General features: G+C 38.9%; 1 pseudogene across 1 annotated transcript; it reads right to left on the bottom strand.

The window, feature by feature from the left end:
• Positions 1-20166: 20166 nt before the first annotated feature.
• On the bottom strand, positions 20167-27363 carry LOC308520873 (ATP synthase F(0) complex subunit C2, mitochondrial-like; annotated as a pseudogene). The gene is made up of 2 exons: positions 27277-27363; positions 20167-20553 (listed from the first exon to the last, which is right to left on the bottom strand). The product of its transcript is annotated as an ATP synthase F(0) complex subunit C2, mitochondrial-like (transcript).
• Between the last annotated feature and the right edge of the window lie 44726 nt (positions 27364-72089).

Below are 72089 nucleotides of genomic sequence, written 5' to 3'. Positions count from 1 at the left end.
TGGTTCTTCTTCATTTCCTCTTGGTTCCTACACATATTGTTGAATTGGTCTTCCATTCTTTTCATCCACCTTATGGCCATTACTCTGAATTCTTTCTCTGACAGGTTGCTTGCCTCCATTGCCTCCATTTCGTTTACTTCCTTTTCTGATGATGCCTGTTTTTCTTTCATATTTGGGTTGGTTCTTTGTTTCACCATGATTTCTCTTCTCAAGGTGTTTGGTTATGTAGTTCTCTCTCTGCTGCGCTGATTCAAAGGCACAAAATACAACACAACAAGGCACAACGTACAAGGCAACAAACTAAATGCGTTCACGATATTAATAACCCCAAATAAAGGTGACCCCCTGAGTGAAGAGAATTAGGGGATCAAGAAGAAAAAAGAGAAAAAGATTAAAGAGAAAAATAAAAAACAAAAAGGAGTGCTGAAATGAGATTGGGAAAAGGGAGAGAAGAAAAAAACAAAAAGGCAAAAAAAAAAAAAAGTAAAAGAATGAAATAGAGGTGGGGAAGAGGCTATTTGTATGGGGAGAGCGAGGGATTGGAAATTAGATATATAAGTAGGGTGAAATTTAGACAGTGGGTAGAAAGAAGGAATAGGTAAAATCCAAAGCAAGAATAGGGTAAGAGAAACAGGACAACAAAAGGGGAAAAGTGAGGAAGAGAGTTTTGGCTTAAGGGTAAATGTGAGATAGAGAGAAATGATGCTAAAGGAACGATGAAAATAGAGTGTAGAACACTAATCCCAAAATAAAATAAAGAAAAATAAAAAAAAATAGTAAAAAATAAAATGACACTTGAAAAAATGGTAAAAGGATAGCAATAATACTGGTTAAAAAAATGTAGTAGTTAAAAAGGTAAAATCAGGTGATGAAAAAAATAAAAAATAAAATAAAATATGTTCTTAATGAAATGGTGAAAAAAGAATTAAAAAAAATATATAAAAATATTCGGAAGTGAAGGTGCTTCAAATCTTCCACTCTTCTTTTTGGCACGCCTCAGTCCTGCCAGGCATTCAGGGGAGTGTTGACCTTCCCTGCGATACACTGTCCCTCCGTGCAGTAAACCACAGACCTGACTTTAAGGCAGGTTGTATTTTTTTTACCAGACTGCCTTTATTTGTGATCGCAAAAGAGACAGTTCATGGCTCTGCCTCTGGGTGGCAGTGTGTCTGGATTTACCTCCAAGGCTCTAAGTCCTCTCTATCAGTAGGGTTTTGTTTTTGTTTTTTTTTCCTCTATGGTATTTGGAACTGATTCGGGAAAGACCACTGCCCAGAGCTGGTTCCTTGCCACTGTCCGCTGTTTCCCAGGCTCCCCAAAAAGAGCTTTCCCCTACAGGCTCTGCGAATGACCCCAACTGGGGAATCCCATGCACTGGGTTTAATAATGAAATGCACGGATCTAAGGGGGACTGTAACAAGAGCCTGATAGTTGTGCGAATTCGCAAGCCTCCACCTTCCTGGTCTGCGCACAGTCTCCGCGCGCAGTCTCCGCGCGCCCACTGGCCCCTGGCACCAAGCAGCCAGCAGATTGGCAAAGTCCAAGGCTGCTCCTTTACATCCAGTCCAGCTATGGGCTCATTTTTCGCGTTCCCTTCTGCCAGCAGCCCTGTGGGGCCCCTTCCCCACTCACGGGTCACGCTGGTCCCAAAGGCTGCGGACTCTGTGGGGCGCAGATTCCGCCCTGCGAGCGCGAGCTCGGTCCTCCCTCCAACCCGAACTGCAAACCGCACCTTTAGGGGATGTCCAACCTTTCCGTGAGAAGAAGCAGTGCTCGTCTCGAGAGGATTTTCATTTGCTTCTGTCAGACAATTGATAATATCTAATTACTGGAGGCCCAGTGCACGAATTCTTGCACCAGTGTGGTCCCTTGGCCTGGCCTGCAGGATTGGGCTGAAGGCAGCTCTCCAACATCCCCCAAGGGGTCCTAGATTGCGAGAAGGCGCAGGCCAGGCCAAGGGACCCCACGGGTGCATGATTCGGCCGGGGAGGGACTTGGGAGGTTGGCCAGCTGGGGAGGAATGGTGGGAAGGCTCCAGGGCATGTCCGGCCCATCTCACTCAGTCCCGATCTGCAGAACACCAGCAGCAAGCTAACCTACTGGTTGGAGCGTCTGCCCCCTGGTGGTCAGTGCATGTCATAGCGACTGGTCGACTGTCCGCCCCCTGGTGGTCAGTGCACATCATAGCGAGTAGTTGAGCAGCCTTAGCATATCATTAGCATATTACTCTTTGATTGGTTGATCGGACAACTGGATAACTGGACACTTAGCATATAAGGCTTTTATTATGTAGGATCATACTTAACTTGAAGCTTTTTCAAGCACTAAGGGAGGGAAATTTCTCCTGTGGATATTGGTGAGGCATGGCTTATGCTTCCAAATTTCCAGTGATCTTTCCTCTCTGTTCACCACTAACTTTTGAGACACACACATTTCTTTGCAGAGCTCTGGAGTGACGGGGGAGGGGTAGGGTTGGGGCAGAGAGTGAGTTTTGGTTTACTGTTACACTAAAGGTTCATCTCTTTGGAGTTACAACTTTTAATATACAAGAGTCTATGAAAATTGAAGCCTAAATTTACCTGGTTAGGCAAATGAAAGATGGACTGAGAGTTCTGCTTATTTCTTTGGTTTCTAGTTTTCAATTATATTTTTTCCTTGATAATTTCTTTTGTGCCATCTTATTGTTTCTTTTAAGAACATTTACAAATATTTATTATATCTAGATTATTAATTATTTTCAGCTAGAAGTTGTTCCCGGTACTTAGTCTTCCGTATTACCAGAAACAGAGGTAAAGCCATATTTGAATCTGAACTATAGTAATTAAACTGGCCCTATTTAAAACATATTGGCATTTGTTATTTTTATAGGTCAATATTTTCCTTATTGTCTTGTGTTTTAGCTTACGCTGACACTTTCTATTATTTTTCTTTTTATTCCTATTTGTCTTCAAAGCCTAGAAATTCTAACATATAAATTTTCTACATGTGCATTTCTGACCTCCAGTACTATGTTGTAATACCTAAAGAATCAGGGCGGTGTCTTTTTACTTCATTTTTTCACTTGGTTAGTAAAAACAAGGTGCCAAATAAATCTTTGATTTAATATATATTTGGCCAAGCATTGCCTTCCATGGGATCATAATAGTATTACGTTAGCATTATTCTTAAGCAATGATAGCATTTACTCAAACAAGTTAGAAATACAGTATTTTTAAAGACCAAAGTAAAGTTCATTAGTTTCCTCAGCCAAGATACTATGAAATAGTTGATTAAAATCTCAATTTGACAATCTCTAAAATCTTTTCATATGTAAACACTGGAATGTGTAAGTTTTACTTCGCTATAAGATTTTATAGAGGCATTAGATTTGTTAGAAAACCTGAAGGTCTGAGCCACTTAAACAGAATTTAGATGCTTATTTTGCTAGCATACAACTTCTGAAAGGATGGTAATTAAAAACCTCATTCATCACTTAATGCTCAAAGTTCATTCATCATGAGTACTTTATGTCATTTTAAAAAAAACTTTATAAGAGATTCAAATTTCTGTAAGGCTCATTGTGATATGTCCATATGGTACATTTTGCAACTAACAAAAGAGGAAGGGAAATAACATCCTAATCTGCTTTATTCATTCATCTGCTCTCATTATTTCATTCAGGAGGCTTTTTAACAGAAAGAGTTTCAGCATGATAGAAGCTGCAGAAATAACGTTGGGAATGCATTATCAGATGCAAATGTTGGAGAAGAGTGAGGAGACTAAGGGCTTCTTCCTGTTTTGCTTTGCACATCTGAGCCTATGCTTCTACTAGAAGGAGAGATTTTCCTATAGTGTTTTCTGGAAGGGAAAAAAGCACACAGGACTTTTCCTTTCTGTAGTAGGAGACTCAGATTAAAAAACTAATTTAGGAGTGTTTGGGGGTAAACTCTCATAAAAAATGATATAACTCTTAAAATATTCTAAGCCAATTTTTTTTGAAATCCTCACCAGAGGATATTTTTCCATTGACTTTAAGAGAGAGAGTAGAAGATAGAGGGAAAGACAGAAACATCGATGTGAGAGAAACACATCGATTAATTGCCTCCTGCATGAGCCCTGACCAGGTCCACAGACCAATGCTCTATCCGCTTAGCCAAACCAGCTAGGGCTATACTAAGCCAATTTAATGAGCAATTGGTCTAAACCAGCACTGTCCAGTGCAAATACATTTCAAGCCAGATGTGCAATTTTAAATTGTCTAATAGTTACAGTAAAAACGAAACAGGTGAAACTAACTTTTACACTACATTTTATTTTACCCAAAATATTCATTTCAGGATAGAAACTATATAAAATAATTGGGATATTTACTTTCTTCTTTTTTTGTATTAAGTCTTCAAACTATATCATGTTCTTTAATAATATATATAATTATATATTTAATATATAGAAAGTTGATATTGATATAATTTATATAAAGTTGCATAAACAAAGCAATTTTTGCAGTGCTCTTGTCCTCAAGACCTAAAGTTCTATGCTAATTTTGGCAGGAGTCCCCTCTAAATACTCACTCACCCAACAATCCCACATCTTAGCACATTTATGTCCTGGTAAAATCTACTCTATGTGAAAAAAGAACATTATTTGGAGCAGGAGGAAGACGAAGTAATGGAAAAATATTGATAGGACTCACCTTCCCTACAACTCCTTGTACACATCTCTGGTTTCCCATAGAGATAAAGCGTTTTCTGGGCCTAGCATGTCTTGTAATACCCTCAGGTCTGGTTTAGCATGGGCTCTTGGCAGATTCATCTTTTGATCTCTTGCCTGCCTTCTTCATGAGTCAATGGTACAATAGTCAGTGGATTAGCAGAGGGCCTTTTATCATTATGCTTTGGAATTGTCTCCTTCTACACTTTCCAGAAAATTTTGCTTCTCTTGAACTGTTTCTTGTCATGAAGCTCTTGATGAATTTTTCTGCTTCTGAAATGAACTTGGTTTAGTTAGGACACATAGTACTTCTCATTCTTTTTCCCTTGTATTAACTTCCTGCTTAGGAATGCTTGCATTCTTTATATGAACAGCCCCCATTAAGAGATTATTACCCAATCTGTTGATTTAGCATCTGAATGGAACATTCTTTTAAATAAAATGGGCTCTTTAGGAAATAAATGAGAACGAGAAGGCAAGCCGTTTTCTGGTTTATCAAGGAGAGGAGCACTTTATAGGAATAAAAGAGCTCTGGAGCCCAGTGACTCAAGTGGATGCATCAGATACCTTAAAGGCAATCACATGGATTCCGAGACTCAAGAGAAGATGGCTTCCGGAGAAAAGAATGCCCTTCACTGGCTGACGGATAAGGCGAAACTAGTAAATATCAAAGGCATTGCCTACCTTGCAGTTCACTGGGTGTCCCTTGTGCTTCATATTGATCCTTCTTGACATTGGAAAAGAGTAAATTTAAGAACTAACATCTCAGAGCAGGAAAGAGCCATTTCTCTTTTTCTTATGCACAGATTTAGGGATAAATATATTCAGACACAGATAAGTAGCTTTGAAAAGAATGTAAAGAATGTTTCATATCCTTCCTAGTGTCATTTATTTGCTTATTGTACAGATGCATGGCTTTCAATACATAGAACAGTGTTAACATCCTTTTGAGCTCCGGAAGGAAAGGGATTATGTCTTCTTCATGTGATTTGTACAGTACCTAAGCTCAATACTCTGCTTATACTTGGATTACAATATTATTTAATGATGATATTATGCTTGGATAAATGAATGATATTTAATACTGCATAGAGTATAATAGGTATTTATCAGGAGCAGAAAACTTTTCCTTTTTCTATCAACAGTTCTATACAAGTAAACGATTAGCATGATTTTTATATTTTTTTCTTTGAAGGAATTGTCTTTAGGTCTTGGATAAATCTTTAGCTGTATCTTGTACACTGTGACATAGTCTATGGCACTGGAGTCTGACCATTACAGTATTTGCCAAGTAGGCACAAAGGTTAATTGAAAATCTGTAATAGCTACAATTCCACACAGCAAAATTCTCATAGCTATTTTCTTCATTTATAAAGGCTTGAACCTGTCTTGCCGTTAATGTCAAAAGCACAAATGATTCCTTTGAATGGGATTTTAGCGCTCAGAATCTGCAAGCCAAGAAAGTGTTGATGCATGTGGATTGCTTTCCGGGAGGTATGCAATTTCTTTCACAGGCTTACCTCAAAACGCCTTCCTTACATCAGCCTAACACATGTATGTGCTAACCGTGGAGTAAGGAATCAGTTGTAAAGCGGATATGAGTTTAATGGAGTCATACACATTTGAAATATTTTTCCCCTTGCAGATAACCAGTATTTAATTAGAACTTTCAGATGATGTTATAAGACAAATATTCTAATATTCCCTTGGAGAACAAAAGGTCTCAAGACGAATAAAAAATAGAACTAAACTCAGAGCCTATAAACCTTGAGCCTTAATGCTCTTGGTGATTCTCTCACTTAATACTCAGAGAATTGACCTTTTGGGCTGGGACTGTCAATTGAGACTAGAAAGGCTCTGATTTTGAGATTGTTTGTTTACTGACATTTGATCTTGGCTCACTCACAGAACCGGGTCTGCCCCATTTTCTCATCGGTAAAAGAAAGATATCCTTGACACCTATTCAGCTTGTAAACTATTATTAAAGTACCTTTGGTTAATGTGGCATCAAAGAGCATTTTTGGTATCTTAAACACAGATACTATCTAGCAAAAAGTAACTATTGCTTTTATGTCATTGCTATTGCCTTTTTGTGCATATAGGAAGAAGCATTTAGGTGGCCTACACTTTCTGTTTGTAGTTATTTGAAAAGCATATAAACAACAATATTCTCCTTGTTTTATATGGAACCACTGATGTAAAATATAAAGTCAAGCAGAATTGCCAATTGTTCCATTTTCTAAATTAATTGCTTTTCTTATTGTATTACCAAAATTTGAAATATATTTGCTTCATATAAAAATATCTACTTAATTCTGCCTGGTCAGTGTGGGCTCAGCGGTTGAGCGTTGACTTATGAACCAGGAGGTCACGGTTCAGTTCCAGTCAGAGCACATGCCGGAGTTGTGGGCTCAATCCCCAGTAGGGGAGCATGCAGGAAGCAGCCCATCAGTGATTCTCTCTCATCATTGATGTTTCTCTCTCTCTCTCGCACTCCCTTTCTCTCTCTGAAATCAATAAAAATATATTTTAAAAGTTCATTCCTGTAATTTGCATTTTAAAGCCTAACTTTACAGCAGAGAGACTGCCATGTAAATATTTTAAGTCATAAGTTCCCATCGTATGCTAACACATGATTATCCTTCATAGTAGAAATACAAAAGGAATCTTTATGAATGAATATCTTGTCTTTCCCTGTTGCTGTGATATAAAGGTAGAAGGTCTACAAAGATGAGATAATCACTCAGAGGGGAAAAAAGGAAAAGCAAATAAAACATATCTGAGAACTAATCTCAAGAGTTCTCAAGACAGAGCCTGTATCACTCAAGTCACCTTGCAATTTAAAATACTGTAATGCTTTCGTGCTATTGCTGCCTGTTTTGAGTGTTTCCTAAGATTTTTGGTTCTTTGTTACTGCTTTGCTGCTGAGAATTGCTTTCTCCTGTAACACTAAGATTATTTTTCATTGTGCTTTTCCTTACAACTTCATAACTGCAGAATTCGTTCCCCTCAGCAGAAACTAGTTCCTTGTTATTTTCCCATCTTCGCTTATTTCCAATATACTAGTCAGCCAGGCAACCAGTAAAATGAAAGGCCCGTTGGCGGCATTATGAGTGAGGTTTTCTAAGGGAAAATATATATTCTTTTCTCTTTTAAAAAACAATGCTGTCTGAGATGAGGACATGAGGCAAAACGCTCAAATTGGATTTTTAAAAATAAAAATATAGGAAAAGACACTACCTCAAAAACATGGGAGTCTAAAACGACATCTTGGTTCTAAGACCCGAGTGTATCTCTTAGATTGAATTCACAGAGTTCTTCATTTTGAGATCAATTCAGCTTAGAGAACTGAAGGCACCATATGGGATAAGTTCTAAAACAGTCATACCAATTAACAGTTTGTAATGAAATGGTTTAAAATGAATAAAACCTGGATTAAGTAGGACCCAGTTAATTGAAACTTTCCGTTATTTATATTTAGTCTGTTTTCCTCTTTCAGAAGAATAGCTAGGTGATGATAAAATAAACTCTGAAGGTAAAAATCCCTTCTTTTATTACTGGAGGAAAATGAGGTTCATGGCCTTTGTAGAAACACCTTCACAGACACACCCAGAAATAATGTGTAACCAGCTACCTGGGCATCCCTTGGCCCAGTCAAGTTGACCCACAGAGTTAACCATCACAATGGGTTTATATGGCAGAGGAAGAAGAGTCATTTAGGGTACCATGTTTTGCTTGTGGTTTTGATTGTGTCCAGGAATACTCTTAAGGCACTGTTAGAAACCACTAAAACTGAAGTATGTTGTGACTGATGTCTGGTACTTCTATTGCAATCCATAGAGGCTGGTCTCATAGGCAGGAGCAAGGGCTTGCCTCATAAGAAATTGTTTTTGCGTTGAGTGGAAACATTCAAATACCACAGGTCGCCATTTGCAGTGTTTTTGGTCATAGGCGCAGTGGGGCCCTTCCTATTGTTCCTGCGGGGGCTCCGAGGAAGGCTGCAATGTAAGGTTAACATTTAAGATGGCCTGTTGAGGCCAGTAGAACCCAAAGATAACTGGCCTTGTGAAAGTTACACCTCGAGTTCTAAGCCTGATATCAGACCGGCAGTGACTCTGTGTATCTGTGTTGGGAAGTATTTCCCAGCAACAACTCATGTGAGGTGTAGAACCCCCAGGCCATGTAAACCTAAGCATGTAAGAAAAAACACTTTCCTTGATTTTCCTTAAGCAAAGTACCCCTTCCCTTTATTGTCTCCTTTGCAAAATAAACCCAACCATTTGTTTTTCATGCTGGTGTGTTGAACATTTCAAATTATTTGTCGTATAGGCCTAAAGGATCCCAACCAACAGAGGACATACACAGTCCTCATGCTCCTAGATGGACAAGAAGAGCTTTCTGGACGAGGGTACACCGTGTTCTTTACCACCAAACAAGAATTACTCAATTATGCTATCTTGCAAACTGAAAAGTTACATCTGTGTTTCCTCTCGAAGAGGCCAAGCGTGGTGCAAAGGCTCCCACTAAGGCTGATCTTTCAGAAATGAAATTGGGAGGGCCAGAATCGCTGGTGCAGATGGGCATATTCCAGGTCTTACTGCTTCCGCCTGTGAATCAGCACATCCTATTATGTTCTAAGGAATCCCATTTTGCGGCTCCTGCAGGCCTGCAGCATTCCTAATTAAAAGCGCCTGCTCTTCGGAACAGGTTTTGTAAGCTATCAAAAGACACTTTTGTGTTTATTTCCCTTTATTTGTGTTTTCAGTGCCATTTTTTGATATCGCCTTTAGCAAAGTAGGAATATGGAATACTTAGATAGAGTGCTGTTAAAGTGCTGATAGCTGTAGTGTCTGGGTACTTACATAAATACATACGAAACATCTGTTGGAATATAGAAAGTTTCAAATGAACCAATGGTTTCCTGAGAGCAGCCGCCTTTGGAATGAAGGTAGATTGACTGGCTTGAAAGTTCATGTAATTTAGGTTTTAAAAGGAACTGGAAATATGTAGGCTTAATTCAGGAGAGAAAAAACAGTTGGAGTTGCAGAGAGTAAAATAATAGGAAATAAGAATATATAAAGGAAAGTCTGAGATGGCCAGAGTGGAACTGAAAAGGCCAAATAATGAACAACATAAACTGATGAACAAAAACAGATCCAGAGACAGAGAAGCATCGATCAGACCGTCAAACCTCAGAGGGAAGGTAGGGGAGGATGGGGGTAGGGGGGAGAGATCAACCAAAGGACTTATATGCATGCATATAGGCCTAACTGATGGACACAGACAACAGGGGGGTGAGGTCATGAGTAGGGAGGTTGGGGGGGGGGTAATGTGGGGATAAGGACACATATGTAATAACTTAATCAATAAAGAAATTAAAAAATGAAAAGTTCAAATAGCATGGGGACTCAGGTATCTGCCAGTGAATTGGGACATCTGGAGACTGAGTCCTGGTCCTGTCACCCCTGTTCCCAGATGTCATAGCACAGATAGATTAAAGGACTTTCCCCAAATCATATGACTAGAAGATGATGGTTCTAGGATTTAAAGGCAGGAGGTCTGAAACGATGTTATCTCCAGCATTGAAAATGCCTTTGTTTTATATGTCCGGCACTATATTTTCTCTATTTTAGGTACCAGATTCACCCACAATAACACTCTTATTCATGCCCCTTGCTGCCACCAAAAAATATTCATTAGCTATTTGTGTTTAAAACCATCTATTGATCTTTAACGAGTGTGGATATTGTGTCACCACGTTTCTGCCTTCTGTTCTACTTGCACCATGGGATGATGGCTCGGTGATGATGGTAACAGCTCTGACTCAAATTCCTGCAACACCTTTCCAAGGGTGATTAACCTGGAACCTTGTTCCTAAGTTCAAACTGATGGCCTTCTTTTTCTCTTCTGTTTCATTGCTGCCTCAGACCCAGCTGGGAGAAGGAAAAAAGTATTACCAAAGGAACCAGTGGGAGCAAGAATTTGAATATCTTAAAGAGAAGGAAATAACCTTATTTTTAGGCAGAAGGGACTAAATTGATGCTGGGGACGAGCCCTATTTGCCTGAGAGATGATTTTCATTTATTTAACAGTCTTTATGCATAAGGGTGTTATTTAGTTCGCCTTAGAATCCCCTGAGTGCTCTTTCACCTTGTTAATCTATTTGATGATGTTGTTGACTTGGCAGGAAAAGGTATTTGAACATGTTAATGTTCAAATTTTCTTGTTTGAAAAATAAACCAGCAGAACAAACTATACCCCTCTGGGTTACTACATTTGTAAATCTCCTTATTTTGAAAGTCACATTATGTTCTTAACTAGTGACCCTTGATCTCACCCACTCCAAACTTTTATGACAATATAAAGGTTACTGTATGCTAGATACTAGATATACTGTCTGTTTCACCAAGTCACTGTCATAAAATAAAATAAAAAAATGAAAGGAAATTGCTGGTCAATAATGGGAGAGTAGATTATCACAAACTGTCCTGCAGCCCTAGCTGGTTTGGCTCAGTGGATAGAGCGTCAGCCTGTGGAATGAAGGGTTCTGGGTTCGATTCCAGTCAAGGGCATATTGCCTGGGTTTCAGGCTTGATCCCCAGTAGGGTTGTGCAGGAGGCAGCTGATCAATGATTCTCTCTCATCATTGATGTTTCTATCTATCCCTCCCTCTCCCTTCCTTTCTGAAATCAATAAAAATATATTTCAAAAAAAGAACTCTCCTGTAGATATCAGTGATAAATTCTAAAGAAAATTAAAACACACAAGTATTTAATGGTTTTAAGAGCCACCATAAGCAGGTAGAAACTGGCCATAAAAGTTAAGTACTTTGCCCTGGCCAGTGTGCTCAGTGGTTAGAGTGTTGGCCCGCACACCAAAGGGTCACAGGTTCAATTGCTGGTCAAGGGCACATACCTGGGTTGCAGTTCATTCCCAGGCACATGCAAGAGGCAAACCCTCAATGTGTCTCTCTCACACCAATGTTTCTCTGACTCTCTCTCTCTCTCTCTCTCTCTCTCTCTTTCTCTCTCTCTGTCTCTTCTCCCCTCCCTCCTTCCATTCTACGCTTATCTAAAAAAACAAAAACAAAAAATACAATGGAAAAACATCCTTGGGTGAGGATTAAAAAGAAAGTTAGGTACTTCTAGTGAAGTCCATATTTATGATTTAGCTTGTGGTCTTTTACATCAAATAGCACCAAATTCATATAATCTAAATATTTAGTTAAAAGGGAAGACTGTCTTGAGTGCTTTATTGGTTGAAAAATCCAAAATGACTACATGCTTACAAAATGGGCTGCAGCTGGATGGGATGCTGTCTCTGTACCAAATCCTAGGAAGTCGTTAAGGAAAAGGGGGATACTCTGGAAAAGATTGCAGCCAAGTAGCAGGATGGAAGAAGGACAGCCAGCTCCGCACTAGTGGCTCCTGACACATGGATAAAACCAGCAATTTTCCATCTCATTGAGGGGAGAAACAGGTAAGGGGCATTATATTCGCCTTTGTCTAATCAGAAAGCCCAAATAGTGAGATTTATATACTCTCATCAGGGAAAGCTGCTAGAGGGTGTGTTTGGTGAAGGACAGACTGTGACTTTCAAAAGAGGGAAATTTACAAATGTAGTAACACAAAGGTAGTGACAGATGCAGAACTGCAGAGCCGTGGGGTAGAGGAAAAAGCTTTTGAGCTGTTGCTTATTAAAAAAGAAAAAAAAAAAAACAACACCATGTGGGAAGTGAGAAACTTTTCATTCTGCACCAACACATTCATCCAAGGATATTTGTCTGTATGATGCGAAGGAAACAACATCTTTATGGTTCTTAAACTTTTCTACCAAAGTGCCCTAGTAGTGCATAAAATCACACGTTTACTGAGGAATCTGAGAGGAGAAATTAGAGGGAGAAAAGAGGTTTGGCAGAGAAAGAGAGTCTAGTCCAGCCGTGGGCAAACTACAGCCCGCGGGCCGAAAAAAAAAAAAAAGACCGTACCCTTTTATGTAATGATGTTTACTTTGAATTTATATTAGTTCACACAAACACTCCATCCATGCTTTTGTTCCGGCCCTCCGGTCCAGTTTAAGAACCCATTGTGGCCCTCGAGTCAAAAAGTTTGCCCACCCCTGGTCTAGTCTATAATGGTCCTATGCAAATAGGAAGTTTCTTGAAATCTTGTTTTATCTTTAAAACTTTATGTGAATAGCACCCACTCTTCTTTGAAGGGTTTAACGATTATTCTCAATTAAAATTAATTTGCCACATGTGTCATGCGGATTTTTGTTTTTGGTGACCTCCTTTGGGAAACTAGATGAATACATTATCAGTGGCCTTGATTTTCTTGTCAATCTTTCCTACCCTTTCAGAGGACCATACATAGTTAGAGTATGTTGTTCCTTTCTCTGTTATTCCTGGCTGCACCCAACCCTGGACAGGTGATGGTGGTGGGTTATGGTGAGGGGGTTTGGAAAAGCAGGCCAGCAACAGAGAGTGAACATCTACTTTTCTTCAATTGTGTTTCTTTGACATCTGTGTTGATGTCTAAGCATCAACATTGGCTAGACGGCCAGTTAAGAAAGCATGGATATATAACTTGGGATTTATTACTTCATGCTGATGCTAACCAAAGTATTTGGAAGGAGCTATAGGTCAGTAGCCTCAGGATACTCTCCAATAACAGGCTCAACGTAACCTTCTATAATATGTCGTATTCTTCTTTTTCATGACATCATTCTTTGAGACACAAATTCTTCTAGGTGCTCTTCCTAGATGATTCTCAAAGAACTATGCTGATGTCAGCCATGATTACTCATGTGCATCTATATTTTATTATTCTAATGTGGGCATCATAGGTGTGATGCTATAGCAGGAAAACCAGCAATGGCGTATGCACAGAGCAGCTTGGCCTGAGCTTATTTAAAAAGTGCGAACGATTCCCCTGCTCTCTCCTCGTTTGTTCTCTATCCCTCCTCAAGGCCTGCCTGGGGCTCTATTTTTCTTCTTTCTCTCTCCACTTCACTTCAAGGTTTATATAATTTGCAAAAATTTTCCTGAATTTACTAATTCAACTTCTGTTTCTGTAATCTAACCTTGGTTCTCTCTCCTTCTTATTCTAACATATATTTCCTTCTCTAATTAGCATTTCCACACAACAGTCTTGCATGAGCTATGATGGTAGCAATAATGATAATACCTTCTATTTGTAAGGCTTTGCAGGCAGAGTACATGCATGGATAATGATAATAGGCAACATATATTGAGTGTTTGCTACATGCCAGACACTCATTACATGTGTTAAATTAATGCTCATAACTTTTTGATTTTGCAATAATTACTATCACATTTTGCAGCTGAAGAAACTGTAGCTCAAAGAGCTTAGCAATTTGTGCAAGATCCCAGTTCCCATAGCAATAATTGTAGATCTGAAATTTGATCCCAAATAAATTGATTTAACATATTGTGCTATGCTACCATCAACATGGATTCTTAAATTATTATGATTGTGGTCATTTTGGTCAGCCTCTTTGCTTAGCTAGAATATTTAAGACTAGCTCCTGATGTTTAAGTTTATTTTAATTTTCCTATAAGCTTCTCATTGTAGCGAACCAACAGATTAAAAATTATAAGTAACCATCAGAACATCTATTTATGTTAATGGTTAGACAAATGATCAGTTCAGTATTGACTTGATCATTAAGAAAAGCATTTGTTCAGAGATTGATGATGCCATTGAAAGTGCCATTATAGAATCACTGATTTCTAAACATGAAAGGGATCTTGATAATAATAATAATAACAACAACAATAGTAGTAATAGGCACACCAAGCTTTCTAATTCTAGGTCTTTTCTAAGATCATTATAGACATTATTTTATTAAATCTTCAGAATAACACTATGAGGTAGGCTATCATTTTGTACTATAATTATTTTACAAGTGAGAAAATAAACTTGTTATAGTTTGATTACTTTCCCAAGTGGTAATTGGCAACATTGAGATTCAAACACTGCAGAGTTTGTGTTATAAAGCAGGTTATTTATTAACATTTATTCCACCCACAAATTTTTACAAATGATAAAATTCATGTTTAAAGCAGTTACTTCACTTTCCCAGATCCCACAGCTAGTCAGTGGTAGAGCTGAGGCCTACTTAAGGCTTCTTCCCATTATTGGTCACATTTTCTTTCATGTTACCTTTTCTGTACAAAGTTTCAATTATTACCATTTTTTTCTTCATCCATTCCTTCATGCAATGCAAAACCAAGGGCCAGGCTTATGCAGTGCACAAATACAACAAAGGCTGCAAAGACGAATATGCCTTCTACGATCTTATAGTCTAACGAGAGTAGAGAAGAAAAATACATAAGCAGCTGATTATGTTTCACAGAAGAAAGAATTATATATTAAAAGTACAAGCAAAGTGTTATGGCAGTGCAGAGTAAGATACAAACAACCTCAATTTGAACTCAAAGAATACTTAGGGAATGTGGAATTTGAAATGAGCCTGGAAGAAAGGGCATGGGGTTTGAAGGAAAGGTATTCCACCTAGGTTAAGTATATATGAGAGCTAGCTAGATGCTGTGAGAGGTACAGAAGCAGTTCAAAGAACAGTCTCTCATCATAAGGAAATGAATTTTTCCTGGAGAAGCAAGACATGTACAGGCAAAGCAAAAATGAGTGGTGGTGTGTGAAAGAGCTCTAGGAGGTCAGGGATAGAAAAATTTGAGAGCTAGAGTAGTCAGGGAAGGAGCATTGAGCAAGCAGAGCTTGAATAGAAACTTGGAAGATGGGCTGGGCTTCTAAGGGAGGGGAGAGGTAGTGTAGGCCAGGGGAGGGTCCCAGGTACAGTCAGGTGGTAAGGCATTAGAGTGGTTATGACATAGTGAAGAGATATACAATAGAATGTGTGTGTGTGTGTGTGTGTGTATGTATGTATGTGCGCGCGGCCGTATGTGTATGTGTGTGTGTCTGCCTGGCAGCGGTCGCCAACCTTTCGGAACTCAGGGACCACCGGTTGGTGACCGCTGGTTGTGGCAGTGTGATGACATGTTTCAATCAGAAGTGAGGAATCCAATGCAGTCACCTGTAGACTCCTGAATAATGACAGGCCCTGGAGAAGGTTGTTATATAGCCCTGAGTGATGCCGGGTCATGTATCAGTCATCTGAGGGCCCCAGGCTGAGAGTGATCTTGGAAGCAGCTTTATCTTTAAATATAAAGAGCAAAAATAGTCCATGATTTCTGAATTTAAAGGCTTTTTGCTTTTTATAGGGAAACAACAACATGCTTTAAGTGCAAAATCCATAGCACGAATGTTGAAGGGGTCTGCCTTAGCTTACATTGCTTCTTCATAATTATTTGTTATGGTGGTCTCTAATATATGAAAAATTTAAATTGGTTGCCAGTGATAAAAAAAAAATTGAATTCTAGAGCATGAAAGTAGTGGAGTAGAAGAGGCAGCAGAGAGATGGACCTGACTTTGGTGGTGGAACTGGTATGAGGTACTCTTGTGATCTGCTGCATTCACGTTGAGGCCATGCTCCCCGTGAGCTGCTTCCAGTGGGTGACAGAGCATGAGGGGGTAACAGGGCCTGGCCATTTCTGCCCAATGCAGGGCTCCTCTGTGATTGAATTTGTTGGTCTGGCTAGGACTTCCTCAAAGCTACAGTTACCTGAGACTTTTCCTACTGAGTGCTCCCTCCTTCCCCTTCTCTGTTCACAGATGTCAGCCTTGCATCTTCATTTGAAGGTTTTCCCTGCCTACTCTTGCTCCCTATCCCCCCAATAAATCTCTTGACTTCAAATTTTTTCTGGGAATCTATTTCCTGCAGGACCCAAACTTACAAATATCTGTATGATGACCTCAATCTAATACATAGACCTATGATCTAGAATAGGGTCAGCAAACTTCTTCCATAAAGGGTCAAATAGTAAACATTATAAAGGTTTTTTTCTTCAAAATTTTCAGATTTTCCACAATAATTGAGCACAGATTTTAAACAGAAAATTGTATATGAAATATACAAATTTAGAAAAGACTAATAACTGAATCAAAACTGGAAAAGTAAGATGATAAATTACCTATATAGACACAATAAAAGGTCATGGTTTGAACTTGGGACTTTTCAAAGGTCTTTAAGAAGCTGTAGCATTTAGAAGCACATTCAATGTGGGTATAGTGAGAGAAGTTTAGTAAAGGGATCACCTACTAAAATGTTCAAAGTGCTTAGTGGAGCTAACAAGAGGTAGTTCAGAACCCCACTATTAGCAAAAGGAGGAGCTATTTCTACCTCTAGGTCTGAAGTGGCAATGGGGGAAGTGGTAGCCAGACCTGGGGAAGGGTAGTCATATGGAGAAGGTTCCCTGGAGGGATCCACCAATACATGGAGATCAGAAGATGGAGCCAGAGGAATAATGACCTCAACTTTATTTTATTTTTGTTAGTCCTGACCTGAGGATATTTGTGTGTGTGTGTGTGTGTGTGTGTGTATGTATGAGAGAGAGAGAGAGAGAGAGAGAGAGAGAGAGAGAGAGAGAGAGAGAGAGAGAGAAGGAGAGGGAGAGACACACAGAGAGAAATGGCATAAGAGAGACACATCTATTAGTTGCCTCCCCCCACAAAACACATGCACTCCAATCAGGGCCAGGGATAAACTTGCAACCGAGGTACATTCCCTTGACTGGAATCGAACCCAGGTCCCTTCAGTCTGCGGGGCCAATGCTCTATCCACTGAGCCAAACAGGTTAGGGCATGACTTCAACTTTACTTCTCTCCTACCCTCCAATCTCTTGCTAATGCTTCTCCTTGAATGACCCCCCCCCCCCCCCCAACTAGAAAGCAGAGGGCAAGGGAGCCTGTTGATGGAGATCAGCTCTCAGTTGCACAGAGCAGAGTGAAGGGAGGAGAGGTCTGTCGAATGAATGGAAAATAGAAGCTGTAGGGAAAAAGAAGTGTTTGCCACAGTGGATCTCATAAGAAACTTTTCACATAACAAACTCTTTGTTTAAGTTGGCTTAAGTTGATATGAATTGAGGGATTGATTGATACAAAATCTTTTGAATGAAGGGGAAACCTGGTCAGTCAAGGTTTGGACATGTCACAGAGAGCAAAATGATTTTTGGACGCATCTAATATTGTGGGGGAAATAAAGTAGACTATAGTAACAAATAAGCAGTTTATGGATTCTCATTAAAATACAAGCCGAACAACAAAGAATCATCAATTTATGGATAAAAATCCCCTGAAATAGCAAAAATGCTGTACTTTACGAATAAGTGTGGTTGGAGGTCAAGGGAAAGAACTAAAAAGGCTCAGACAAATTACAGTGAAGAGGACACAAGAATGAGTAAGGAGAAATGATAATTTAAAAGTCGGAATGTAGGAGAGGCTTATAAACATTAGATACCTTTTGGCATATATCTTTATAAAAAAGTATAAAACTGAAAATTTAGGAGGGGGAATTTGAAATTAAACATTAAACATTAATAATTATAATTTTGTTATTTGTGATTATTTAAAGCAAATAATAATTTTTCAATTTTCCTGTCTGCTTGGAGCATTACATTTTTAATTCATTTGATGTTTAGTTCATTTGAAACACGTTTTTGTGAATTAGTTAGGAATGAGGTCATGTTGTAATCAGGGGAATACAGTAGCTTGCCAAAGGTTTTGGATAATTGTTTTAAATGATAGTATGACCGTAGAAAAGAAAATGTCGCTGTTTTGGAAAGTTCTATTTCCTTCAAACGTAAAAATATATTTACAGGCCCTGAGATTCAGCAGGAACTCATCTTTAAGATAAAACACACATACAAATTCTTAGATACTGCCTGATGGCGGAGAGATAAATGGTTGTCAGAAAATGGAAAAGACTCATTTTCAAAGTCTGAGTGGCAATTTCCCTATAACTCTGTGTCGCATGGATAAAGTACTTGCCTTTCTGAGTCAGGCTGGCCGAAGGGAAGGAAGAAATGGCCAAGATTAATGAGATAAAGCAAAATAATATTTATTTTCGGAGGTACTCTAGTCACATCTGAGAGCGGGCCTGCCAGAACCTTTCTCCCAGTATCATTGTATGAGTGACATAGTTAAGACATTTATTAGGTTCACAGAGGAGGAGAATGGAGACGCCCTGCAGAAACACCTTTGACAAAAGGAAGGAATCTCTTGCAACTCTGCATCATGTCTTCTTCTGCCTGATCTTATCTCCTGTGTGTTTGAAATTTGTTCACTCTTCTCTTCTTTTTAGAGCTGGGAGAAGGAAACTTGGAATCTATATTGTGTCATTTTTACTTTTAAGAATAAAGATAAGCTATAGTTCAGAGCTGGAAAGCCAATTTCAACTATAACATTATCGCTTATATCACAGAGAAAGAAAGAGATAGTGAGACAGAGAGACACAGAGAAGAGCTGTTAGTAGAAATTGCGACCTAAAATTTCAAAAGCACTTGTAATCATTTGGGCACGGTGTGTGTTTGCCTACTTTATTCTTTTATTTGCCTGTGTATTAAAGAAAAGGTCCGCCCAGCTGGCTTGGCTCAGTGGTTGAGCATCGACCTATGAATCAAGAAGTCACAGTTCAATTCCTGGTCAGGGCACATCTCTGCGTTGCGGGCTTGATCCCCAGTGTGGGGCATGCAGGAGGCAGCCGATTGATGATTCTCTCTCATCACTGATGTTTCTATCTTTCTCACCTTCTCCCTTCCTCTCTGAAATCAATGAAAATATATTTTAAAAAAAAGATAGTTCCACGTCTGGCTGAGTGTCATTCCTACATTCAGGAAAGGAAAGCTTATGAGAGATAGTGCTGCCAGATTCAAGGGTGATATATTTGTTAATATATAGTATGATACAAACTTGGGTAATTTCTCTAGCATTTGCCCCAAATGGTAACCCACTGACGGTAGTATAAAATAAGATGTTAGGTGATCTTGAACTTGTACGTTATTTCCCTGCCAAAGAACTCATTATATTATGAATGTACCCAAAACGTCTAGAAATATCTGATGCAAAATAAAATAATAAAATGGCCAGCAGCATGTGTGTGCCTGCATGGCATCTTACCTTGCCCCATGTGGCCTTTGGTTGCTTTGGTCTAATCTTCAGGTCTGCAAAAGTGTGGGAGATTGTTAGGGGCCCAATAATCCCACTTTTTAGAGATGAACAATTATTAGGAAAGTGTTTTTCTTTCTAGCGTCCTGCATTGCACATTCAAATATGTATATTTTTTATATTAATGCATACTGACCTATAATCTCCATTTAGAAAATGATAAACTAATACCTACCAATTACCCGATCCTTTCTAACAGCTGCATAGTACTCTGCTGTGTGGATATCTCTCTTTTTCTTATTAATACAGTATTTATTTGTCTTCCCTCTGTCAAACCCTGAGCCAACCACTTTCCCCAGGCTGCCTGGAGAGGTGCAAGAAAAGGAACATAACAGGTCAACAAGAAAAAGGACTGTGGGAGGTGGAGACAGCTCCTTCACATGGCGAAGAGGATGAGAAAGGCCACTACAGGGCAAAAGAGCCCCAGGGCCTCTGAGAGGGCAAAGCCCAGAATGGTGTAGGAGAAGAGCTGTTGCTTCAGAGAAGAGTTTCTGGAATAAGCAATGATGAGGCTCCCAACACAGTTGCAATTCCAGCCCCAGAGCCTGCCCCCTCTACTGTGGCAGCCTCAGCTCCAATGAACTTGGCTGCTGTGTCTATGTCCCTTGAAATGGTGCTGGTTTGGAAGCTGCGGCTAGAAATAAGTGAGGTCAGGGGACATGGTGCTGCCAAGCTGCTGAAGCTCCCATCTGTCAGTGTCATGGGTTGTTTCAGCACCGCTCAGCTGAGAGGTGCTCCTGTCCAAGGAGCGGGTGGAGATAAACTTGGTTCAGGAGGACATTTTCAGGGGATGAGGAGAGCTGCTCCCAGTGCAGAGCAGACAGAGAGCTGGGCAGATAGACTCTTAATTTATTTTGAACACTCTTTGTTGGCCCTGGCCCATGTGGCTCAGTTGGTTGATTGTCTGATCATGCACCAAAAGGTCCCTGGTTGCATTCCTGATCAGGGCACATGCCTGGGTTGCAGGCTCAGTCTCCAGTAAGAGGCATGCAGGAGGCAGCCAATCGATGTTTCTCTCTCCCCCTTTCCATTCCTCTCTCTCTATCACAAATCAGTAAAAACATATTTAAAAAAAACTCTTTATTAGACAACTTTTAGGTTGTTTCGAATTTTGCTAATGAAACAGTGCCCTACCTGAAGTTCACATTGACATGTATCTCTGCATTTTTTGTTTGTTTCCATATGAGAAATCCCAAAGTGAAATTGTTATGACCATGCACATTTAGATTGATGGCATACATTGCAACACTGCCATGTGGAAAGCTTGTCCGATTTATATTCCAGCTATCAGAACTCTTGTTATTTTACACATTCACCATCATGGGGATCCATAGCTCTTTTTAATTTTTGCAAGAATCATAAGTAAAAAATGATATTTTATTGTTACATTTCAACTAGTTAAAAGGTTGAGTAAGATTTTACTTTTTAAAAGTTGAAATTCAAGTAGTTACCAAAAAAGGAGAGAACATTTTCCCCCAGATAAACCCATTTTACTTCATTATTTGGTGCATATGTTGCATGTTGTCCTTCCTCTCTCTCGCATGTCACTTGAGGAGCCCTCTGCCTGCCAGTGTTCTTCCCGTGATGTTGTGAGTAGAGTTACTGATCCTTATTATGATTTGCATGGACTCCTCTCTTTCTGGAAGAGTGCATTTTCTGTAGCAGGATTAACTGAGTGGGAAGGCTCTCTGTCATCTCATGAGATTGATGCTGACCCTGACGCGGCTCTCTAAGTAGATCCTATTTCTAACTTAATGGTGGTGATTTTTGCAGCTTTGAAATGGCTTCTATTTAAGGTTTGCCTGCTACTTAGGGGTTTATTTTCCTGGGCGATTTGCTTTGTATGGAAGTGTGTATGACTTCTGGCTCTATGAGTTTCAGCTGAACCAGAGCGTAAATGTCCACACTCAGTAGTCATGAGACATTGGTAGTTGTTAAAATGTTCACCTTGGAATTTGGATTTCACAGTAATAGTGGAATTCTCTTTTGCATATTATATTTAAGAAATCACATTGAACTTTATGAATCCAGTAAAAGGAATGTGCTGGGGTCCAACCCCAGCAGGTCCAGGGGTCCCCAAAGGTGTGGACGGAGTCGGCGAAGAAGGAATGACACGGAGACAGCGTTCAGTTGATCAGCAGCCTAGCCAGGATCTCTAGCCAAGTTCTGGTCAGGATCTCCAGCAAAGTTCTGGTTAGGATCTCCAGCCAGGTTCTGTTGATCAGCATAGAGAGGTTCTCCTGCCAGGTTCTCCAGGTTCTCCAGCCAGGTTCAGTCACCAGGGGTTCTAGTCAGGTTCTCTTGCCAATTTCTGTAGTCAGGTTCAGACCAGGATCTTTTGCATCCATATTCTCTCGCTAGGTTCTGTCTCTAGGTTCTGTCTCCAGTTTCTGTCCAGGGTCTTTTGCCATGTTCTCTCCAGCGAAGTTCTTCTGTCTCTAGGTTCTGTGTGGGTTCTGTCTTCTAAGTTCTGTCTTGTTACATCTGTATTTATACCAGTTGATTCTAATCCTGTCAATCTCTATTACAAAGGTTAGGGCGTTTCTTATCTCCATTCCAGGGAGTAAAGATTATGTAGCTTAAGCATGATTGTTCATAGTTAAAGTGATTAATTTGATTAATTACCCGCCTGGCACTTAGTTAAGAGGTTTTATTCCCTCCCTAACTTCAGGGGAAAATCCCTACCTGGGGAAACAACCTTTCTCAGAGACCTTGGTTAAAACACATAGTGCCAAGAAGGTGAGCAAACATATTAAGAACAGTATGCCATATATGCCAGGACCCTTGAAACAGCAAGGATGGACCGGCTCCCGGCAGGAATGTGCTTGAGATTTAAAGCCTTGTGTACTGATATTTCAATGATAGAACAGTATGTGTTGGGATAGTAAAAAGAGGCACTTGCTCTGGCTTTATGTGAGATTGACGTTATGATATAAATGTACTTGAAAAGAATTGATGAGAAATGGAACTGCAAGTAATTTTTTCATATCAGTTGTGCCAAAGACCATGAAATATGATTATATAGAAAAAGAATTTTTGAGTTTTTAGCACACAATGGTTTCTAAGCCCAAGACCTTAACATGTAAGCAATTTAATTGGAACAAAAGTTATTTTATCTGGAAAGTGAAAACAATAATATCATTCCCATTTCATATAGAAAACAATGTATTTATAATAAAACCGATGTATATTTGACATAGAATCAAATATGCATCTAGTGTTACCTTATTCTAATATTTGTTATATCCTAAATTTTATGTTTTTGCTGCCTGTGTAAAAGGTTAGGAATTTTAAATGGCTGCTCTTTATGCTTCATGTTAATTGCATAAGTTATGCAAGTGCATAGTTTATGTGTTCACTTTATAAAAAGGATCACTCTCTATAGAAAGAAATAGGGACATAACTGAGATGAAAATGCCCAGGACAATATGCCTATTTTGTACTTCTATCTTGCTTTTCATTCTTCTTTTTCATATTCTGGATCTGATATTTAATGCAGTATCAAATAATAGTATATGTACTAAACTAATATCTGAGTCTGCATTAAATAAAAACAATTTCCGGTTTACAGATGAAGAAACTGAATTACAGGGAGTTTAAGAGATTTGCTGAGCCCTAGCCGGTTTGGCTCAGTGGGAAGAGCATCGGCCTGCAAACTGAAGGGTCCCAGGTTCAATTCTGGTCAAGGGCATGTACCTCAGTTGCAGGCTCGATTCCTGGCCCTGGTCAGGGCATGTGGGAAGGCAATCAATAGATGTATCTCTTTCACATCGATGTTTCTCTCTCTCTCCCTTCCACTCTCTCTAAAAATCAATGGAAAAATATCCTCAGGTGAGAATTAAAAAAAAAAATAGTAAGAGATTTGCTGAGGCTCACAAAGCTAGTATGTAAGAGAGCTGGAACACAGAGCTCTTTGGTGCTCAAACATTATTACTGTTGTGTGTTCCCTGTCTCCTGGGGCATTTGTGTCCATGTACCAGCATTGCATAACCTTTGTATTTCATGAGTACCAGAGTGGTAGAAAGAGTGTCCCATTAAAAGTCAGGAATCTGAGGTTCTAGGTTAACTTTCTTTGTCTTATTAGCATTTTAAAATTTGGTTATGATTTAAATTTCCAAGAACTTTCATTTTATACTCTGGAGAATGAGGCTAGTAACACTACCTACTTTTTCCTACCCATTTCACAGGAATGATATATGTGCACAATGAAAATTTTATGTAGATATTGTAAAGCCTTGTGGTAGATGGTTCTATTGCTCCACCATTTCTTCCAAAGGAAGGATTTATAGTTCCCTTTTCTGCTGATATAAGATCGGGCATGTTTTGCTTTGGTCAATGAAATATGAGCGAGACTGATATGCGTTGCTATAAGAAGAAGCTTTTTATTTCTTTTCTGACTCTGTTCCCTCTCATTTCTGCAAACAAACAATTCTTTTTTTCTGAGATCATCTCTTTTTTGTTATAAGTTGCTGAACAGAGACAAGGGTAGCCCACACGTGGTATCAAACAAGCTCCAACTGTGAAAAGGGAAAGCAGTGAAGGCCTCACAGCAACATGGGTAATTAAAGCAGACAACATCGCTTGAACAAAATAAAGGGTGTGGCCATAAGTATCATTGTAAAAATCCTCAAATTGACAAAGTGATACCCACTAAACTCTCCCAACTGGATACAATTTCCCAGAAGCGACAAAGATCATGGCTCTCGTATAGACCTGAGATGCCTGGTCTAGAGTGGAAGCATGTTCTAAAAAGAACTGTGATTGTAGTTCTTGGCACATGTACTGATATAAGTCAAATAGATAAGAAACTATTTTTTTAAATATATATAGATTAGTGTGATCCCCTAATTTCCACTAGCCTTAACTAAAAGAGATTTAATTTTCAAAATTTAATGTGACCTTTAGGCTTCCAATCATTTATGGGCAGAAAACAGGGTGTGAAATGTTCTCAGATTCTAAGAAGGTCATTTGCTGTAATGTCCTCCTAAAGAGGTCAGGGAGATAATAGGAAAAGACCTCCCAGGGGGCTGAACCAGGGCCTATGGACAACAATGGCATAGAGATCTGCTCCTGCAGGCGGAAATAGGGCTTAATCCAGAAACATTCCCTGCTGTGCTGGTCTCCTAAGGCTGCCATAATAAAATAACACAGCCTTGATGGCTTGAACAACAGAAATTATATTCTCACAGTTCTGGAGGCTGTAAGTCTGAGATGAGGGTGCCAGCATGGTCACTTTCTGGTGAGAACTCTCTCCCTGGCTTGCAGACAGCTGCTTTCTCCCTGTGTACTTACCGAGAGAGAGAGAGAGAGAGAGAGAGAGAGAGAGAGAGAGAGAGAGAGAGAGAGAGATAACGAACAAGCGAGAGTGCTCTGGTGTCTCGTCTTATAAGGATCCTAATTCCCTTGAATTAAGACCCCAACCTGACTACCCCATTTAACCTTAATTCCTTCCTTAAAGGCCCCATCTCCAAATATTGCCAGTTAGGGCTTCAAGGTGTAAATTTTTTTTTTTTTAAATATATTTTTATTGATTTTTTACAGAGAGGAAGGGAGAGAGATAGAGAGTTAGATACATCGATGAGAGAGAAACATCGATCAGCTGCCTCCTGCGCATCTCCTACTGGGGATGTGCCCACAACCCTGGTACATGCCCTTGACCGGAATCGAACCCGGGACCCCTCAGTCCACAGGCTGACGCTCTATCCACTGAGCCAAACCGGTTTCGGCAGAAGGTGTAAATTTTGATGGAACACAAACATTCAGTCCATAACACTCCTTACAAGGTAGGCTCCTTACAATGCCTGCCAGCAGGATTTTAGAATCATTAGAAAAATGACTGCATATGTTTACCATTCTTCCTGTATCTGAATGGATGTGTTTATTAATGGAGGTGGGGTAGGGAGGGGCTGATTACTACCTTCTTCAATTCTGGGTCTTCAACTCCAGAAGAGGCATGTATACACCTAGTATAAAACTTCTCAGGAGAATGTGCACCTCATGCTTTGATGGAATGATGAAAGTTATAGATTACCTCCTGTGGAGATAGGATGGGAGTTTTTATACTCTATATATGGAGCAGAGGGTGTTAGTTATTTGTGACTAAGAGAACAAACATTATAATATGGTTTAATTTCTTTCTGTCCTTCTTGCTATGCCCCTTCATGTCATGTATCTCCCTGTGGAAAGATTATATATTTGAATCTCATTGATGCTAGACTTTGGCAATATGACGTTTGGTTTGGCTAAGAAAATGTGAACAAAAGTGATGTTTGTTACTTGCAAGTGGAAACCTTAAGCCAGAGTATGTTTCACTATGAGATAGAAAACATCCTATAAAGGTTACTCTGCCAACCTGAATGGTGTTGAGAAGATAATATTGAGCAGAACCATAATGGGTTTTGTGGCACGAATGAGAGGAACGACACAATAAAACAAAGCTTTTGTTGTGAGCCCCGAGAGTTTGTGATGGTTTGTTATGCAACTCAGCATAGGCTAACCAACAGCAACCTGTACGTATATGGGGACTTAATATTACATTTAGTGTGCAAGTTTGACTTAATTTATCCAAATCGACCAAAGGATTAAATGTGCTGTTTTATTTAATTTGCAAAGATCTTGAGGCTAAGGCAACTGGAGAAAGGCACATTTTCGCATTGGAAAGGCACCCAAAGAAGAATCGAATACCATTTTTCTTCGCTATTTAAATGATAAGATCCACTAAGCTGTTCTTAAACAAAATTGGAACAAAGTTTTAAAATGAAGAGTAGAGATTTTGGAAAAGAATTCATTTTCCCAGCAAGTGTTCCATGACTCTAGCTCCTTTGCTGTATCATGAGAGGGGAATAGTGCACTGTTTCTGCTCCCAGGGATGACAAACATGCTGACTCACCCAGTCCATTTCATTATAATAAATTTAGGATGACTTCAGCAACATTTTCTATGAACTGGCCAAGGCTATTAAGAGGCTAACTCCGTTTTTTCCTAATTTAAATTCAATTGATGCACCAGTGAGAGCTCTCTAGCTTATCTGGTCTTCATTAAGGGCCTGTTAAACTATGAAAAAAGCATTACATTTTTTTGGACATTCACACCATTACATATAATATTAATTACCAAAGTATACTAATAAGCTTATTAGAGTAACTGTTCTTTGGGTATATATAATTTCACTTCTTACAGAGTCTGCATTCTGAGTAGCATTAGGAACAGAGAGGAAATAATTCTTTTCAGTTACAAGGAAAAGGGTCACACAAGCAATCCATGATCATCAGTATTCTCTTCAAAGTGGCACCACAACTCCTTTAGCTACCACCTTGTCTTCAATCATCTGAAAGAACTGGATGCTCATTAGTACGCGCTCCCACCCTGTTTCTGGTGCTGAGCATAGTGTTGAGGGAGGGAGATAAAATGGACTTACTCAGCACTGCCGATAGAGTCAAATGATCTTCCAGGTGGCAAATGCTTGATCGGCTCTTGTTAGACTTACCAGCCTCTCTATGTGGAGAAGTCCAACATCAGAGAGCAGCAGTAGCTTAGCCAAGTGAGACACCAATAGGATGTGTTGTAAGAACATTCTGTCTGCCTACATTAAGACCCACAGTAATTTGTGCATTCAGGCTAATTAACAAGACATTTTTATCCTTCAAATATTTTATAGTCATAAACCTGTTCTGTTTTTATCAAGTGAATATAAAATACTGTCCCTGTACAAATATCTTAATTTTATAGATCTGAAGTACAAATATTTGCTTGAAGTTCATATGATGTGAGGAAAAAAAAATCGAAGCAAAATGATTCCACTTTATCTTGTTACAACAATGTCCACGAGTTTAATATGATCATTAATAATAGCCCAAGTTGGGGAAGTCTTGGTGGCAAGAAAATTAAATGTGTTCTGGGAGTAAGGTCACTGAAGTTCTGCACTGAGAACATTATAAAATAGGTGACTCACTTTACAAAAAGAAAAGCTATGTATAGCATCAACAGTGTAGTATTTGAGAGGCCTATGTCTATGTTTTCTGAATATTGTCAATAGAAATGCTAAGAAAAGCCATGGCAATTTCCAAATGTTGTGGTCCCCAAACTTCATGTAACATTATGTATTGCGTACTTACTGTCTTGTTTGGCTGTTTGTTTAGCTTTGCACTTCATTTTCATTTTAATCAATTTATGCTCTCTAAATATTTGAAGAAGGTAAATCCTTATTGTCAAACTTTCCTGCAGTGTAACAGGGATAATTTAATATTCTTATTCATATTTATTTCATACCTAGTTCTCTCTAAGTGCTTATTCAATTTTAACAATCAGCCTATGTGTTGACAACACATTTCTATTGATCACTCAATTACATAATTCCTTGTATAATGACATGCTAAGGCTTGTATTTAGTTTGGTGCACATTTTCAGCATTGACATCCCTTGCTGTGTAAATAGGACTATTGTTAAGAAAGAGTACAGTTTTTCATAAGTATGTGTTAAAGACAAGGTAAGTACTTATCATTAGAAAAACAAAACTGTTAAGAGATGATTACTCAAGAACTTGATAATCTGTATTGCTATTGCCATATAGGATATAGTATCTAGTACAGCATATACAATGCATATCTAATTTAGGACTAGTATAGGAATATAGAAAAATAATATTAAGAAATAGAGAATCAAATATGAAGGTATTTCAAATAGTTTTAACTTGTTTCATATATACTTAAAAATTTTAATAACATTAGAAGTGATTATGGATAACAGAATGACACTTTAGATTTGAAAGAGCCCCCAGAAACCACTTTGTCTAGCTCCTACAGTGCCATAGCACAAGGGAGTGAGAGATTTGAGGCCAGAATAAAGGCCTCTTTGTGACCAATCAGTGTTCTTTCTTCTGCTACAAGTTGACTCCTTATATTTTAAAAAATCATAACTTAGGTAAATTTATCAGGGCACAATTCTCTTATCAGAGTTTTTTCTTTATTAGGTAGTCATCAGTTGGTGCAATGACCCAGTAAAATGGTGATTTTTTTCTTAAACTGAATTATAAAATTTATGACATCAAGGAGAATTAGTAGTAATTAAGAAATTCCGACATTTAATTATTAAAAAAACAGGTAAAATTTTCTAAACTTCTTTTATCTGGCCTATTACTCATCTTTTTTTTTTTTATATATGTGCAAGTTTTTCCTCTCTATTTGTTGAACCAAAGGCCTGAATAAAGAATCTTATGAAAATTCTATTTATGATGATATGTGGAAATATCTATTACAATAAAATGAGTAGCAGTTATTTTTCAAACATGTGACTTCCCTACATCATTATCTGTAATATAGGTCATGTTAGGAGAGCTGGATTAATATAAAGCTCCCAGAGGATTTCCAATTCTTTACTCACTTCACTCCTGGCAAGTAAGGATGAGTTATCTGATTGGAGACATTGATAAAAATAAACTCATCACGTTCATCTCATTTTATGCCTTTTTTTTTTTCCTTTTGGGGACTAGCTAGTCCAGGAATCAGTAGTTATCAACCATTCCACTCAGAGTTAGGAGACCTTCCACTGTCTAATATTACCTGTAGTGGCAATGTTATTATGGTTCTCACAGTAAGCTATGTCCTGTAACTCAGATCAGACTTTATGAGTAATAAATGTGATACTTTGATCTATATTCCTTATGTATTTAACTTTTTAATGAAAGAAACAAGGGTCCTACTGACCTCAGCAGATATTCCTGGCATACAATAAGTAAAAATATAACAAAATACAATATTTAAAAATTGGCTTAAAATATGGTAGGGAGAAGGAAAACTTCCATTTCCCCTTTTCCAATCAAATATATTAGTGAACTTTTGAATGGGTGCACCCCCTTAGGCTGGCTCTGAATGGGGGATTTCTCCTCACAATACCATCTTGATGCTGCAGTCTGACCTTGCTCTATATGATGAGATCCTCCTCTTCCCATCTTCTGGGAGTTGGTGATGGGCCCTCTCTCCTTCTCTTGGGAATCCATCAACCTTACACATGCAGTATTCCATAGAATCCTGGCTGTCTCACACCTGCAAACTTCTTTCTGAGAAGAAGCTCACATTTTCATTTTTATTCTACATTCTCTCCCCTTCCCCTAAAACTCTGTTCTCTCTGCAATCTCTTTTTCTCTCAAACATTTTGTAATATTCCATTTCCTATAATTTCCCACACTCACATATAATATCCCTATGTGCATCTATATTTTTGTATACTATACATAATTTTTACATTTTGTACTGTAGAAAAATGATGATTTGTAGTGAATTACTCTCATCCACTTTTTCCATGTATATTATCTGCTATATATATCTGCAATTACTTTTAAACTCACCAAAGAGGAGTTACTGGGATTGATAGCCTGAAAGAATCTACCAGACTTCACTCACAATCCTTGAAGAAGAAAGTGAATAATGCTCAGGGAGAGCCCATTGCAATCTGCTGTGTTATACAGTGCTTGATATTGAGGTGCATTTGCCAGTTTCATTTTCTTTAGAAGGAGATATGTGCTACTGTTAGGTGAGCTTCAGTGAAGTGTCATTTTTCTGTATCTGTTGCACTTTCTTTGTTCTGACTACAACTTTTAATATTTCATATCTGACAAATCTTCACTTGGAACACAGTAAAAAACACCAATTGTGATTTCCTTCTTTTGGAACCATACTGTTATGAAAGGAGAGATTTTACTACCAAGAAAAAAAGAAAAAGAAAATGGTCAGTGTCTCTTTTGCCAAAACAAAATAAAGTCATATGAACTTATGAAATTTTTCCAAGGTGCCAAAGGCTAGGGTAAATTTAACTCGTGTCAAGATAATCTTGTCTATAAGTACTTGAAATTCAGGTCAGCTATTGCGGTCAAATTATACTATTTAGCAAGCTTTAGCTGTGATGCTGGTGTTATTTGGCTTCATGGACAAAGGCTAAAGTCATTTAAAGACTGAGGTGAAGTTCACTGCAAATCAACTGTATTGAGAGAATGGTGAGTAAATTGCTCTGTGATGGACTGAGGAAAGAGAACTTTGTGAAGAATAACGAAGGACCTCTGTTAAGGAGAACACAGTCTCAGCCTGCATCAGCTTTGAAGGCTGAGAAACAACTCAGGTCATGCTGATATGAAGATCAGTGGGTGATCAGGAAAGACATCCAATTGATCAGGAGGTGTATATAGAACCCAAAGCAGGATTTGTTCTAATGGAGAGGAAGAGAGTTATAAAAATGAATCTTTGGTTTCATCTAAAAAATTAGTTCTAAATATCAACAGGAAATGAGCTATTGACTATGTGTTGACATTTCAGGCCATAAAGGGACTGAAAGTAACACAAACATATCTTTTAAATATGCTGATACACTTGAGTGACATTTATGTGGGAGAAAGATATTACACTCATATTTCCTCCACTCTTAAGGCTATGCACCAAGGTTAGGGAATCGAGCAACGGCCTTTTCTAAAAAAGTTTTTAATTTATAATGCCTGGGTTTGCTCCAAAGCTTTGTTGGACATTGAGACCGATATCCAAGTTGACCCCAGGCCCTGGTGACCTTCAGGTCCTCTCTGTTGACAAATAATGCCCTCTCGGGGCAGTTTTGTGTATTTTATTTTTCAACATTAACTAAAAGGGTAAGCTACACTGAATCAAGTTCCAGAGCTAATGATGAAAAATAATAGTGCTTTCAGAACTATGTCACATTTTTGTTAATATTAGCCAAATTACAGAGCAAACCTTTCTTTGTATCTTGCAATTATTTCCTGCTAAAGCCGAGGCCACATATAGCAGACATTAAGCTTAAAATGGCTAATGCTTCATTTTTGTTTGTCCTTTTCAGTTTGAAAAAAAATGGGAACATTAACACAAAAATTCAGATCTTCAGATTTTATTGAAAAATTAGGTCTGGCACCACTATTCCCACTTCCCTCATGGCTATGACTTGATGGAGTAGAATAGTGCTCATATCGAAGCAGAGCAGGTGCTTTCCAATGTGTGCCATTCCCTCTGGTCTTATGTCAGACCAGCTTCATTTCTTACTTTCCTGAGTAGCCTTGCAGGTATTTAACTCTGTGACTCCACCTTCACTATTGCCTGGTCCTTCTTCAAATTGTCATCTGTAGGCCTTTTTACCTATCTTGTCAGTAACATTATTTTGCTATATATTAAAACAAAATGTTAGAACAGCCTTTCAAAATCAATCCTTCTTCACTAGCAATTGTGTCAGACTTTGCCATTTAACCATCCTTTATTTTTTAAAAATTTACTACATCAGTCATATTGATGTGGTTGGTGGTGGTGGAGAAGATGAGAAGATTAAATAAGTAGGAATTGATAAATAGATATAGTTCTTTTTCGTAAAACAAAACTCGTATTGTCCTCTGGGTTCCTATCTCTTATTCTGACAGGACTTTGATTCTGTTGGTTTTTCTCCTCAGATCTAGCTAACTTATGTTAAGTCGCTGCTTCTCATCTCTTTGGCAATGTGTTACATTAGTGATTCAATTTCAGTGGGTGGATGTGTGAACACCTTAGGCAAGCTCTTCTGTGGGGAAGAAATCTGTTCTAACATCTTTATTTTTCTTTGACTTATCTAGTAGCAAAACCCCAACTTGCTGCCCTGACTCAATGAGTGGAATAAAGTCGGGTTAGATATATCTGATTAAAGTGACACAAGAAAGTGCCAATGTGGGATGGCTTTTGAACATCAAGAAGATAAAAATCGTGACTACAAAAGAAATACACAATTTTAACATAGACAGTGAAGACCTTGAAGTTGCTCAAGATTTTGTTTACCTTGGTTCAGTCATCAATTCAAACAGAGACTGCAGCTAAGAAATAAAAAAAAAAGTGGAAAATGAGAAGGGCAGCACTGGAAGAATGAGGAAAGATCAAGAACAAAGATGTGTCCTTAGATACCAAGGCTAAGCTCACCCACACCCTCATATTCCCAGTTACTATGTACAGATGCGAAAGTTCGGCTGTTAAGAAGGCTGATAGAAAAAAAAAAGTGATTTATTTGACATATGGTGTTGGAGGAGAGCTCTACAGAAACCCTGAATAAGTGGTTCCCAGGGCAAATTAAGCCTAAAACATTGCTAGAGGCAAAAATGATGAAACTGATGCTATCTAACTTGGGCACATCAGGTGAAGGCAGGGTTCTTTGGAAAAGGACAATAATACTGGAAAAAATAGATGGGAAAAGACTGAATATGAGCTGGATTGACTTCATAAAAGAAGCCATAGGCAGGGGTCTACAGAGCTGATTAGGGCTGTTGAGGACAGGACACTGTGGACATTACTCATTCATAGGGTCACCAGGAATCAGAGCTGACTCAGTGGTGCATGACATACACAGAGATATCTGTGTTAGAATTCCAGTTATGGTGGCGACCAACTGTTAAATAGGTTCCAATTTATTGCCTGTAGTACATTAGTCTTATTTTTTGGTTTGTAGTTGAGTCTTTAATATACTATTTAGCCAGACACTGGTGACTGTGGCTCTTTTTTGACAGATGTGGAAAGAGTGTTAGTTGCCCTGTCTTATATATACAAACCCATAAACACACACAATGAGGATGAAATAATTCTCATTTTATTATACTCTCTCTTCCAAAGAAGGCTTCAATTCAATATTTCTTTGCAAAAATTAACATAATTATTGAGGTTTCCCCATCCCTTTTAGCTACTTTCTGGTCTAATTTTAAGATTTTAAGTGAATCCTGGAGTAAAACCAATATACCTAAAGGTGAAAGGTAAAGTTATATCGCTTCACATTAAAAAATGGTTATTTGTTAATATTTTGGAAAATAATGGCGTGTTTGTTGATTTTTCAACCTCTACTGCAGTAGTGCAGGCAATGCAGTTTGGGAGAACTTTGTAAATACAAATATCCTGATCATTTGCTTAAAATCCAAATTTACCCTAGAGGGAAATAAAGCAGATGACAGCATATTCAATGAGACACAAGTAGATTTGAGAGGAAAGCAAACAGTCTGAACAGAAAGGAACAGAAATTAAAACAAAAGTAAAAAGAACATTGGCAGTATATTCTAGGGTTGGAGATGTTTAAATACTCTGAGCAAGGGACTAGTTTTATTCATCTTTGGATCTCCAGTGCTCAGCCCCATGCTGGTGTGTGGGGGAAGCCCTCAGTAACTGTCAGGTAAATTGCCTTGATTATGGTTGTGTGGAGAATTAGGCTGCTACCCAGATTTCTATGCACAGACAAGTTCATAGAACACTTGGCTCCCAAGCACTTATCACTAATAATGAATGCCCTTCAGAAGATAAAGAAATGGTATGGAAAAATGCTACTGATTGTAGTAATAAAAATGCTTGCTTATTTAAAGATAAGTTAAAATCAATGTATTTAAAGAGGCCAAATATGGATAGGTCTTGAAGACTTACCTGACTGATGTGAAAGGATAGGAAAACTGATGCTTCAAAAGTTATATATTAAAGGATAAGAAATTATTTAAATTTTCTAGAAGGAATTAATACTATTAAACTACTGAATTTTATAACTCTTGAATGTACTTTACAGAATAATACAAAATAATGTTAGACTTGGCTCTAAGGATAATACTTACTAAAGTAAAAGCTTTGATAATTGCATATCAGTAAAAGAGTTCTTTGTAATCTAGATTAGTGGCTTTCAAAGCTTTCTGAATATATATATAATCTCCTTGGATACATGCATACACATGTAACTAAAAACAATTTGATTATAGATGGTTTATTTCCACCTGAGAGATATTTTTGGATTGATTTCAATATTTCAAATGAACTCTTGATCACACTTAAAATCATGCTAAGTTGCTCTGTGATAGTTCTCTTTTTTGTTTTTTATTATTTCAATTAAAAAATAAATTGGTTGCAACCCATTGAACTAATTCCAGCACCCACTAAAAGTTTGTAATCCATAAATTTGACGATCACTATAGTAGAGCTAAAAAGGCACAAGGAAGTAAATTGGTACCAATAGTTTGCTTTTTTAAGAGTAGTATTTATTAAACACCTTAGTATTCAGCTGATATTCTTCTATGGCTTCTTTCATTAATTATTGATAATAACACTTGTAGTAGGCAAACTTTTAGGGTGGCCCTCAAGATTTCCCACTCCCCTGGGGTTCATGCCCTGCATTATCCCTGGGCAGGGAATATGATGAATTTTACATATGCTTATGTTGTTATATGGCAACGTTAGTCTTAAGGAAGCTTATCTAGTGGCCCAATTAATCACATGAGCTGTTTAAAAGCAGAGTTCTCTTAGCTACCTGAAGAGAAAGAGGAGTCAGAGATTCAAAGCATGAGAAGAATTTGATGCCCGTTACTGATTTGAAGAATGAAGGAGTCAAATGGCAAAGAGTATGGGCAGCCTTTAGGAGCTGAGAGCAATCCCCAGTTATAGCCAATAAGGAAATGAGGATCTCAGTCCTACAAAAAGAAAGGAATTCAATTCTAGCAACAAAGAGAATCAGCTTGGAAAGAAATTTTTCTTCAAAACCTCCAGACAAAAGCTCTGCATGACTAACCTCTAGATTTGGACCTCAGCCACTCCAAGCAAAACATGCAGCTATGTCATGCCAGAGTTCTGACCTGCAGGACTGTGAGCGAATACATTTGTGTTGTTTTACGCTGTAAGTTTGTGGTACTTTGTTATGCAGCAATACAAAATTAATATGACAACCAAGGCACTTGGACATTTTTACCATAAATTTTCTGTTCAGCTTGTTCTTCTACACGGCAGAAAAAATGTCAAATCCATTCTAGAGCACTACTCAGTTATAAAGTAGAGAATTAAATAAAAATTTTATTCATTTTTCAATCACCCTGGTTAATTAAGGTGTTATTATATGCTATATAGCAAAGGTGATATGACTGTGCTATGTTACATAAGGCTCTGTCCCAGCAGACTGCAGACTGGGGCAAGAGATGACCTGGCTTAGAAGTAGACTGTAATAGAAAGGGCCTAGAGAGAGGGCCATGTGACACTGAACTTGGGTAGGCTCTATGAGTTGAGAGCAGTCCCCCGCTCAGAGCCAGCAAAAAAATACAGAGACCTCTGTCTACATGGAAATGAATTCTGTCAACAGCCTGAATGATCTGGAAGACTCTTTCCCAATCTAGACTCATAAAGAACTCAGCAAAACTGGGTCAGATCTATAGCAACTATAAGATAAACTGCCCCACAGACACTGTGAGATAACAAATATGTGTTGTTTTAAGCTGCTAAGTTTGGGGTACTTGGTTACACAGCAAAAAAAAAAACAACCAAAAAAAAAAACTACAATAGTTATACCAATTGACACTCCTAGAAACAGTGTATAAGTAGACAGGCTTGGCCTTATGTGATATAGTTGGTATTTTAATTTTAGCCAGTCTAGCAGATAATGTAGAATTATTCACAGGGTTTTAATTTGTATGTACCTAGTTCCTATTGAAGTTGAGTTGCAATTCATAAGCCTATTAATCATTTGGTTCCCTGAAGTGCCAGTTAAAATTTCTTGCCTGATTCTTTTGAATATGTTTTTCTTATTGATTCATGAGTTTTTAATTTTTCTAGATATGAACTCTGTGTTGCTAAATGTGTTGCAAGTATATTCCCTACTTTGTGACATAACTTTTCATTGATGCAGTACATTTTTTGATACATATTCAAATTTATCATTGTTTTCCCTGTAGTTGATACTTTGGTGTTTTTTTATCTACCCTGAGATCATGAGTATATCCTTTATTATATTGATGTTTTATTGTTTTAGCTTTCTAATTTAAATTTATATTTACTTATAGTTGATTTTTGTGTCAAATGTGTAGTAGAAATAATTTTCTTTTTGTATAGATACCCAATTGACTTAATACTTCCAAAATCAGTCCCCTTCATTTACAGAGCTATCTTATCATAAATCAGCTATAAATAGATTGTGTTTCAGGCTCCCTATTCTATTTCAATAGCTAAATTACCATAAAATTCTTGTTCAATACTATCCTATTTTAATTAACAGAAATTTATGATAAATCTTGCTGTCCAGTAAATCAAGTTCTACCTTATTTTTCTTTTCTCCGTGAGAGTCTTGATTACCCTCAGACTTCCATTTAAATTTTAAGTTCAGCATGTCAAGATCAACATACAGCCTGGCTGGTATTGCTCAGTGGTTGAGCATTGACCTATGAACCAGGAGATAATGGTTCAATTCCCGGTCAGAGGGTCAGAGCACATGCTGGGTTGTGGGCTTGTTCCCCATAGGGGGCATGCGGAAGGCAGCCAATCAATGATTCTCTCTCATCATTGATGTTTCTATCTCTCTCTCCCTCTTCCTTCCTCTCTGAAATCAATAAAAATATATTAAAAAAAGATCAACATACAGAAAAAAAATCTCTTCAGATTTTGATAGATATTGTAATGCTCTATGGATCAATTTTGGAAAAACAATCATTTTCCAATCCATGAAAAATAGTATATCTCTCTATTTATTTTCCCTAATTTTTCCTCAATGATATTTTATACTTTTCTGTATAGAAGTTTTACACATTTGTGGTTATTAGTTATCATCTAGGCATTTAATATTTTTATCTTATTCAACATTTTAGCATTACTATTTTATTTTCTAATATTAAAATAAGAAATACAATTATTTTGCATTAGACCCACTTATCAATTTTAATAATTTCTTTATAGATATTTAGATTTTCTGTGAATAATGATATATTTACTTCTGTCTTTATAATTATAGTTTCTTCTTCACCCTCCTGTACTGGCTAGGAGTTCCAGTACAATGATAAATTTAAGTGATGATAGCATGTACCCTTATTTCTTTATTGATCTCAATATTGAAGAGTTCAATATTTCACATTAAGTATGATATTTATTGTTGTTTTTAAAATGAACTTTATAATATCAAGGGAGTTTCCATCTGTTCTTAGTGTATATGGTTTTTATGAAAAATGAATATTGAATTTTATCAAAAGACATTTTGCCATTCTTTGGATGACTATATTAACTTTAAAATCATTTATTCTGTTAATGGCATGAGATACCCTAATTTTGGAATGTTAAAAAAGTCTTGCATTCCTATAATACATTCAAATTTTACACTTGTTTATATTTTGTTGAGGACATGTCTTGTGAAGTTTGTTATCATTGAAGTTTGCCTCAACTCAAGTGAGGCAAACTTCAATGATAACAAACTTCACAAGACATGTGACTCATGAACTCTTTTTTTTGGGAAAAGTCACCTGTTAGTCAGTGTTTGAGCCCAGTTGACAATCCAACCATCACCTATACCGATTTTTATGCAGAATTTTGATTCTCTATGATATTTTAAAGTTTGGGATTGTGAAAAGTTCCAGGAACTATCTGATATAAATGTCAAGGGTCTAGTGTGTTTGTTTTATTTTAATTAGTAGAGAGAATGTGTTTTCCTCCCTTGTTTTGAAATCTTATCACAGATTTCACAGAAAAACAGTTGGAATATGGAGTAGCAAAAATATCTTGAAGAAATGAGATTGTGAGCTAAAAATTGTATGAGGAACTCTAGCCTAATCAACTGGAAGCCAACCATAATAGAACATTTGTAAACAGGTGCACCTTTATCTATGAACATCTCAGCAACCTTTAACATATCAAAGTAAGGCCAAAGGGACTCTGTATGCTTTAAGATATGCAGATTGATATTTGGAAGGTCAAAAACATTTTGGTCTTGGGCACTAAAAGCTAAGTGCTTAAAATAGGTTTTGATAATTTAGTTAAAAAACCTTTGCTAGAATGGTATAGTATAATTATTACAGAGTTATTGAGCCATTTTATTTAATTTTCTTCTTTATTATGTTATTTCTGACTTTTAATAAAAGCTTAATGAAATTCTTAGAGAATAGGAGTTTTGGGTTCATTGAATTTTCTGATTAATTAGTGCTCAAACTTATAATCATTGTATGTCAATGGAAATAAATAAAAATGCGTCCACTTGAGTGACTTAGTAAAATGTACTGAACATAATTGAATTCCTTTTAAAAAATTATAACACAATAAATGATTCATGATGGTCATTCAGAACATCAGTTTCCTGTGTTGTTTATGAAACTGAACTAAATTTCTTCTGACTTTTGGAGTCAGCAGAAATGATTTTCTCAAATAGTGTGACATTAGCTTGTTTTCTTGCAATTTGACTGTTCCTTAGGGTTGTAGATTATGAGAATGTAAGAGAATGCAAATAATGATTAATTGCGATAGCACATTCTAGGTATTGGGAATGGCTTTATTTATATTGATTTTGGGAGATAGAATATTCACTTTTTATGACAAATTTTAGAGAATCAAACTAAAATGTCCAAACATATCTAAAATAGAATTTTCATCATTTGATATGGTATTAGTGTAAGTTTGGTGTCATTTCTGGCTTGCTAAATGATTGATACTTAATCTGTAATTGGAAAAGCTATGGCAGCAATTTCCTGTAATAGCCTACAAGCTGTATCTAATTTCTCCTTGGGGGAGAATTTTAATTGTATGTTACTCCCCAAATATGGACAAATTTGGCTGCCAGCTCTTTCTGGAATTTGGTATTAATCTTTCTGCTGAGCCTGCAGTTTTCATGTGTTTATCACAATTATTTTTGATATGAAGAAAACAAAATCCTTTGATACTTTCACAACCAGAAGTTAACATCTTGGTTCAAGAAAAATTCACAGAAAACATGAAAATCAATCCCTTTGGTAGAAGTCTCTGATTTCAGCTTTCAATGTTAATGGTCATAATCATAATAATTCAATAAAGAGTTATTGAGAGCATGTTACTTTGCAGTGTCAGGCACTGTGATAAGCAGACCTAGAGATGTGGCGCATGGTAAACAGGGTTCTAGATCTCATGTAGAGCTAATGTATTATCAATGATACCATTTATACATGCATACAGGTTTCCTATGTTCCTTTTTCTTTTTTAAAATATTTTTTTGTTGATTTCAGAGAGGAAAGGAGAGGGGAAGAGAGATAGAAACATCAATGAGAGAGAATCATAGATCGCCTGCCTCCTGCATGCCCCCCACTGGGGATAGAGCTGCAACCAGGACATATGCCCTGAATGGGAATCCAACTGTGAGCTCCTGATTCAAAGGTGGATGCTCAACCACTGAGCCGTTCCAGCTGGGAGGGTGTCCTATGTTTGTAATAGATTTTAGCATTTGCTCCTCAGGAGACAAAGTTCTGAAGGTGAAACTGAGGAATCTGCTAAGGTTCTTCATTGTGTTACAGGTGTCTGTCCACTACTGTGAGCTTTCTGGTGACTCCAGAAATGGCTACTTTTCCTATCTCGTGTGACACAGAGGAGAAACCCAAGTTGACAAGTGGGGGCTCCTTGTTGCTTGCCCTTTAAGGGCAGCACACTGACTGAGAACACAGGTCAAGACACTGTCCTAGTTCTGTCAGATGTTAGTAAAAAAATTTTTTTGGAGTCTTAACTTCTTCAACTGTGAAATGGACAAAATGGGGAATAGTAAGGTTTAACTTATAGAATTATAAGGGTTTAAGTCACTGCTGGACATTGTAGGTCTAACATTCTGCTATTTCTGGTTGCCCATCAGATTAAATTGCCCACAAGCTTGTCAACTCAGGAGGCTTCTTATCTGCAGAAAAACGCATGGTCAAAAATATTTTTTTCCTGCACAATCTCACGTTGTTAACACAGACTATATTTTTAAAATATTCAGATTAACCAATGGAAATGGTGAAGGTTCAGTGAAAAACAGACAGACCTCTTTCTGTTCAGGATTCACTCCTAAAGTGATAAAGATGAGGGCCTTAGCGACAGAGACCATCCATTAGAAGTGAGTTCTACTGGCTTTGAAACTTGAGGTAACTTTCTAAATTGCAACTGTTATGAAGCCCACAGTCACTGAACACATGGAGAATCTGAAACAAAAGATACTTATACAAACAGGAGACTTCTGAGGGTGCCTGTTTCTCTGTTGACAATCATATGAAGAAATGTAAGCATTTGGAAATATTAGGATGGAGTCATTTTTTCCCCTCCTTTTGAATAACCTCAAGGAAGGGATGGAATAATAGTATTGTTCTCGTGGTGATACAAGTTCTGTGTATGAACCGTGGAACCAAGTGTAAAACCCAGAATTTATTTTATTTATTTATTCCAACCCAACCCCCATTAACTCTCTCCACCCTGCTTGTGTCTCCTCCCCAGGTCTTCACCACACTATTGTCTGTCCATGGGTTATGCATATATGCATATAAGTTCTTTGGTTAAAATTCTGACTTTAACTTTATATTGGCCCTAGTTACCACATGTAATGCTTACACTAGGAAAGTAGTATCTGGCATCTACTTACTTCCCTATATAGATATGATGGTGATTTCTGTTCCCCATTGCCATGCTGCCCCTTATTTGTATATGTAGACTCAGGAGTTAATTAATTGTGAGTTCAGAATGTCATTTGTTGCCTCAGTTTATGTCACCTCATGAATCAGATTTATATATTTTAATGTGACATAAGAGGACAAGCAATTTAGGAGAAAAAGTCTCGTTTCCTATGACCTTCACATAAAAATTTAATATATATGTAAGGACAGAAGTGCTACCAAGGCTTGAATTCCACTTCACTTTAATAGTTATTTTACCACGAGCAGATTTCATTGTATAGATGTTACTGTCTGACCCAAGGAGCTGCTTCCGGGACTGTCGTTTATTTGCTGGGTATGAAGTTCACAGGAAAGCACTATAAAAACTGCTCTCAACCATTAGCTGCGGAGACAAAGCTCCATGTTTTACATCAGTGAATTTGGAAAGGGCAATATATTTAGTTACCTGTGTGTGAGGTGATTATACAATTGTTCCGTGTCTTTTTATGTCGTGATCAATTGAGAAGGCTTTAAAAGGCTTATTTGAATTTATGGCTCTTGCCTGGCCCTCCTCTGGCTTTATATCAGGCAATGTAAACAGGGTGAATTCACCCATGTGGGCTTAATGTTTGACAGCTTACTGGGGCTTGCAGTCATTGTTTCATGCTCTCCAGTCACTCCATATGAAAATGCTTATTAACAACATGGCAAAGGCTTAACTGTCTTCCAGGAACTTCTTCTAATCCATGCCTTTGTGGCTGATCTCTTTAGAGCTGGAGACGGGGCATGCTCAGCAGTCAGATTCAGGTTCGCAGGCACAGTCATTTGCAATGAGATTCTGAACATGCCGAGTGAAGGGGTTGGCCTCCAGGCCTGTTTCTCCTAGACAGCTAAAAGCTATTCAGCAAATTAGTCTGAAGCATTGATTTTCTTCCGCGCCTCTCATTTTATTCTAAAAAAAGTATTAGAAACAAAAAACAAATGTCTTTCATTTTACCCACGGGAGCCAATATTAGTGTTTTATATAAAAATAATCATATAGATAAGGTTGTCATTTTTATTTCCGGAAGCAAGAAGTGCTAAGCAGGTAGGGTCATTTCCTTGAGATATGAGACTGAGTCTACGAAAAAAAAAAAAAAATAGTACCTTACAAACTCTACAATCTACTACATAGATGCCTGCATGGGTGTTTATAAAGAGGTCATGGCTCAGATGTAGAACAACTATAGGAATTGTGAAATGAGGTTCCAGACTTTTCTTTGTGCCAGATTTCCAATAAGACACACTCATGTAGGATCTCTAAACTAGAAGGATGCGTAAAACCAGTTTGAAATCAAGTTAAAAAATCTTCTGACCAAAAAACCCCAATTTTTTTCTTTCTCACTCATTAAATCCATGTGCATTCTAAAATCTAATCTAAATCATCCCAATTTTAAATCAACCATAAGAAGTAAATAGTACTAGCTTACTTCACATTTGAGGAAACTTGGGCTCAAGATCACATGGCTAGCAAGGAAGCCAGTCTAGAGGGTTATTTACGTCCCATCAGGGTGGTTTAAAAATACCAGGCACAATTTTCTTCAGATTTTTTTTTCTTCCTTGTGTGGGATAGATGACCTTTATGGCTTTCTCCCCCTTTTGTTAGGCTTTTCATGTTACGTGCAATTCTGACTTTTCTCCATGATTGTCATCTAGGTTGGTTTGGGTGAAAAAGACAATACCTGGGATTTACATCAAAGACCTTATCAGTTGCCTTTTTCTTCTTTCACTGACTGCCCCATACAAGAAAGATGTGTCATGAGAACAAAGAATTAGGAGTTTTCAACTGGCCCAAGGGGAAGAAACAGTCTCATTACTGTCCTACATGACATAATAAATCAGCAAGGACAATGCCCGGGTGACTGTAAACTGGCATTAATTCTGGCACTAAAAACGTAATGCTTCCCTGGCCAATGCTCAGAAATGTTGGCGATTAATAAGGAATTTTTACTGGGGGACTCTGAGTTCCTCTGGAGGTATTTGGAAATTCATGAAGTGTGTGTATTATTATAAATGACGTCAACAAATCCATCATGGTCTATGAAAATAGTGGGTTGAGTACCTTTAACAGTTCATTCATTATTTTTATCTGGGTGGTAATATAACTCTCTGTTGAATTGGGGTATATAATAAACCTTAGGTGTTCAAATGTTTATTAAAAATATACTCTTCTTCATGGACTCGTGGACTAATGTTCATTGCCAAATGGATCAAATCATCATTTTTTTTCTGCAACTTTATTAATCTCGACTTGCCACATGAGTGACTATCTGTGAGGCAGGGCTACATATCCTGGGCTACAGACATAAGGCTTAATACATATTCACTCTGAATAGTTCCTGTTCTGTTCATTGCCTAAACTGATACTATGAATCGTGACATACTAATCCTACGTGGAGAATCTTTCCTAGAAGAATGCTTGAATAATGGAATCTGTATATTTTGACACATACAAAAATATATAAAATTACCTTTAGCTGAGCCCATGATGAGAAGTCTCAAATACCTTCACATTTCAAAGTGAGGTGTTAGACCTCCCTAAGTAAGATGATAAAGAAGGAGATAAGAACCATACCCAGCCTCACCCAGTGTAAAAAGGAGAGAGAAAGCACTGTTGTAGAGACCCAAGATGGCCCCTGAAGCCTGACCCATCTCGGAGAGTATTAAGGCACTTCTGGGGGAATTAGGACACTGTAATAGAAAGAATCTGATTGGAGGTCTATTGCCTAAGACTAGGGCCACAGGGGAACTCAGTGTCAAGTCGGAGGTGACTATTTATGTCAGGAAACTGCAGGGGAGAGATTTCCAGAGATAGGGGTGGTTGTATTTTTTTTTTTTAAATTTCAGAGGGAGAGGTAGAGATAGAAGCATCAATGATGAGAGAGAATAATTGATTGGCTGACTCCTGCACACCCACACTGGGGATTGAGCCTGTAACCCGGGCATGTGCCCTGACTGGGAATGGAACCATGACCTTCTGGTTTATAGGTCGGTATTCAACCACTGAGTCACGCCAGCCTGGCTGGCATGGTTGTGATTTTGAATAATCCATGAAAGTGTCCAGGAGAGAAAGGGAGGACTTAAAATATCTGGCAGGGCCAGAGGAAACCAAGCCAGATGACACTGGTACCCATCTTGGAAGGGTTTTCCTCATTTTTTTCTCCTCTTCTCCTCAACTATAGAAAGCGCTGGAAGCTGCAGCTAGGAGCAAAGAGTGGAAGAAATGGTAATGGGGATAGGAATCTAGCAAAAAAGAAAGAACCAGCCCATGATCCCTTTTCTACTATAGAATTCTTGTAGCAGACCTAAGCTGGGCAGAGATATTTTAATGTTGATTAAACTTCTGAGTTTTTATATCATCTGGATCTGGACATGTCAATTACTGATTTGTGACTTTTGGGGGCATCAGGGTACAGTTTTTATCTGAAGCAGATTGTTTATATAATTCCATAGATTTTGTGGTTGAAGATTTTATTTCACATTGATATATATGTGAGATCAGTTTTGGTAATCATCACTCAAACACTTGGATAAATAAAAAAAAATTGATCAGTGCTTTTCTGTGAAATTTATCTTTTTAGTTAATTTCATTCAAATACAATAAAAAGACAATGGTGGGAAGCTTTTTTGGCTCAGCTGGTCAGGGACCAGTTCTCTAAGAAAAAGGGAGCCACACAAATATTGGGGGGAACAGTTCAAGCAAAAGAAATATCTCATGCAGAGACTCTCAGGATGGAATGAGCTTAGTGTATCTGGGGAACAGAGAGAGGGCCAAAGTGGCTGCAGACACAGTGGTATAGTCAACAATGCCATGAAGTTGGAGAGCTTAGCTGGGCACATCACATGGAGCTTCATAAGCTAGAGTGAGGAAGGGACACTTTGTAGGGCTCTAAGCAAGGGAGTGAGAGGATCTGAGTTATCTTTATGAAATTCTCTCTCTAGCTGACATATGAAGAATGGAATGCAGGAAGGCAAGAATGGAAGAAGGGAGACCAATTTGGAGGTTATTTCAAAGTTTGGACTAAAGATGATCATGACTTGAATGAGAGTAGTAGAGGAAGAAATTGAGGGAAGTAGTTAGATTCTGGATATGCTATGGAAATATTAGTAGATTTGATGATATTTTGGATGTGGGGACAAAGAGAAATGTCCTCAAGGATGTGTCCTAGAATTTTTGCTGGAGCAACCAGGTTGGTCATGGAGCCATCTGTCAGTTCAACACTGAGTAGACTTGCCTTGGTTCTACCCTAAGAGGGATACAATGAAAGACCGATTCACTGTGGAGAACAGTATGGAGTTTCCTCAAAAAACTAAAAATGGAACTCCCATTTGACCCAGTGACCCCACTTCTAGGAATATATCCCAAGAAACTAGAAACACCAATTAGAAGGGATATATGCACCCCTATGTTCATAGCAGCACAATTCACCATTGTTCAGATTTGGAAACAGCCTAAGTGCCCATCAGCAGATGAGTGGATTAAAAAACAGTGGTACATCTACACAATGGAATACTATGCTGCGGTAAAAAAGAAGTTCTTACCATTTGCAACAGCGTGGATGGAACTGGAGAGCATTATGCTAAGTGAAATAAGCCAGTCAGAGAAAGATAAATACCACATGATCTCACTCATTTATGGAATATAATGAACAACATAACTGATGAACAAAAATAGATCCAGAGACAGAGAAGCATCGATCAGACCATCAAACCTCAGAGGGAAGGTGGGGAGGGTGGGGTAAGGTGGGGGAGATCAACCAAAGGACTTATATTCAAGCATATAGGCCTAACCAATGGACACAGACAATAGGGGGGTGAGGGCATGAGTGTGGGGGGGGATGGGGGTAATGTGGGGATAAGGACACATATGTAATACCTTAATCAATAAAGAAATTAAAAATAAAAGACCGATTGAGGTTAAAAATTAACTTTTTATTGGTGCCATGATAAAGTCAACATTGGGCATCAGAAGGGTGGTAGTAGTAATCCAGGCTTGGTAGCAGTATTGGCTACAATGGTTGCTGTCTTGACAAGGGCGTTTATAGCACTGGGGATGGTAGTGTGAGGGGAAAAAATGCTGGTGTTAGTGAAGGTGGACTAATATTAGGTATCAGAGATTTTGGTTTCTTATCCCAGTGGAACATGAACCTTTAAAATACTTCAAGAACTTCAGGGATTCCTGATTTTAGGGCGATAACACCATTGAATGGACGCTTACAGCTGGGTTCAGATTCTGAGCATTGAGGAAATATAACCTTAGAATAAGTCAAGGTTTTCCTAGAATGTGGTTTAGTGGACTGGCCATATGTTTGTTGTGTGGTTTCTGGGACAGATAATATTCCCAGCAGGACTCTTACTCAATCTTCCAGCCAACCAGATGAAATGCTGGAAGGAAAGGATGAGGCCGTGAAAAATGACCTTGTGGGAATGCAAGAACTCATGATCCTTTCTGTAATGTTGTTCTGACCATCTAAAATTGGTTCAAAACACTCCCTTTCCTTTTTCATCATTAGGCTCTTTGCTACTTTACTTTCTTCTATTCCTGTAGGGTATATACCTCTTTGGTGAAAGTGCATATGTGGGCTTTTGAGAAATGCTTCAGGGTGAAGTATTACCTATCAATCCAAAATACTACCAACAGATTTATTTGTTGTTTGCCTGTTTCTCCCACGCCATCACATCTCTGCTTCCTACACATTTTTCTTCTTTTCCTATTTTTTCTTTCATCTGCAGCAGAGAAGGGCTGCCTATTGCTTTTCCCTAGAGCCATTCAGCAGAACAGTCTTAGAGAGGAGTTAAAGTCTTCAGTGTCTCTCCTGACAGATACTAGGACATTTAAAAACTCTGGCATCACTGATTTTTGCCACCAAATATCCACCACCCTGCTCCTCTGCCGCCCCCCCCCCCCGCAAAAAAAACAATTTTATTTATGGTTGGGTGGGTGAGTGGGTGTATAAACAAAGAACTCTATTATCCAACCAGTTTTTACATTTTATTTTCAGAGGTTTGCCTTGCTTGACATGTTTTTAGGAGATATTAATAATACTATTCACCTGATTTAAGTTGGCAAAAATAACTCACCTAACAAACTTTGGTTGGGTAGGAAAAGCTACTGGAGTCCAGACATCCTGGTGATGATGAGCATGAAGAGTGTACCCAGCCAGTGTGGCTCAGTGTTTGAGTGTTAGCCTATGAACCAGGAGGTCAAGGCTCATGCCTGGGGTTGCAGGCTTGATCCCCAGTAAGGGGCATGCAAGTGGCAGCCAATCAATGATTCTTTTGATGTTTCTATCTCTCTCCCTCTCCCTTCCTCTCTGAAGTCAACAAAAATATTTTTAAAAAAGAATGTACCGGTCTCAATGAAAGACCATTGCAATTATTAGAAAATCAATAGCATATAGAATCACTCCACTTTGTCCTACAAATATGCCCCTGTACATTGTGCATTAGTATGTGAACATCCACACCATGCCAGTTCTTCATTGTCATATTGTTGAAGCTCTAAAAAGGAAACTATCTTCAAAGGCTTTTTGCTCAGCATGCCTGCAGTTCTTGTTTTTAGGTGCTGTGCTGTCCAGATTCTTCAAGCAGTCAATAGTCTTAGGAGAGAGCTTCATTGATTGTAGCTCTGACCTGATTTTAAGAATCAAAAACCTTGGGTGATTACCTAAAGCCTATAGGCCCTTAATGACATTGCTTTAGTCATGGAAATAAGTCAGAATTCCACAATCAGCTTTTCAAGTAAGATATCTGTAGAACTAGGGTCAAAAGAGAATAATGTGATCCTTCTTTTAAATCAGACCTTCCTTTTAGAGCAGGCAGTGATGAGTTTGTGTTCTGCCAAATTCAGGCAGCATATAAAAGGGAGGTCCTTGCTGCTGTCATTAATGCTATTTCACAGTTTCCAAGAGTTGATACTAAATGGATCATGGTTGAGAATTTAAAATATCCAAATTATTTCAATACAACTTAGTAAGTCTTTCTTTCTTTTTTTTTTTTATTTTATTGCTTAAAGTATTACAGAGGGTATTACATATGTCTCCTTTTTTTTTTCCCCTGCCCTTGACAATCCCCTGGCCTCCCCTACCCCCCAAGTATTTCTTTCTTTAGAGCCATATCAAAAGCCATTTTAGAAGCAGCTCAGTTCACTTTTTTATATATGCCTCTTCATAAATTTAAAGGATTGAATTGCTATGTTGATGACATGCTCAAGTTTTTAGTTAATGCTAAGCCAGCCTCTAGACAGGTATACATCATTATTACCTTCTCCTCTTGTGTAAGGCCAACCTTTGCCCTGGATCCCACCCCTGTGTCTGTCATAGGTCACTTAGGGGCCAACAGAGGGCCTCCTTCCACCCATTTTATTTTTTATTTTTGGTAAATAGAGTTGTAGGAACACAGCTACCTTTTGTTCATATTTTGTTTCTAGCTGCTTTGTGCTACTACAGCAGAGTTGAAGAGTTGCCACACAGACCTTGGGGCCTCTAAGCCTAAACTATTTACTATATGATCTTCTAAGAAAATGTTTTTCAAGCTCTCTGTCAGTCTATGAATATATAAATCTCTTTATCACCCTTATCAACCCTTTGACTTCATTGAGCTTCTAGACCTATCTAGTCTATTTCACTTCCCTTTTGTTTAAAACTAGAGGCCCAGTGCATGAAAATTCATGAACTGGTGGGGAGGGGGTCCCTCAGCCCGGCCTGCACCCTCTCACAGTCCGGGAGCCCTCAGGGGATATCCGACTGATGGCTTAGGCCTGCTCCTCTGTGGGAGGCAACTGGCGGGCTGATCAGGGGATGGCACCAGGTGTGAGAGGCTGGCCCTGTCCCCCATCACCCCACTGCTGCTGCTGTAGGTAGCCTCCCTCTGTGGGAGGTGACTGGGCAGGCCTATCTCCCCTCCACCGCTGCTGGTCTCTGGTGCTCCCCTCCCCACCATTGCTGTCCACATGCCTTGGCAGGCCTGTCACTGCCTGCTTGTTGGCCCTGCCTCCCGCCATTTGTTCTGCCATTCAGTCGATTTGCATATTATGCTTTTATTATATAGGATTCTTGAAAATACTTGCCACTCACTGATTCACTCCCTATCTCCCATTCACTCCTCAACTCTGCATTCTTATTTCTGCTTCTATGCTATTATAGCTGCTGCTGTTTAGATTAAAAGTGATTCCTTAATTGTAAAACCCAATGGCCACATTTTTAGCCTACACCAGGGTCATCTCATGCTGGACTCTATACTGTTGGTTTCTCTATACTGTGAAGATGTGTTGTCCCTTTTAACTCTGACCTCTATGATATTACTCTTCGAGGTCACATTTCAATAGCTAGACATCTATTTTGGGCCCCCATTGGCTCTCTCTTAGACAACCTTAGCAAACTTCTAACTGGTTTGATCCCTCTGGATCATTGTCCTCTTTAAATTTATTTCTCAAATAGAATGATCTGCACTAAAACCCAATATTACTGCCCTATTTACTAAGATTTAGTAATTACTATTGCCTATAGGATAACTTTATAACTCTTTTACAGCTACAATGAACATGTCAGATGGCTGTCTTACTCACCATTTCATTCTGAGGAGAATTACCCAAGACCACTGTTTTATGACCTGGATTATATTCCAGGAAGAACAAAACACATTATAACACAGAATGCTAATATGGAATGTTGGGTGAAATAGTTCGGTATTTCACAGGGTGCCTAAGGGAGATGGGTAAGAGATGAAGAAGAAAGCGGAATAGAGGACAATGAGAAACACATTCTATTTCTCATTGCCCTCTACTATATTAGAGAATTTATATTTTACTAAATAAAATATATTGATTAATTTTAAGCCAATTAGCATTGTCACTTTTATAGTGAAGAAAATCCACTCTTAAAATGGCAATTTTTCACATATGTATTAAGATATTAAGGGATTATAGGGCTGTGCCTTTTTTTACAAGCAGGAGAAATTTGAACATACTTACACTAAACACGAAAAGGCTAAAATACAGGAGAGAGATAGAATTACTGATAGTCATTTACCAGGGAGTTGGATACCAGAAGGATTAGCATGAACTGAACAAGGAGCACCTCCATCCCAGGTAGGAAGAAAGGAGGGAAGAAAAGGGGGGATATCTATGATATCAGGATGGACAAGTGAAATTGAGTGAATTTTCATCAGCTTTCCTTACCTTGTAAGCTAGGAAGCCATAGTCATCTGAGAATGATGAGGGAAGTGGTGGCAGACGGTACTTAAATGGGATTTTGTACTAATAGCCGAGGAAAGTGGGACCTAGAGATAAATGTAGACAGACAGATGGATTAATTGGCAGTGTTAAAGATTCTGTGAGATGAGAAATCGGCAATTTAGTGACTTCAGTAGAAAACTGTTCTGCTTATAGTTCTCAGCAAATCATAGTAGACTACTAGCAAAGTGGGCGGCAGCCGTTTAGTTGGACAGGTACAGGCCTGGAGTTTTTCAGTCAAACAGGGCATGGTGTGAAGAGTATTGATAAATACCATTCTTGAAGTCCTGAATCACAGAGTCTAAGGCTGCCTGCTTATGGAGTTAACATTCACAGATTCAGAATTATGATTGGTACACAAAGCATCAGCCCATCATGTTAATACTCTTCAGTGGTTCCTAATTGCTTTGCATGTTTAATGCAATCTATTGGTAATCAGCTTTAATGCCCTCCAACTGTTAGCTCTCTTTTATCTAACAGTTGTGGGTGTTTTGAAAGGGAGAGTCTCAGAATTGGAATGAACTATGAGGAACACCCAGTTTATGGAGGCAGCCAGCCTGCCTAACGCTGTATTCCTTCTTTTGTTCCTCTGGAAACATGCCTCATCATTCACACACTTCCTTCATTCTCTTCTATATTGTAAACTTCAGTCAATAAATATTTGAGTAATATATTCCAAGAACTGAAATGAAAGTTTAGTTGACATCATCTGAGCTGCAATATTTAGACAGCAGTTTTGGACATGGAAGGATGTGAGAATTATTCTTTGTTCTAACAAGTTGGGAACAATCAGTCCTATCTGGGGCTTATTCGGAGCTAATGGGTTATGCTGTATGACAAGGTACCAAAAATTCACAAGGAAAAGTAAATTCCTGAAAACACCAAAGGCAAACATCTCCTATTTAAAGGGAAAAGACTCATTTGCATTTTTCAATCTCTCCCTCTCTGATAATATCTCTACTGTTTAATATGAGATATTGGTGGCTGTGCTGTTGGGGGTTTTAACCTATGTAAGACTTTCTTAATGTTTATTTATTTGAGTTAGACTTGAGATAGCCTCTTCCTGCCTCTTCTCCCACTAGACTACAAGTCCAGGAAGGCAATGACTGGTATAGTGTATGTGCTTAAAAATACTTGTTACATGAATGAACCATCATGCTAAGAGATATCATAGAGCCTGGTAAGGCTTTTCAGGCTCTGCAAGCCAAGACTGGTTCTGTTAAAATCCAGTGACTCCAGGGCAACCATGGCTACTGGTTGTAAGTTTCCTGATATGATTAATATGAATTTCCATAAACTCTTTGTGATGTTAACTTCAGACAGGTCAGCCATTTTCATACCCTCTGATATAATTGCCCACCTGTTTCCATTTTCCATCTCAAATGTTCTCTAGGCAAATTGCATCTGAAAAGCTCATCTGAAGAATCCAAATCATTACAAATTATTTCTTGCCTACCATTACAATCACCGTTAAAGGCTTTACCCACTTTGTTTATTCTATTTCCTTGTTCCCCAGTGAGAGGAACAGGATTGTGTGATGATGTGTTAATTATACTTATATGCCTTAACAAATATCCAGTGCTTAGGAGATAGCTTGTTGTCCTGCATATGTTAAAAATAAGGAAACAAGCAAAACAAAGTACAATTGAACAAACAAAAACAGCCGAGGGCTACTACATTTGGGTCCTTGAATACACACAGGCCACTGTCCTGATGCCTGTATCTAATAGCTGTAGCATAACTATAGGTTTTTTTTTAATCAATAAATGTAAGTCAATATTTTGGATGCTTTCTAATATTCCAGTTTTTCACTCAGTGGGCTTTGAAAAAATGCTAGCGCCTGGGTAGCTAACTTTTCTTAAGGACCTCATTTAATTCTTGTACTAAATCTATAAGGTACCTACATTTTGCAGGTGGGGGAGCAGGTTCAGAGAGGTTAAGTAACCTGATAATAACAAGTATTGTAAAAAAAAAAAAAAAAAGGTAGCATTTGAATAAATGATGATATAAATACCAGGTCTAGTAGGTATTATTATTACCACTTTGAAGAAAGACAGCTTCAGTCGGAGAGAGAAAGTATTTTGCTGGAGGCCACATAACTAGTACTAGTACGTGATGAAGACTAGTATTTCAGCCTGGACCCGGTGACAGCAAAGCTTGCTCCGCCTGGCTGGCTGACTTGTTTAGCTAAGGGCTGTTCTCTCGGCAGGGGACCATTCTGAAGTGTGTATAGCTTCCCTGGAACAGGGAAATTGCTGGATAAGATTGTACGCTGTCTTGTCCAATTATAAGACAATCAGTGCTGGAAACAGCTTACTGGCTGCAGTGAGTGTTAACGCCTATCTTCTTTTACCCACATAGTTTAGTCTTGCTCCCAAGAAAGTAAAACACAATAGGCAAAAACGAGTATAAGCCCTGTAGTCGCTTAGTGCCTTTTCCTTTTCCTTTCTTTTCTCCTTAGCCAGGGCCAAAGCAATCACCTAAAACACAAGCCCGGAGGCAGTCTGCTGTCAGGCCCTGATGTCCTCTCCTGTGTTTTCATTGGAGTTGTTGCAGTCATATCTGCAGTCAAATGGAGATAGGCTGTGAGTGATGCCGGATGGCATTTTTCAAAAAGCAGCAAGGATCACAGCTGACCTTCAGTGGGGAAAGGAAGCAGGAAAAAAAATAAAAATGAAAACAGGTAGTTTCTTCCATGTTGCCATATATGGGTACTTTTCTAGCTTGTGTTTCATACACATTTAATTACATCAAACTAGCCGGTAAAATAAAAGCTGTCCTCTCTTGGCCCCATGCTAATTATTCTTGTTAATTATTTTTTAATTACCTTCCAATCACTGCTTCTAGAACAACTGTCATAATTTCCACCTCAGAGGTTCCAGATATGACATACCTATAAACGTAGTATAAAGGATGGTGAATTATGCTAAGCGAAATAAGCCAGTCAGAGAAAGATAAATATCACACGATCTCACTCATTTTTGGAATATAATGAGCAACATAAACTGATGAACAAAAACAGTTCCGGAGACAGAGAAGCATCAATCAGACCATCAAACCTCAGAGGGAAGGTAGTGGAGGGTGGGGGTAAGAGGGAGAGATCAACCAAAGGACTTGTATGCATTCATATAAGCCTAACCAATGGACACAGACCCCTGGGGTGTGAAGGTATGAGTGGGGGGTTGGGGGGGGGCAGTGGGGGGATAAGGACACATATGAAATACCTTAATCAATAAAGAAAAAAATAAAGGATGGTGGCTGGCGTGTGAATGAGTTCAAAGGAAACACAGAAGAGAAATCAAATCCAACTGCAGGTCCTAACACATTAGAATGGGTGAGCCTCTCAAATTGCTTCTGTTAATTATTCATTGTAGGAACACGTACACATTAAAACCCTTAATTAGTTGAGGGTTCACATTACCTAGTTCATATCTCTGTATTTGTCAGGTGTCTGACAGCATGTTGGACAAAACGGAGCTCACATAGCTTGAGACATTGTCTAACCTTTCTTCCAGACTTAAAATGGAGATTAGTCTGGGCACTGGTCAGTTATGTGGACCTTTGAGGTTCATCACATAGTAACTAGCTCTTCTGTGCTCTAGTGAAGCCATTAGCACTATGTTAGGTTCACTGGGGGGATGGAAGTCATTTGATACCTATTTTCTATTCTCAAATAATTTATAATATTAGTAGCAGGACAAAATATGCAAATACGACATTAAAATCTGAGAACAAAGAAATGGTAAAAATAGGAGTGCAGAGGGGATTATTAGGGCAGACTTGCCCAGAAGGATTTTGAGTGGGAGGATATTGCAGAGCCTGGATCAAAGTTTAGAAGGCTTTGTTGTGACAGTGAACATGGGCTATTCCATGGGCAGATGGAATTAATTGAAGGCTATGTGTAGAGAATATTAATAGGTAAGGTAAACATATTTGGGGTGTTCTCCCCAAAATGTGTACACACATTTTGAATAATTATAAAGGCAGTGTTTACTAAAATACATTTCATTTTCAAAATCGAGCTCTCAGCTGTTAAAGTGTGTACACATGTTTAGAATGGGGCAAAAGTAAGTTTACAGTTGTTCCTATGGAAAATAATACATCTACACTAATAAAAGACAAACATGCAAGTTGACTGTACCTTTGCTATGCCTTAAGCCATGGCCACCAGCCAATCAGAATGACTATATGCAAATTAACCCAACCAAGATGGTGACCAGCAGCCACGGAGCTGGAGCGAGCAGGAGGCTTGGGTTGCCCCTGGCGATGGAGGAAGCCAAGCTTCCCGCACACCTTGGCCAGCTTTGAGCTCCACTCAAGGCTACAAAGTTTCAATTATAGAAGGTAAATAAATCCCAGAATTAAAAAAAAGAAAAAGAAAAAAAGGAGAGGCTGGGAGCTTTCGTCACTGGGGGGTTTGGCCAGACTGAAAACAGCCCTCTGCCCCTCACCCAGACTGGCCAGGCATGCCAGTGGAGACCCCCCACCCTAAAGGGGGTGTGGCCAGCCTGAAAACAGCCATCAGCCCCGCACCCAGGCTGGCCAAACCTCCATGGGGTGAGGGTACCCACTGGGGGGGTGGGGCTTGACCAGCCAGCAAACACTCATCAGCCCCTCACCCAGGCTGGCCAGGCACCCCAGTGGGGACCCCCACGCTGAAGGGTCTGTGACCAGCCTGCAAACACCCATCAGCCCCTCACCCAGGCTGGCCAGGCACCCCAGTGGGACCCCCACCCTGATCCAGGACACCCTTCAGGGCAAACCAGCCAGCCCCCACCTGTGCACCAGGCCTCTATCCTATATAATAAAAGGTTAATATGCAAATTGACCCTAACAGCAGAACGACTGGGAATGACTGGTCACTATGCTACACACTGACCACCAGGGGTCAGATACTCAATGCAGGAGCTATCCCCTGGTGGTCAGTGTGCTCCCACAGGAGGAGCTCTGCTCAGCCACAAGCCAGGCTGATGGCTACCAGTACAGCGGTGGTGGTGGGAGCCTCTTCCGCCTCCTCAGCAGCACTAAGGATGTCCAACTGCAGCTTAGGCCTGCTCCCTGCTGGTAAGTGGACATCCCCCGAGGGCTGCTGGGCTGCCAGAGGGATGTCTGATTGCCAGCTTGGACCCGATCCCCCAGGGAGCGGGCCTAAGCAAGCAGGTGGACATCCTCTGAGGGGTCCCAGACTGTAAGAGGGCATAGGCCAGGCTGAGGGACCCCCCCCCCCCCGAGTGCACAAATTTTTGTGCACCGGGCCTCTAGTAATTAATAATAATACAAAAATCAACTCTGTTTCCCATGCAACTGTAAAACTACTTTTGCCTCAGGGTGTCCCCCAAAAGTGTATGCATAGTTTTTTCTGATAGCTCAATTGATGTTTCTTTCTTTTCAGATTTAACCCATTGGAATTAATAATTATTCAAAGTGTATATACATTTTTGGGGGACATCCTGTATATACTAGTATATCATAATATCTATTTTTTCAGAATATCCTTGGTGAAATTTCATTTCAAACACCTGAAGCCCTGCAATACTCACAATGTACAGTTAATTAGTTTTTCTTCTCTTATATGAGATTAAAAAATCAGTCCCATAAAAGTTTTTTTTTAAGTCTTCCCTCCCCCACCCCTCCCCCCTAGGATATTTTTTCCATTGATTTCTAGAGTGAATGGAAGGGAAGAAGGAAAGGGAGAGAGGGAGAGAAGCATCCATGTAAGAGAGACACATGAATTTGTTGCCTCCTGCAAGTGCCTCTACTGGGGCTGGGGAACCTGCAACCAAGGTACGTGCCCTTGACTGGAAATTGAACCTGTGCCCCTTTGTTCCTCAGGCTGAAGCTCTAACCACAGAGCCAATCCAGCCAGGGCCCCATCAAAGATTTAATAAAAGAGATTAATAAAGGCAGTCCCATCAACATCTGTGTGTTTGTTTCTCAGAAAGATACATTTGGGATCACTGTTATAATGAAACTAGTATGATATTCATAAAGTTTCATGTACTCTTTATTCAAAAACTGAGCCAACCTACATCTAATTAATGTGAAAGATAAGGGACAGACTGTTGTTTAAAAATATTCCACATGAAATAACATGTTTGATTAAATGCCACCTCTGCCTATCATTTCTAAGAGAGAGGTTATGCAGGCAATCATTTGAAAGTAGAATTCTCAGTGCTTGCTTGAGGATTAGGGGTATCTAGTTACTCTTGAATATATGAGAAAACGGATCATCTTTCAAACACAGAGTCCAATAGAACGCTGTAAGGTCTGAATGTATTGAAAGGATGTGATCAGTGGAAGAACACTTTGGTCTCCAGGTTTGTTCATCTTCTAAAAATACAACTTCATTTCTCTGAACAAGAATTGGAAGCCAAGCTTAGATAAGTTACTCCTGATTTTGATAAGGGCATAATACATAGCTCACACTATTACTATACTTAATTTCCACACAACGCCATGAGATGGGTACAATTATATCAATCATTCTTGCCCCTAGAAATGAGTAAGATGGGGCCCCAGCTTTGCTTTAGAGGACACTGCAAATCATTGATATTGAAACACACATGCAAAAATTATTTTCCTTTTCAAGCTAAGAGTTCTCTCTCTCAGTTTGGAATTAACTTCACTAAACAAGAATTATGGACAAAAAAAGCATTAGCTTAAATGACTGTATCAGGCTAGACGATCCTGGGCTGAGATCTGTGTGTGTGTATGTGTCACACCTTCTGTCCTGGGAAACTAGAGAAAGAATTGGTGTTTTTGCTTATATCCAACTGTCCCAAATATCCAAAATGAGTGTATAGACAGACCAAGATCCCCAAATGTAGTAGCTGCTTTTTCTTCCTCCCTACCTCACCCCCTCTGATTGGATGATCAAGTTTTGGTAGGTACGTAGAGTTCCCTGTAAATCCTGAGTCTGAATGATGTACCTCTGGCACTCTAATCATCATCCAGGAGGCTTGGGAAGCTTCAACCCTGCTCTGCCACAGCAGATCCATCTTCCAATCAGGCTCGAAGGGGCCAAGGGCAGGCTGAGGGAAAGCAAGGTAGCTCCCTGGCCTCTGGGTGGTGAGCGGATTCCAGGGGAGTAGGCCTGGAGGCTTATAGGAGAGGGAAACTAACTAGGAAATAGGCCAGATAGGGAGCATAGCTTATTCAATAGTTTTCAGGTATTTAGACATATGGTATACTGGAGGCCTGGTGCACGGATTCATGCACTGGTTGGGTCCCTTGGCCTGGCCTGCACTCTCTTGCAATTTGGGACCCCTCAGGGGATGTTGGAGAGCAGGTTTTGGCCCAATCCCTTAGGCCCAATCCAGACAGGCGGGAGCCCGATCCTGTGCTTTGAGCATCTGCCCCCTGGTGGCCAGTACACATCATAGTGACTGGTTGAATGGTTGCATATATATATATATATATGCCCTAATTTCTACTTTTGACCTGTACTGTGCTATACTATGGGAGATCTGATATTGGTTCTACAGATGAGCAAGTTGAGGCTAACTGGCATTAAATTATTTACCCAGTGGTTGGTAAATTATAGAGTTGGAATTTTAACACTGATGTGCTGACTGTAGAATCTCAAATTTTGGGTATGAAGAGAGCACTTTGAAAAATGGAGACTCGCTTAATAAAATGAAACTTTTTATAGAAATTTGAGGAGAAAATTAGGGTGAGAAAACCTTGTCCTAGGAAGATTTGTCTGGTACTCTATAGGTTATTCATCTCAGATGCATAAGGATTAGCCTTGGTTTGCAATCTAAAGGTTTCCAGAGGATCATTCTGGAAAACTTGATTCACTGAATGCTGATAGTTTCTACACATGTGCATAACACAAAAAAATGTTCTCAAATGAAGAAGAGTAGGAAACTCAAGGGTAAAGAAAGTGCAATAAGGTTCTTCATTGCTGTACTTCTCAGAGTCTTAGGTTTATATACTTGGATATCTTCGGGCAGATGGCACACAGAAGTTCCCCAAACTAGTTGCGGACTGACCTGATTTTGTGGAGCATGTTGTGGAGGTTGTGACTTGTAGCCCTTCTCCTGCTGACTCTTCCACTGGAGGCATTTGTGCAGAGCAGCCTGATGGCTACTCTGTCTGACCCACAGTGGCCGAAATAAATAGTTTCCAGGCCTGATTTGCATTTAGACCTTTGTCAAGAGAATGAAAGACTGATCAGTAGCTGCACAAGGTAGTTGTCCAGTTATAGTGATAGACCCGACAGCCAGGAAAACTGATTAGAACAAAAATTTAAGAACATTTGCTTTTGGGGATTAAGCTTCTAAGTTTTCCACATTAAAAAAAAATAAACTGAACGACATATCTTAACTTTTATGTTACTGTATTGGGAAAAATTGGAGAACAAATGATAATCTGAAAAAGTTTGGACAAAGGCAAGAAAAGGAAATGAAAATTATTGAGTATCTGTGCCTGTAGGCTAGTAGTATTAGAAACAAAACATCCACAGCATGGGTGACAGAAGAAAATGATGAGATACAAAGATTTTATATTAAAAAAAAGTCTCACTGCTGCAGGATAACAGAAAAGTCTAGAGCATATTATTATTGAAATGTGCTTACAAATGGAAAGGGTGATGAAGGAATATTAATGGGAGCATTATTGATGAATTTTAATATAAGAAGAATAAGTTTAGCAAGTTAGTGCTTATCTAAAAGGTTTAAAAATAAAGATAGTAGGAATATATCTATCTATCTATCTATCTATCTATCTATCTATCTATCTATCTGTTACAAAACTCTAGGAACAAAAGAGATAAAGCAAAGAAATATATGAAATGATGAGAGAAAGCAAGAAAAGATAAGATTAGGCTTACAGGAGACTTTAAATTCCTTATTGTAATGTGTGAGTTGTGAAATTTTTGAGACAAGGTTAGAATGAGGGAAAAGGACATGATGAATTTTCTGATTTTTTTAAAAATATATTTTATTGATTTTTTACAGAGAGGAAGGGAGAGAGATAGAGAGTTAGAAACATCGATGAGAGAGAAACATCGATCAGCTGCCTCCTGCACATCTCCTATTGGGGATGTGCCCACAACCCAGGTACATGCCCTCGACCGGAATTGAACCTGGGACCTTTCAGTCCACAGGCCGACGCTCTATCCACTGAGCCAAACCAGTTTTGGCTTCTGATTTTTTTTTAAACTCGCAAAGCCCCAACTGACAAGGACTGCTCAAGCAAATTTGGTTAAGGTGAAATTTTTGGTTCAGCTATAAATAGGTTTCAAACATTCTCATTTACATCAGTGCAAAAAAGTTTAGGGTACTCTGTATCCACCAAAAATATTCATTGTATTATGCAAATGAACAGCAGTGAACACTGCCCCAATAGTCCGCTGAGGAGTTTCCCAACATCTGCTACTATTCCCAGAATAGTATTAGCTGGCAGCTAGCACTGAGTAAGACTCAGTTACTCCGCCACACCCCACATTTCTCATGGTCTCTGTGAAGATGTCTTGCAGTTGAGTGCGTCCAACCTAAGGAAGTCCCTGCTTGGGCATCATATGCATGGTCAGTAGGCTTTCCACAAGCTCCTGGAACTTAGAAAACAAAGGGATCAAATTAAAGAATGATGTATGCATCTTATATAGTAACTAAATCGTAGCCTTGGTATGTTCATGTGTGTGTAACTATGAATATACTAATGATTATTTGTACACACCTTTCCTACAAGTAAGCATGTCTATTAACAATATTGTTTGCTAGAAATTCATCAGATCTTTGTGAGTCTTGGGTGGGTGGGAGCCAAATTGCAGCCATGGTTCATAAATTCTTTATTCATCAGCCTCCTTGAATTTTTGTTTCTGCTCATGTGTTGGCTCTGTAGTCCTTCAGACTCCTTCATTTTATTTAAGCCTCGGTTTCATTGTGCATGCTTTTCTACCTTTAGTAGAATTGCTGTCAGCCTATTGCTACTGCTAGTCATTTTCTCTAAGCTCTGTGCAGGCCATGCACTTGCATTATTCTGTGGAGTGAGAGGTACCACATTGTTTAATCAGAAAAGATGACAACTTTTCTCTGCTATCGCATCAAAAATTTTCTAGCATAAAATTATGAGCTATTTTCTTGTCCCAAAGGCATTTTTTAAAAAGTTGGATTGCAATGTAACATTTTTGTCCCACCAAATAATACATTTCAACATGCAAATGCAAACCACACATATTTATTGGTTGCTTACTATGGGCCAAGTAGTAAGCAAAATGCAGTAAGAACATATACCTGCCTTTATAAAACTCATAATCTAGTGGGAGAACTAGATAAGCAACCATGCAACATGTGGTGTGAGGGCTGTCACAGTGGCCTTTGAAATGCTCTCCGTAGCCTCTTTGACAGAACATCTTCTGGTTTTCCCTTATTACACTGGCTTCTATTTATTTTTATTTTTCCATTGCAGACTTGTACTATCTATTTGGTCAATGATTTGATGTTCCTCGAGGGTTAGTCCTAACCCCCGACTCTTCTCACCCTAAATTCTCTTCCCAGATTATTTCTCTGTATCCATGTTTATTATTTTAATTTATCTGCAGAAGACTCATACATTTACTCTTTACTAAGTACTCTATTCCAAGTTACAGATCCCTATATCCTAATTTTTATTTGACATCTCTCCAAGGAACCTCAACCTCAACATAATAAAAGACTGAGCTCAAAATCTTCCCCTTTCCTTTCAAAATCTGATCATCCTCCAATACCATCATGTCAGTGAGTGATATCAACATCCACTCCTTTGTTTGAGCTAGAACACTAGGGGCCATCCTTTGACAACTTTTTATTAGTATTCAATACTAAATCTATCATTAAGCCCTATTAGTTCTCCTTTATACATTTCTCTCACTTGGATTATTGCAGTAGCCTCCTTTCTCCACTCCTAAATTTAGTGGGGTTTTATTTTTCCACTCTGAAGCCACTCTGGCAGTGATCATTTTAAAACTCTAATGCTATCGAGATTTTCTTCTTAAAATTTTCATACTTTTCCATTGATAGCTTTTAATAATAACCTCATGAAGATATAATTTACATACATAAAATTCACCCTTTTAAAGTGTGCAATTCAGTAGTTTTCAGTATATTCAGAGTTCTGCGATTATCATCACTACCTAATTTTAGAATATTTTTTATCTTCCCTAAAAGAAACCTTGTTTGCATTGGTAGTCACACACCATTATCCCTTCTTCCCCGCCCCCCCCCCCCCGACAACCACTAATATACTCCATGGATTTGCCTATTTTGTATACTTCATATAAATCAAATCACAAATCCCATTGGATTTGCCTATTTTGTATACTTCATATAAATCAAATCACAAATCCCATTGCTTTTTGGTTTTTTAATATATGAACACACACACACACACACATATTGATTTCAGAGAGGGAGAGAGAGAGATAGAAACACCAATGATGAGAGAGAGTCATTGATCATTGATCAGCTGCCTCCTGCATACCTCACACTAGGGATGGAGCCCACAACCAGGGCATGTGCCCTGATCAGGAATCAAATCATGACCTTCTGGTTCATAAGTCAACACTCAACCCCTGAGCCATGCCAGCCAGGCCCCATTGCTTTTTGGATAAAGATGAAACGTATTAACCTCGTCGTTTAAGCCCCATAGAGCCTGACCTCCATTTCTTCTCATGTCTCATCTCAAATTGTGTTCTCCCCCATTGCATTGATTCCATCCACACTGGGCTTCTTTCCTTGATCCTCACTTGCCAGGCTTCCTCCTAATAAATGTCTTCACATGTGTTTTCTCTTTCTCTTCTCAGCTAGTAAACTCTGCCTCCCTGTCCAACCAAAGCTCAAAGGTTACTCTTTCATGATGGACTTCTCTGACCCCTCTGCCTCAGGTCAAATCTCTCGAGTATGGGGACTGATGACACTGGGTGCTTCTGCTTTACAGTATTTGCCACAGTTGTCCTACCAGTTTGTTTTTTGTGATGCTTTGATTAATGTCTTTTCATTATTGGTCCAAGCTCCATGAAGGCAAGGACCACACTTTTGTATGCCATTGTAGCCCTAGTGTCTAGCACAGAGTTTGACACATGGTAGAAGCTGATTTATGGGGCTTAACAAATGGAAACAGTTGAGAAAAAAAAGGCTTGTAGAAAAAGTTGAGCTGACATTAGAAAAAGATGAAAAATATAACGCAAAATTTGGTACTGGGAAGATGCTGCAAATGTTAATGAGATTGGCTTTAGTCACACTGGGGTATAACTGTAATTTATCCTTCTGTACCTTCTTGCCTTACCTCCTCCATCTGTCAAACAAGAATTATCTTTGTCTTTTTATGTCCCAGGCTAATTAAAAAACTCAAATGAGGAACTGTATTTGAGAAGATTTGCAGATCATATGTCACATTATGAAATTATAAAGAGTTCTTATTAAATAACTAAAAATATGTATATACTCAATAATATTGGCATATATCAAACTGCAATGTGGCAAATTAGAAGTATGATACATTTTCCCCTTTGTGCATATAATATACATATTTGTCAATTATAAACATTAAATCTATTTTCTTGATTGATAAGAATGTGAAAGACACTGCAATTTTTTTTTTAAAAAAGCGACGTGATTGGATCTAAGGTGAGAAAGGTGACCTACAACAACAGGATTAGATAGTAGCCAAACCAATGAATACTGACTGAAGTCTCTAGGATCATACTTGTGACTGACACAATAAGATTTTCAAGGTGAGTTTGCTGAGTTGGATGATGTGAGATTTATTCAGTAAGAAAAAATAAAAGCTGTATATTAAAATGGATGTTTCATTGGGAAAAGCTCTACTTTAGGTTCATATTATTGATTAAATATATTACAGCAATGTAATTTAAGTACTCCTCTGAGTTCTATGTGCTTAAAAACTCATCAGTATATTGTATAGGATAAAAAATTTATGTGGAGACCAGTCACAGCATTCTGGAGAGAAAGAAGATTATTGTTAGCACTAAATACAGTGCCTTTTGAATAAATATGTGTATATAAATGTGTTATATGCATTGACATGTGATTTATATGGTCTTAATGTTTGATTTTATTATACATTCTTAGGATCAGAAAAAGTATTTATGGACACTTAAATTTCTAATATTGTAGAATAGTAGGATGGGCAGCACCTCGAGCATCACCATGTTATGATCCAAGGAAGGTATGACTTTCTTACAGGTTCATGGCTAGTTGGCGGCAGAAATAGGCTTAGAACACAGGTATTGAGAATTCCAATCTGTGTCGTTTATTTACTACCCACTATCTTTATTCCTGAATTAAGAATATTTTAAGAAAATAGAACAAAATTGGTAGGATTATCACAGATAAATATCCTTGATGAATGAGGAAGATAAATTATCTTATTCATTCCATCACATCAGTGGTGATCTTCATTTTTAGCTATGTCTCCAGAGCTTACCTATTTTAGATTCCCACTAGCAGCCATTGTGTAAGGGCATCTAATATAGTTTCAGCATTATTACCTTTTAAATGTTAGGGCTACTATGATTAATGTCCATAGCATGGTTATTCAGGGCTTTCATACCTAAGCATTTATAAGCAGCTGGCCTTTAGGTTTATGAAGAAACCTTTTGGAATAGCAAAACTATGAAATATCCTGGGGGAGTCGATGTTTGATGACTGATTCATAAGCTTAAAATTTGATTCATAAATACAAGTGCGAAATTAAGAATGTACCTACATTTGAGTAATATCAAAAGCATAAAAGGAAACAGTTAAATAGAAAAACTAATAATATTTTTCATGAGAAGAAAAAGAGAACTTTACAAAATTCTAATTTGTACATTTGGAATATTTCATAAAATAGGTTACTCATAGAACTGACTGCTATGTAAAAGAATCAACCAGAGGGTGAGAAGTAATTATTATAAATTACAGATATGACCACTAAAATAAAAATTAAGATGGAAGGGTAGGAAAAGAAAGTTTGGAAATAATCAGTATTGTAAAAGAATAAAGACAAAGAGAAAATAAGGCATAGAGGCTAGTTTAGGAGGTCCAATATACCTCTAATTGGATTTACATAAAGATGGGAGCAGAGGCAATGGATAGTAGGAAATAATCCAAAAAGACTGCACCGAGATGAAGAAAATGTATGAGTTGATTAAAGACAGAATAGAATGAATGAAGCTGTATCCACTTTGGACCTATCTTAATGAAAGTTCAGGATTAAAACCAAAAGAAGAACTTCAAAACTTCCAGGGAAAACAAAACAATTTGCAATGAGATAATAATTCAATCATTGTCAGGTTTCTTACCAGCAATATACATATATTGAAAGTCAAGAAGCAAAGTTTTCAAATTCTGAGAAAAATGATTTTGAACCTAAAAATCTTATCCCAGCTAGTATGTTAGTCAAGTGTGATGACAAAAGGAAGAACATATTCAAACGTGAAAGAATTTTACTTACTATCAACCTAAAATAATTTAAGAATGTACTCCAACAAAACATAAATGGAAACTAAGCAAGAGAACAGCATGGGAATAAAACAACAACAACTTGGATTAAACTTGGAATACTATAAAAAGAAATGTCAGGGTGAGAAACATGCACTGAGTTTAGAAAAGATAGCAGCAGGTCTCCAAGAAGATTGTTTTCAAGAAAACAATATTCCACTCAACATATTTTATTGATTAAGAAGCTGGATGACTTAGTTATTTGGCCAAGGAGGCAAGCATTTTTTTTCTAAATAAGAAAATAAATGTGGAAGTGGGGGAAAAACGTTAGATTTTCAAGGGAAAACACACAAGCTAACAAGAAATTCACCCTAGATAAATGAAGCAAATATGAGTAACTGACAGTTTAAAATAGATAACTGATTTGACCATGAGCCTTCAATATTCTTCAAGAAGCACTGGGTTCAGAATAAAATAAGCTGTTTTTTGTTTTTTGTTTTTGTATTTGTCCAGGTAATATACTAGGTACTGCAGTGACTAATATTTACATAATGATAATATTAATGGTTTCCAACCTTTAGAATTATTTTTATTTTTGGTATAAAAATGAGAATTATAGTCACATAAAAGAATCTACACTAATAAAAGAGAAAAATGGTAATTGGTGTACAGCGCTACCCTTTTCATTGGCTAATCAGGGCTATATGCAAATTAACTGCCAACCAAGATGGCAGTTAACTGCCAACAAAGATGGCGGCTAATTTGCATATGTAGGCACAATGCAGGGAGGCGAAAGGGAAAGCAGGAAGAAGCCCCCTGCCACTGACAGTGATCGGAAACCCAGGGGGGAGCCTAAGAGCTGGGGGGCAGGGCAAAGGTGGCCCCAGGGCCATGATTGGAGAATCAGGCGCCTTTGCAGCCCTGGCCAGTGATAGCAGGAAGTAGGGGTGGAGCCAGCGATGGGAGCTGGGCACGGTCGAAGCTGGCAGTCCCGGGAGCTAGGGGTCCCTTGCCTGGGCCTAAAGCAGAGCCCACGATCACGGGGCCGCTGCAGCTGCGGGTCCCCACTGCCTGAGCCGGACACCTCAGCCAGAGGCGTTAGGCCTGGGCAGGGGCAGAGCCTGCAACCGCGGGGAGCTGGGGGTCCCCTGCCTAGGCCTGACACCTCTGGCGGAGGCCTCAGGCCTGGTCAAGGGGCCGATCCGGTGATTGGTGATCGGAGGGTGATGAGGGTCAACTCCTCTGGCCGAGGCATCAGTCCTGGGCGGGAAGGTGGGGGGTGGACCCGGGGATTGGGGGGATATGGTGGTCCCCTTGCCCAGGCCTGAAGCCTGGGTCAGAGGCGTCAGGCTTGGGCGGGAGGTGGAGCAAGCGATCAGAGGGAGATGGGGGTCCCCTGCCCAGGCATGATTCCTGGGCCGGAGGCCTTAGGCCTGGGCGGGGGTCAGAGCCAGTGATCGGGGGGGTATGGGGGTCCCCTGTCCAAGCCTGACACCTCTGGCAGAGGCGTTAGGCCTGGGCAAGGGGCCGATCAGGCGATCGGAGGGTGATGGGGTTCTACGCCTCTGGCCGAGGCACCAGGCCTGGGCAAGGGGCAGAGCCAGCAATCGGAGGGTTCTGGGGGTCCCCTGCCCAGGCCTGACGCCTGGGCCAGAGGCATCAGGCCTGGGCTGGGGTTAGAACCAGTGATGGGGGGAAATGAGGGTCCCCTGCCCAGGCCTGATGCCTCTAAGAGGCATCAGGCCTGGGCAAGGGGCCGATCCTGCGATTGGAGGGTGATGGGGGTCAATGCCTGAGGGCTCCCAGTATGTGAGAGGGGGCAGGCTGGGCTGAGGGACACCCCCCCCCCACACCCAGTGCACGAATTTCATGCACTGGGCCCCTAATATGTGTTATAAACTTTGATAATGGAAAAGCAATGGTATATGATGACAAAGCAAGAGAGGGATAATTAGAGAGGGGACTAGCAGTGATCATGTCTTCATTTTCCAGAGGAGACAGCTAAAGAAACCATTCTATCTAGCTTCCAGGGCTAGCTTGGTCATTAACTTTTTGTATATTTCAGATCAGGTAAAAAAATCACTCTGTGATAATACTACAACCATAAAATGAAGATTTACTTTTTAGTATATACTATCCATAATCATTGAGATAGTATCCCAGTTCTGAATACATATTTTAAGTAGCAATCTGAGGTGGAAAAGAAAAATGTCTAAATAAAAATTAAAAATTGGCAAACTGACTAGTACTCCTAAAAATTAACTGAAAATTTTCTTAAAATTATATATATAACAATGTGTATGAGATTGAAAATAGAGTATACTTGAGATATTTATCAAGGAAGACAATATCCTATATAATAAAAGCCTAATATGCTAAGTATCTGGTCATCCAATCGGCCGTGCAACCAATCAAAGCATAATATGCTAATGATATGCTAAGGCTGCTCAACTGCTCGCTATGATGTGCCCTGACCACCAGGGGGCAGATGCTCCGACCAGTAGGTTAGTTTGCTGCTGGGATCTGGCCAATTGGAACTGAGCGAGATGGGCCAGACATGCCCTGGAGCCCTCCCGCAATCCCTCCCTATCTGGCCAACCTCCTATGTCCCTCCCTGGCCCCACGCAGGAGCTGCCCCTGCGGTAGTCAGTGCACTCCCACAGGGGGAATGCTGCTTAGCCAGAAGCCAGGCTCGTGGCTGGTGAGTACAGCGGTGGTGGTGGGAGCTGCAGGCGGGTGGTAAGGAGTGAGGGGTCCTGGGCTTTGAGAGCCCCAGACTGTGAGAGGGATGTCTGACTACCGGGTAAGCCAGCAGGCGGACATCCCCCAAGGGGTCCTGAACTGCAAGAGGGCACAGGCCAGGCTGAAGGACCGCCCCAGTGCACAATTTTTGTGCACCAGGCCTCTAGTTATGTCTATAATAGCAAACATTTACTGATAATCTACTATATACTAGGTATGTTGTAAATAGAAAATAGATATAAACACAAAGTAAGTGCAAATTCATAGTTACTACCAAAATTTGAGAGGATGGATGTGCTCACTAGTTAAAAAATGGTTTGTGATTTATGCAAGGTGTATGATTCAAAAGAAACATAATTTAAAAAATAAGTTTGGAAAACATTGAATGTGGTAATCTCTTTACTTGATGGCAGAAGCATAGTGGGAAACACCCAGAAGAGGTTAAGAGGAGCAGAGAAGAGAAGTGATGCTGCAGAAGCAGTGATTGTGATAAAGGATGTGAATGACAGTAGCATCAAATTGCAATAGTGTTTGGATTCTCTCTGGCTATATATTTTTTTTTATTCTTTTTTTTTTTTTTATTGCTTAAAGTAATACAAAGGGTATTGCCGGAAGCCGGTCCATCCTTGCTGCTTGACACAGTCGCTGCAGGAAAGAAACATCTGCACAGCATATGTTTCAAGGGACCTGGCGTATATAGCATACTGTTCTTAATATGTTTGCTCCCCTTAGCGCCCTGTGTTTTAACCAAGGTCACCTCTCCGAGAAAGGTTGTTTCCCCAGGTAGGAATTTTTCCCTGAAGTCAGGGAGGGGATGAAACTCCTTAACTAAGTGCCAGGCAGGTAGTTAATCACTACAAACAATCATGCTTAAGCTACATAATCTTTACTCCCTGGAATGGAGATAAGAAACGCCCTAACCTTTGTAATAGAAATTGACAGGATTAAAATCAACTGGGATAAATACGGATGTAACAAGACAATAAACAGCAGAACCTCTCTGGAGATCCAGACCAGAACTTGGCTGGAGATCCTGGCTAGGCTGCTGATCAACTGAACGCTGTCTCCGTGTCATTCCTTCTTCGTCGACTCCGTCTACGCCTTTGGGAACCCCTGGACCTGCTGGGGTTGGACCCTGGCAGGGTATTACATATGTGTGCATTTTCCCCCCTCCACCCTAGACAGTCCCCTAGCCTCCCCTATCCCCCAGTGTCTTATGTCCATTGGTTATGCTTATATGCATGCATACAAGTCCTTTGGTTGATCTCTTACCCCCCCTACCTCCTGCCCCCCAACCCTCCCCGGCCTTCCCGCTGCAGTTTGACAATCTGTTTGAGGCAGCTCTGCCTCTGTATCTATTATTGTTCAAAAGTTTATAATGGTCTCTATTATCCATGAATGAGTGAGATCATGTGGTATTTTTCCTTCATTGACTGGCTTATTTCACTTAGCATAATGCTCTCCAGTTCCATCCATGCCGTTGCAAATGGTAAGAGTTCCTTCCTTTTTAGAGCAGCATAGTACCCTCTGGCTATATTTAAAAAAGAAATCCAACTTTACAAAAAAATTAAATGTCAAAGCATTTGAGATCTTGTTTCTCAGCATGTCATCAGTTTGGCTCAAATAAACTCTTATAAAAATAAAAAATAAATTAAATGTCAATATTTACATTGTGACAGAAATTCCATCTTTGATAACCTTTTAAGCTTAGGATGGAAAAATTTAGAAGTCAATTTAATGTTTAAAGGAAAACAAAATTATTCAGAATTATTTGGGGTAATACAGGCAAGTAAGAATGAAGACTGGTTTAATACTTAAACTTTAGTTTCTCTTCCAATTTTTAAATTCTGTGATTCAAGATACATTAACTAAAAAATGCATAAACCAACTCTTATTTACTAGTTGGAAATATATGCCTTTTTTTTTTTGAACTTTATATTTCCATTATATTTTTCTGGTAAACTTTTACTCTAATATAATATATTTTTATATTTCTGAAAATCTTGTTTTGTCATCTATCATATTTGTCTGTAACAAAAATAGCTGTGTAAATTAAAATTTAATGATTTATATATATTTTTTGACCATGAGGCTCAACAAGTGTTAAAAAAAAATTCTTCTAGATTGAGTTTTATGAAAATTACTAGAGGCCTGGCCCCACCCCAGATCGGGGTGTTGGGGGCCAATTGGGGCCTGGATCAGGCTGGTTGGCTGCAACAGTATGTGTCATAGCCACCGGTTATTCTGGTCATCCCGCTGTTTCATTCACTGGGCATATATATATATATATATTATATATATACCTATAATAATAAAAGCGTAATATGCTAATTAGACTGACGTCCTTCCCCACAAAGCTGGGGCAAGGGAAGGGTCCTGGGTGCCTGCCAGCAACCACAGGGAACAAAGGGAAGCCCAGATCCCGGGTGCGGGAGGGAAGCACAGGCCCCGGATGCCAGAGGGAAACTGGTGCTGGCAGCTGGGGAAGGAGGGCCTACTCTTGCATGAATTTCATGCATTGAGCCTCATGCATATATATACACACACACACACACATACACACACACACACATACACACACACACATACATACATACATACATACATACTAGAGGCCCGGTGCACAAAATCTGTGCACTCAGGGGGATCCCTCAGCCCAGCCCTCTCTCAGTCCGGGAGCCCTCAGGGGATGTCTGACTGATGGCTAAGCAGTCAGTTGGATATCCTTAGTGCTGTTGTGGAGGCAGGAGAGGCTTGCGCCACTGCCGCCATGCTCACCAGCCATGAGCCTGGCTCAGGGCTTCTGGCTGAGAGGTGCTCCCCCTGTGGGAACACTGTTGACCACCAGGGGGCAGCTTCTGCATTGAGCATCTGCCTCCTGGTGGTCAGTGCGCATCATAGAGACCAGTCATTCCACCATTTGGTCAATTTGCATATTAGCCTTTTATTAAATAGGATAGATTATTACTACCCAATTGATCAAAAAACATATTATAAATTCTGATACTTATTAAATGTAAAAAGTAAAATATTATTTAAAATGAATCTTTAGCCGAAACCGGTTTGGCTCAGTGGATAGAGCGTCGGCTTGCGGACTGAAGGGTCCCAGGTTCGATTCCGGTCAAGGGCATGTACCTGGGTTGCGGGCACATCCCCAGTGGGAGATGTGCAGGAGGCAGCTGATCGATGTCTCTCTCATCGATGTTTCTAACTCTCTATCTCTCTCCCTTCCTCTCTGTAAAAAATCAATAAAATATATAAAAAAAAATAAATAAATAAAATGAATCTTTAAGAATAGCCTATTTGCTCTTGGATAAATATTAGTTATTATTTGAAGCAAATTCAGCATCAATTATATTTCTATTTTTATAAAATTATTTTTTAATAATTTTTAATTTTTCAATTATAGTTGATATTCAAGATTATATTGGTTTCAGGTGTAGACCCTAGTTATTAGACATTACATAATTTACTGTGATCATCCCAGTAAATCTTATATCCATCTGACACCATAAATAGTTATTACAATATTATTGACTATATTCCTTATCCTGTACTTTACATCCCCATGATTATTCTGTAACACCAAATTGTACTTCTTAATCCCTTCACCTTTTCACCCATTCCCCCAGCCTCCCTCTTATCTGGCAACTATCAAAATGTTCTCTGTATCTTTGCCTCTGTTTCTATTCTGCTTGTTTTTGTATTTTTTTTAGATTCAGTTGTTGATAGATATTTATTTATTGCCATTTCATTGTTCATATTTTTTATGTTTTTTTTTTCTTCTTAGAGAAGATCATTTAACATTTTATGTAACACTGGTTTGATGGTGATGAACTCCTTTAGCTTTTTCTTGTCTGGGAAGCTGTTTATTGGTCCTTCCATTATAAATAATAGCTTTGTTTGGTAGAGAATTCATGGTTGTAAATCCTTGCTTTTCATCACTTTGAATATTTCTTGCCAATTGTATTTTTATATTTAAATATATGTAAGCACTGAGAAAACGTTATTATACATGAAGAGACAGAAATGGAAGGAGTTTTAGTATAGTACTATCACTCAATTCTTTGAACTCCTTCCAAGTATGTGTCAAAAATTCATATGGTGATCTATCATCAAATATATTTTTATTAATCTATCAGCTGACAATTCAGTTAGGTTCCCTTCAATTTGGATCCTGACTTGCAAAGAAATTTGTTACCCTGTCACTGGAGTCATTTGCTTCCTCAGTTTATAGGATGTATACCGAAAAGGCTTTCCTGAGATGTATTCAATAGTTATTATTATTAATTTTGGTACACATTTGTCAATAGTTTTCATAAGATGCTTTCTTTTCAGATACTTTAAATGTATTGTAGTTAAAATCTCAGAACTACAGAATTATTTAATTTATGCACAATGTTTATTTTACTTATTTGACAAAATCAGTTCTTATATCAAACCAATCAGCCAATCAGATTTACTGTATGTTAGAAAAAGTAACTTCATCTCTTAATTCAATTGTATGCATTAGTATGTGT

This window comes from Myotis nattereri, assembly GCF_964212035.1.
Source record: "Myotis nattereri genome assembly, chromosome: 6".
Classification (NCBI taxonomy): Eukaryota; Metazoa; Chordata; class Mammalia; order Chiroptera; family Vespertilionidae; genus Myotis; species Myotis nattereri.
Note: the sequence above shows the minus strand (reverse complement) of the source record. Positions and strands in the feature narration are given on the sequence as shown.